General features: G+C 46.2%; 1 protein-coding gene across 1 annotated transcript; it reads left to right on the forward strand.

The window, feature by feature from the left end:
• The first annotated feature begins 21,847 nt into the window (after positions 1-21,847).
• Positions 21,848-53,178, forward strand: BARX2 (BARX homeobox 2). Its single transcript, XM_034069512.1, has 4 exons — positions 21,848-22,316; positions 49,352-49,649; positions 51,759-51,843; positions 52,905-53,178. Exons 1-4 carry the CDS (start codon positions 22,130-22,132, stop codon positions 53,154-53,156), a joined length of 822 nt encoding a protein of 273 aa, XP_033925403.1. The 5' UTR covers positions 21,848-22,129; the 3' UTR covers positions 53,157-53,178.
• Positions 53,179-71,411: the final 18,233 nt, after the last annotated feature.

The raw sequence follows: 71,411 nt of genomic DNA on the forward strand, positions 1-71,411 counted from the left end.
TGATTCTTGATGTTCCATCTTTAAGCTGTCAGATTATAGAAATCCAGGCAGATGCCTTCAAGCATTGTGTGCAGAGCAAAGCTCTCTAAAGGAACAAATCCCCTTTTCCTTCCTCTGGGAACAGAATGTCACAATTGTATGGGAAGATAAGACAGCTCTTACTGGAAAGGAGGTATCAAAGGGTAGGAAAGAAGTTAATGCAACACTAGGAAGAGATGGGAGGCAGCTCTTCATCCAGACTGAGACTGAAACATGAAGTATCCCCAAACCTGCTTGGTGAGGGTGTCTGATAAACACTTTGACATGAAGGGGCCCTTTGTGCCTGTTGTTCACTTAATGCCCTGGGCTCTGGAATGCACATGCAATGTAATACCTGAGCTGTTAGCACTTTACATGCTCCTTGGAGCTATTTCTTTGTGAACCTGAAAGTCTGGAAGGTATTTTAAAGACATCCCAAGTCATCATTAGGCCTTCTTGGTGGCCTACCTGCTCCATAAACTTTGTGCTTGGAAGATGAAACTTTTGTCTTGCTATGGGAATTGTGTGGATCAAGGCTTCCATGGGATGCTTTTAACCTAATGTGATGGGCAAAATCATCCTGGCGATTAGTATAGCTATTCTATATAAGCATTCAAGTGTGTTGTCCAGAAGTCCTGTAACACCAGTGATGAATTCCCTACATGCATTCTCCCTTCCTGAATCCCTTACCAGAGCCTTATCCAGAGCTTTTTAGGATCTTTCTAAGGCTGCTGCTGTTTGTTGCATTGCACTCCAGGCTGCTGCAGTAGATCTGCTGCAGGTTGGTGAAGTTACTGGAACCAGAGCCACTGATGATGCAATTAGTCCTTATAGAGATGCTGTAATTACAGCAGTGGGATGTTACAGGGTTAATGAATTGCTTCTTCCTAAGTGCTTTGAGACTCTTGAATGAAAGATGCTCTGTATGTGCAAGGGATTCTAAGTTATTAACAGTGATGCTCCCAGCTATTTGCAGGGTAAAACCAATTGAGTTTCATAGGAAATACTACATTTCAAGTGGGATCCATGGCATATCTCAGGTTGCAAGCCAAGATGCAAGGGTATGTAAGGTAGGGATGCGCAGTGCCAAATGTGGCTTGTGGGAGCACCCCATCAGTCCCTGTTGGAACAGAAAAGAGCTGGAAATGCAGGTATAGAACCTGGAGGGGGTTTCTCAGCTTTCAGTGGAGACAGGAGCAAATGGAAGAGCTTCAGTTCCACCATCCTTAAGCCCTGGTTACACATGCCATGAGTGCAGCCATTGTGGTGCTGTTACCTTCAGAACCACCTTCTTTTTTAGGCTAAGCATTCCCTCTACCAGCAGCCCTGTAGGCTTCATGGACATGTATCTGTGTTAAAGTGAGGCTGCCTAAGCTCTGCTGTTTATCCTGGCGCTGGGGAAGCAGTGCTGTGTCTAGAGAGATTTCATCAGTGCTCAGACTTTAATAACTCAATGTGTCAAAATATGAGCTGTTCGATTACTGGAATTCCTTATGTCAGGGAGATCCCTGTTCCCTTTGCTGCTCCTTGCCATGGTTCTTTATTCCCCAGTACAAGAAAGAATATATTTAACTGATGAGAGAGGAGGAACAGAGAGTCCTCTATCCTCTCGGTGCTTCCCATGGATAAGCATGAAGTGCTTTATAAAGGCTTTTTTGCTGTACCTGGATGTATTTATCTCAGAGCTGAGCCCACTTACTGTGGGAGTTTGTGTGAAGGTTCTGCAGTGCCTGAAAGTGGAAGGAGAGAAACACTAAGAGGCCTGTGCCAAGCAAAGATGACTAATATGGAATCAGAGAATCATCGATTCAGAGAATCCCAGGCTGGTTTGGGTTGGAAAGGACCTTAAGATCATCCAGTTCCAACCCCCTGCCATGGGCAGGGACATCTTCCACTAGAGCAGGGTGCTGACAAGGGCCCTGTGTGATGCTCTGCAAGGTGGTGAATGCCCCCAGCAAGAGGCTGCTGGATCCAGGAGGGAACCGTAGCAGCTGCTAAAGAGTAGACTGGAACCAATGCAGCATGTTTTAAATGGCTGTTTCATGTCCCAGCATCAAACAATACAGAAGCAGAGAATGGTTTGGGTTGGAAGGGACCTGAAAGGTCATCTTGTTCCAATCCCCTCCCTCTAGAAAAGCTGAAGGATCCCAGCCCTAGAATGACATGTCTGAGTTGCTGCACAGCTAAAACCTGCTTGATTTCTGCATGTATAGTCTTTCATCAAGCTCCTTGTCACAGAGGCATGGGACTGCATGTTTCTGTTCAGGCACTCTATGTAGTACAGCAGGAAAACACTTATCCCTTGGGAAGTTTCCACCACTTTTAATGGTCCTAAACCTTTCCCTGTTTGCCACAAGATGTAGGTCTGATTTCCAGCTGGATGCTTTCTGGGAGCTTCATTTTGTATGAAGTGGCTCTATATCAAGAGGATAAAGATGTGAGCAGACCTGGCTTAATGAAGGAAGGAACTAACTGTGTATGGGTCACAAGGAGGATTCAGCAAGTCTGAGCAGATAAACTTCCTTGGGGAAAGTCTGTTCCCATTTTCCTGCACTCATACAGCAGCTGGTACTGCAGAGCTGCCATTGGGAATGCTGGATGCTTCTGCAAAGCAGATGATGGGAATAAAAATACCCTGCACCTCATTAAACAAGTCAAGGACAGCCCCAACCAAGATGTAGGTAAAACCTTTTAGGGAGGGATTTCTGGCTTCAGAAGCAGGGCTGGGGAGGAAGTTCAGGCAAACTCCATTGAGAAGCCTGTATACCCTGAGCTGTTGTAGAGTATGAAATGCTCTAAATGCTGTGGCAGATACAAGTGCATTTGGCTCAGTTACTGCTGCAGCCCAGCAAATGTTTTCTGTGCTGCTTTAACTCAGACAATGATTCTCCTTTCTGTGGTGTGGCTTTTTTGGCCTCTGCTCACCCATCAGCCAAAGGATGCTGCTACAGAGGCAAAGTGACACTGGCCTGGTGCCCATCGCTATTGCTCTGGGGGCTCTGGAAGCTGAGCCAGTCACTACAACAGGCCTCCTGCTGTTAGAGGTGCCTCTCTGCTGAGTGGGAATGATACAGGGATCACAAATGCAAAGTCCTGTGTTCCAGGATTCAGCCCACACCATTGATTTTCCCACTGTGGTGGTGTTCAGAGGTGCAGCAATCCCACTGGGTAGATGCTCTGTGGGTCATGAGAGACACCAAAAGAGCATCCAGAAAGGCAAGACAGAAAAGCAAATTGGTTTTCTGCAGATGAGTTATCACACAGGGACTTACTAAAGACAAGATATAAAATTTGCAGTATCTGCTTTACTATTTTATCCATGAAACTGTTTTTTTCTTCCTCTTAGTATTCAGCTTCTGCTCTTGGGATTGAAGTGATGGTAAAACCATCTGCAACAGCAGTCCCTGATGAATCTTCATCATGGCCTGTAGTAGCAGGACAAGGAGTGATGGGTTTAAGCTGAAACAGGGGAAGTTCAGGTTCGATATAAGGAAGGAGCTCTTCCCTGTGAGCTTTAAGGTCCCTTCCAACCCAAACCACTCTGAGTCTATGATTCATTATTAGCAGTCTCAGTATAAAAGAGATCCTTGAACAAGGTATTACAGCAATCTGTTGTCCTCCTCCTGCTCCAGTCTATTTTCCCTTCTTAGTCAGCAGGTTCTAAACCAGATTCATAGCAAGGATGCAAGCAAACAACCCTAAAACTGCTGACTTCCCCAAGCATTGCACCCTGCTATTCAACCACCCAGGGACAGAAGTACTAGCAGCATCTCCCTACCAGCAGGCTTCCATCTCCTTCTAAAGGCAGATGTATGGAAAAGGGAAAATAAGGTACAAATAGTGATGCTAAAAAGAAAGAATACCTTATTTAACCTAAAGAAGACACAGAACAACAGGAAAAAATGAATACCAGACCTTTATCCCCTTTCCCAAATATATATATATGGTTTAAAGCTTGGATAAATCAACCTGATATATTAAGCTCTCAGGGTGGTGGAGGGCCAATGCAACCTACATCTTGTGTCTCCCTCTGCTAGACAGCTCATAGCTAACATCTCCTATGTTTCTGTATTCCTTATGTGTCAGCCCTTTACAGCCCCACTGGGATTATGTCCTGGGTAATGGCTTCTGGTACTGGTTTTCCCAGGAATGCCCTTGGCTTTACAAAGTGAGAAGACTTCGTGTTAATTTAATGACCAAAGTTTTAGACAGCCACTTTCTGTATAACACAGCTCCCCCATTTCCCATTGGTGTTTAACTGAGGACTCAGTGCCTGCATGGGTAATAGAATAGTATTTAATGGAAAGGAGCTTATCAGAGCCAAAAAAGCCCAGTAAAAACCCAACCAACACCAACAAAACCTTCCTGCTTTGGAACTGACTTAGAGCTTCCTCTTTGTTTGACCATGACCTTATGAAGGACTCTGGAGCCCCAAAAGAGGAGAGGATGTGAGACTGTGATACATGGCTCAGGGTCCTATAACCCACTCCTTGCTCTGGGCCTCTGAAAACAGACTGGAGAGAGGGAGGAAAAGAGGGGGCTGGAATGGTGAGGGGGAATGAGAGGGGAAGAGGGCAAGAAGAATATGGGAACACACGAGGTTCAAACCCATTCTCCGGCTGCTCCTGCCTCCTGTGCCTGCACTGGGGCCGTGAAGCCCTCAATGTCCATTTCCTTTTCCTCTTTCCCTGGGAACGGCAGAGTCGTGTGTAAGTGACCCTGCTCTCCCTCGCTTTCCCTCTCCACTTCCTTTCCCAGCAGCATCTCTCTGGGATCCGCAGCCATCTGGCTGTTTATTGCAGCCTGAGCCGAGCCCTTAGATGTCTCCTGTGGAATCTGCTCCTGCTTTAATGACTTCTCTGGCATTCCTTTGCATTTCCTCCACGGTTCATTTGCGCCCCTGAGCACTCTGCCCATTTGTAACCCACATACATTCGTGTTCCTGCTTTCCCCAGCACTTTCCAACATTATTATTGGGTTTCTCTTCTTTTTTAGGGCATTTTCCCGCATGTTTCCCTGCTTCCTGTTAGCACAGGGAGCACCATCCCACTCCTACCAGGCATCAGCTCTAATCCCATCCATCCTGGGTCAAGACATTGACCTCCGAGGCATTGCTGGAGGCGGAAAGGGAAGATGCAAACGATTCCAGAGGAAGTTCAGCCCTGGGATAAAGAGCAAGAATCCTTAGCTTCTCCCCCTTTGTGCTAGGAGTAAAACACACTGTGCAGGCTGCTTAACTCCTTCACTTCCAGGAGCAAGCAAAGATGCTGGGAAAGAGAGAGGGAAACAAAAAGGATCCCCTTGCATGAAAAGACCATCTAGTCTACATTGCTAAGAGAGCATGAGGTATTGAGAGTATAATAGGAAAGTGGCAGTGTGTCCTGGGCATGTTCCTATCCTCTTGTAGGATATCTCATTGTGTTACCTTAGAGCTACTGCGAAGAGATTTTTTGATGGACTTCTCATGAAAGAATGGATTGAAGCTGCAGAATGAGAGCTTCTTTTGTGTCTGGTGATGAGATAATCTATGAAGCTTACAGGGCTATTGTTCTAGGCTTTCTATTTGAGACATTTTCCTTTGTATTCCATTCCTCTTGAATGCAAACTTTCCAGAGTTGTTTTCTTGTGCTTGATGCCATCAGGGCAGGGCTGAAGACAAAGCTGATGCTTCCTGAACCATGACAAGTGTGATGTGTGACAAGCAGCGTGCAGGGATGCTGTGCAGAGGAGGTTGAATGGCCACCGACAGCTTCACAGTGGCAAAGGATATAGAGCCACAATAATTAAACAACTGTGTCTCATTGGAGCTCATGACAACTTCCAGATGCTGCTGGAAGTGATTCCAGATGTGTTCTTCAGAGCCTCTGGTTGTTGAGAGCATCCGTGCACTGGGAGGGCTGCATGTGGCATCACTGTCTCCTTCAGACCTGAGTGATGGTGATGAGATCAGCAGCATGCAGAAGTACACCCAAAACCCAAAGCCTTTTTCCATGTTCCTGCAGTAACTCTGTCCTTTCAAGGGCTCACAGATGTGCACAGCACTTGACCAGGACACAAAGGAATTCTCTCTGTACACCGCCTGTAAAACCATTTCCCTCTTTATGCACAACTACTCTGAGGGTATTTCCACAGCGGAATTTGGGAGCGGGAGGTGCGCATGCCCGAAGGAACCTTAGGGATCACCTCCTGTGAGTGTATAGAGCAAGGAATTTCGCCTGGTTATCCTCATGGCTGGCCTGATACCTCCCCCTGCCGTTCCCTGGCTGCTTGGCACTCAGCATCCAGCTCTTGGGCCCTCCTATGGAATATTGTGTTATAGGTTCTCTGTTTCCCCAGGTTTGGGATAACGCCACCTCTGCCTCCTAGGGCTGGGGTTTAAGACATTGATTTGCTAAGTTTTGCATGGGGTTATTATATTTATCATAGAATAGAATCATAGAATGGTTTAAGTTGGAAGGGACCTTAAAGCTCATCCAGTTCCAGCCCTGTCACAGGCAGGGCCACCTTCCACTAGAGCACCTTGCTCCCAGCCCCATCCCACCTGGCCTTGAACACTGCCAGGGATGATAATTTATGCCCTCAGCATCACTGAAGTCCTTCTTTTGTCCTTCACAGCATGAACACTTCTAGGCTGAGATTGGTTTCTTTTTCAGTGGTTTTAAAGTAAAAGATGTGAGGATACAGTTATGGGAGCAAAGAGGAAGAAGATTCACTCAAGCTCATCCAAGACCCTTCACTGTTCCATGCAAACCATGTGGTGTGAAACAGGCAGGCAGTTTTACCAAGGTGTGTGCAGGTGAACAACATTCCCTCTGACTCCTGCACGGATGCTGCTGGGGTAGCAAAAGTGTTACCCTGTCTGTGGAGACAGAATGACATTAGATGGGAAAACCTTGGTTAAAGGGGTGGGTTTTATTCAGCATCCAGCTCGAGGGGTGCTTATCCTATTGAAAGTCGCTATTGCTTTCCAAAGGAAGAATAGCCACAAGGGCAAGAACAGAGTGAGCCAGACAAATGAGAGGCAGAAGAAGGCACAGCAGTGACAGTTTTGCCCAGTATGGTACCAAAGCTCAGGATGAATGTTTCAGCAAAGCTTAGGGACGTTTTGCTCCTTCATTTCCTCAGGTTCCCTTGGTTTGAGCTGCTGCTCTTGGCTGCTGTGCAACAGAGAGGGGATGCTCATGTGCTGGGTTGAAGCTCTGCTCTGGAGGACTGCATCTGATGGGCTTCCCTTGGAAAGGCAGGACTGCAGGATTGGGGGGAACTGGTGTTTTACAGCCCTGCTTTTACCTGTGCAGCTTGGGTGCCCTCAGGTACACTGGCAGGGCAGAAGAACCTTTGCTAAAGGCCAGCCAGAATAGGGATAGAAGCTGGACACCTTAGAATAGCTTTCTAGTGATGAGCATACTGATGTTACAGGTGATAAATCCTGCTCTAAGAGTTCACAAAATGGTAACACTTCTTGAAAACCACTTTCAAAAAGTAGTTAATTTTAATATTGGAACTCAAGTGTTTTTAAATCAGCATTTCGATGCTACAGCTGAATGCATCCAAGTTAGATGTAAAGCTGTTCTTTTGCAGAGGCCCATCTCAGCCAATGGATCAATTCTGTTTCAGGATGCCACCAAATGAAGGCTTTATGGATGCTTTTCTGAAGTTGCTGTTTCCCCCCAAAATGACTAACCAGAGCAGTTCAAAGACATCCTCATGGAGGTACCTGGATAACTTTATGGTACATGCTTTAACTCTATGTATGTGCTGCTGTGGCTGTCCCATCCCTGGCAGTGTTCAAAGCCAGGTTGGACACAGGGGCTTGGAGCAGCTGCTCCAGTGGAAGGTGTCCCTGCCTGTGGCAGGGGTTGGAACTGGATGAGCTTTAAGGTCCCTTCCAACCCAAACCAGTCTGGGATTCTATGATTCTGTTGCTTGGTAGGGAGCATGACTTGAATAATGGGAAGAGAAGGCTGGAGTTCAGATTATGCAGGTTTTACTTCTGCCCATGGGAGAAAGTGGATGGCATTTATTAAGATGAGAATATACCCATTTGTCTATATACATTTGTTTAAAACCACAGTTATAGCAGTGGAACATGAGCCATTTCAGTTACAATACAGTTGGCTCTAATGGTGGAGTTTTTAGCTGCAAATGTACCACTACATACTGACCCAGTCCACACAAACTGGAAATCAGACTGTGCCCACCCAGTTTCACAGTGGGCTTAGGAAAATCACAGTTTGATGGCACTGAGACAGAGCTGAGGAGCTCTGTGAAGGCTGTCATTCTGGGACACATGGATGTGATACATGAGCCTGTTCCTGCCTGTGATGGAGAATTATCTGGGAATAAGGATATGTAAAACATAGCATCAGGCTGGCAGTGACTTAGGAACAGAAGAGAGACCTAGAATTAGGCAAGCTGGTTTCTGTAACAAAGCTAAAAGACTCATCCCAATCCTATTCCCTCCTCTTCTGTTGCCCTGATTTATATGGTAAGCAACAAAGTCTATATCTAACATTACCATGAGAGTTTTAATAACTTCTTAAAGCAGAAGGATGCAGACATTGGCTATGATTTTATGTGGTCCAGCTGCTGAACCTGTCCTTGGCTTGCCAGGAGACAGGGGAAAATACTCAGTTTAGATGGAGACTCTGCCTGTGACACAGGACATCTGGTTGCATTTGGAGTGCTGCCCTGAAAAACCACTCTTACTTCCCTAGACAAATCTCATCCTTCATTACTCCTCCTATTCCCCACATGGAAAGAAAATGCCGTGTGATCTGTGGATGCTGTGAGAGTGATTCCACTACTGCTCGTAAGGCACTCACATTCCCTATAACACACTCAAAGCCAACCAATAAAGCGAGTGATGAATTACACAGGCCAATATAAACCACGTCTTGGACATAGTTCAGCACAGTTTTAATGACTCATGGTCTCGTGCAGTGTAAAGTAACACCATCATCTGTGACAGAACAATAGTTCTATATTGCATCATGCCTCAAGCGCTCACAACCAAGCACAAGAATGTTTGGTCTTTTAGATGCTTTTCAGCCTCCTGCTCCATAAAGCTTGAAGGGGAGGTTATTCCAGCTCTGCAGCAGAGCCAGTGGTTCTTCCTGGGGATTAGTAACCAGATCCTGTGGCAGCACTTGGCTATTTTGATGATGGGTCCTTTAAAAGCATCTTAGATTAGATGGGCAGACAGGAATGCATGATAATAAAGTGAGCAGACAGGGCCGTGTGCCGAGTTACTTGTTAGCACTGGGATCCATGTGGAATAGCGTGAACACACCGGCACTGGGAAGGGAAAAATGTCATGTGGCCTTCTGAAAAAGAAGGCGATTTTTTGCTCTCCATAATTGATTATATGCATATGTTACTGTAGAACAGCTCGGAAGAGAGGACAAGGAAGAGGTCCTGTTAGCCTTGCCTGCCTTTTGCAGCCTTCCTTTAAAAGCACAACTATGAGAAGCTACAAGAACACTCTGAAAACCCCAAATGCTATTAAAGAATCTCAATTCCTTATTAAAAACTGGACTAATGCCCCCCCAGTGAAACACTCAACTGCCTCCAGACACGGGATCAGGCATTTCTAGAGGGGAACCCGATCCCAGAAAGGCGCTGCGGGATGCCATTCACAGTTATGATTAGAAATGTCCCAGGAATGCGTGGGGAAGGATGGGTGTTCAGGCTGCCTCAGCCAGTGCCAGCAAGGTCTGCAGCTCACTCAGGAGCAGCCAGATGGGATGGGCTGGTTTTCCCAGTGATTTCAATTCGATAAGGTCGGCTTTTCCATGTGCTCAATGGGAACAGCTCATTCACTGTCTGGCTGCAGAGGGAAGAGGGGGAACATCTGATTCATGTCTTAGCTGAGGGATTCCTTCAGGCTTTGCTGCTGACCCCATTCCTGGCAGGCAAGAGCTCCCAGTGAGCAGGGAATAGCACAGGGACACAACACAGTAACTCTTCAGCCTGAGATCCAAATGTCCAAACCCATCTCTTTCCAGAGTCCCTACATGAGGCTTCCCTTTCTCTTGCCCCTGTAGTAAATCCAAAGCTTTGAGATCATGGTACAAGGTCATCAAATCACTGCAGCACTAAGAGCATCATAGAGGGTGCCCAGAGAAGCTGTGGCTGCCCCATCCCTGGCAGTGCTCAAGGCCAGGTTGGACACAGGGGCTTGGAGCAGCTGCTCCAGTGGAAGGGGTCCCTGCCTGTACCCATAGAACCTGATGAGATTTAAGGCCCTTTCCACCACTTTGGGATTCTCTGATTCCATGACTACTTGTATCAAGTTGGCCATCAAGTTTAATTTCTTCAGCTATATTTTATCTTTATAAAGGCTTTAATTCCCCCCCCGACACACACACACAAACTCTGTGATTTGTTTTAGCTTTGAACTTCAGTTTCATGGAGCCCTAACCCAGGCCTGGATTAAATGAATATATCATTGAAATACCATTAAATCCTGGTTCTAAAAGGACTTGCAACTGCAGGGTTTGCCAGAAGAGAGAGCTGTAGCTCCATCTCCCAACGCAGCACAACTGTGAACTTCCTAAAAGCTTTGGATTCAGACAGTCCTTTCCCTCCTGCTCTTGAGCAGCTGCTGCAAAGCGCTCTTGGTAACATGCAGAGCAGATTTAATATTCTATTAGATCCGTTTTACCAAAGCCCAGTGATCTAAAAATCACATCTCTGAAGACACATCAGGTACTCATTGAAAATCATGAGGTTCCTATTATTACAGCCGCTGCTTGAAAGAAGCATCTTGAGCTTTTCTTTGTCCCATCCTTTGGTGACTTAGTTTCTCAGCATTCAAAGCTCATCAGGCAAAAGTGATTGTATTTCCAGTAACACAACTCAGGAAGTTGGTACTTTCAGTGTCAGCACAGACCTTGCAATGAGCTCAGAAGCACTTCAGATCTCAGTGTTGCCCACCCAAAGAGGCTGCTTGGTGAGGGTACATTCCAGAGGCACTCATCAAGACACAGGCCCTGCACATCAGGTGCTTTCTCTTTAGTTGCACATGCAGCTCTCCAGAGCACTAAGCAGGGAACAGCAACAACAAAGGTAGGGATCACAGGGCTAAGTGCCAAGAGCAGGAATCACATCCATCTCCTGCCATAGAGATGCTTGTAGGTAGTACTGTGTCTTCCCAGCACACAGCAAGGCTTGAATTGTTCAGATTAGCAACAGATTCATCTCCAGGTTTACTTCTCCATCCCCTTCCTTCGCCCAAAGCCTCAAACCACAACAAATTCTGCACCTCTTTTTGGGGAGGAGAAGTCTTCAGAGAGCCTCACAGCCTTAAATGTAATGGAAACATTTGCTAATGAATGAGCCCTCATTATACACATTACAAGGAAACAGTGGCCACCAGATAACAGGGTTTAATTAATAAATCCATGTGGCGTCGTGTACACCACAGGAAGGGATTACAGGGGTTAACGTGGCTGTCTGCTGGACTTTTATGGAAGAGCTCTGGTGCTTGGCTTTTAACACTAATATCCCATGTGTCTGTGACCCAGCGCTTGCAGAAGGGAGAGGCAATTGGTTCTGAGAACAGAGCATCCCTGTCTGGATGTTTGGCCATGGGTTGGATGGCATCTGAGGCTGGAGGAGACCTAAGGGACAGTTGTTTTCTTGTCTCTCTATCAGTATCTGGGTTTTGTGGTGCTATGTATTCTAACCACACACAGCACCCTATGTTTGACAGTCTTCTCAAGCTTAGCCTTTCAATGACCAGAGCATTGGCACCTCAGGCTGTCAGCACCCAACAGCACAGTATTAACAAGCTTCAGCAGCAGGATATCCAGAACAGGGATTCTCCCCTGATGGACATTGGTAAGTTCATTGGAAAGCAAGCTGTGCTGACATACCTCTACCTACCACTGCCACAGAGGTAGGTATCTCTGCCTACCACTGATACAGTGCCCCCTTATCCAGTGGGAAGCAAGGTTCTGGAAATCCCACAGAAGACAGAGTGCTGTTCAAGTTCTATAAGGTCAGGATGAGTCCAGGACTTCCAATCAGCCTGCCTTTTGATAACACTGTGATCCTCTTCCATTTAGAAGAGTTCTAAGTGCTCATTTGTGAGCTGAGAGCATGCATTTGTTTGCCAAGTGCAATGGGGCAACATCCATCATCACCCCCAGCCCAGGAACACTTCACCTTTACCCACTCTGCTTAGTCACCAGGACCTCCAAATCCCCTGCAGAGACCAAGCAGCAGCTGACAACATGCACCTTTGCCCAAGAGACCTGTATCTCCTAATGTAAGTTGTCTAAAGCAAGCAGAACCAGGCTGCTTTACCCCAGGCCATGATCCAGGCTGCATATGTACAAAGGAAGAACTGGGCACTGAAAGCGATGCCTCATAGCAAGAGAGCCCTGTGGAACATGGGAGAGTTGTTTGTACACCTGTACAGAGGAGCATCTCATCGCAATGTGGCCCTACCAGTTCTGCTTAAAAACAATTAGGACCAGAAAACTCTAATCTGCTCTTTGCCTTTCTCAACAACCATTTGTGGCTTATCAATACATCTTTAGTCACTGTCCTTTGCCCGACTTGATGTTGCCATTGTTGTGCCTTGACTATATATAGAAAAACATCACATTGGAAGTTTAAAGAAGCAACTTTTCACTGCTCTAAGCTCAGAGCAGCTCTTGAGTTTGAACCAGTTACTTACCATGATTCAACCAAGAGAACAGTTGAATCAAAGACCTGATTACCTGGTAATTATTAAGCTTTGCCTCACCTGGATCACAAGACAGATCTTTATCCAGTATCAGTAGTCCCATTGCATGCAATGGAACAGGAATCATCTGTTCAAGTGGATCCTGTTCACAATCCTACTATTCTGGAAAACCCTGGGAGTTTTCCCACTTAAATCTTCATAAACATGGCAGATAACAGACTGCTTTAAGTGAAGGTAGCATGCCACAGTTGACTTGGATTGGCCAATAGAGCAGCACACAAACAGGACACAGACCAGCTCCTGGAGATAGCCATCTGCCCCCTCTGTACAGTAGCATTCAAATCTCCCCTCCTACTCAGAGTTGCCTGTTTCTTAGCTCTCATGCCTCCTTTCATGCTTCCAATGCCCAAATGCCCTTAGCTCTCTAACTTTGCTACATTACAGCATCCACAAGCTGTTGTGTTTCCAGGCAATGCCACAGTGGTCCAAACCCTGTTATAAGCAGGTTGATGCACATCATAACTTGCTTTCCTCTTCCCAGATCAGCAAGGTTAGCTCTGCTTATTGGGGTTGGTGTCTAAAGCTCATCATTGAGTTTGGAGTTAGTTACACATCAAATGCCCATGTTCAGGCATTACACCACAACAGAAACATCTGCTAGTTCACTGTCAAGCTACCCAGCCAGCAGTGTTATCACTATGTATTGTCAGCCCCAATGGTTGTAAGGAGGTGAAAAGAAGCTTTTTATACTATGAGAAATATCAGATATTGTTTTATTCTCCAGCTACAGATGAATAATTTCTTTCTGCTCATTGAACGGAAGATTTTCCATAAGCCTTAACACTTCTTCCATATGCTAATATATATATATATCTACTTTAATGTTCCTATTTTCCTAGGCATTTAGTGCTCTTCCAGACTTACAGCTAGAACTAGGGAAAATGATCATTTTCTTCAATATAAAAACACAAAAGAGGATGCACAGAAGAATTAAGAGGAAGGAGTCTCAGAGTGCTCCTGACCTCTGCTCATAAACAGCTTGCTTACCTACAATGAAGATCCACAGCTGCTGATGAAAGTGAATTTCCATGTAGGCTAGTGAGGCTTCAGAAGACAGATCCTCAATTGCTCTTCTAGAAAGATGTCCTTACCACGTGATCCATTTTCCTTATAGCATCACTATAACCTAGTATAATACAATTATAAACTATTATCTATGTAGGCTATAAATCTAATATAAATTATACAAACTTATTTCATTTCAACCTTACTTAATTTAGTAACAGAACATTATGCTTTCAGTTTCTGAGCTTAATACTGACCTAATACCACAGCATAACCAACACCCACAACAAGACTTTCTAAAGTTATCCTGTCCCCTTTATATAGTGCAGAAGCACTTAGGCCAATGAGCCCTCATTAGTGCTCGCAGGTGGAAATGCAGGGGTGTGGGCACCCTTCCTTTCTTATAAAAGGGGGAAAAGGCATTTTCTGGAGATGCTTTCAGAGTAAAAGATGGGATTTTAAAGCACAGAAGAGAATAGGGCCTCTATTCTGGTAAGTTAATAAGGATTTAGTCTATAATAGGGGGTTAAGCTATGAAGGTTTCTGAATGTAGCAAGCAGGATTGATTCTGGAGTAAGTGAACGTGTTAAAGATGCATTGGTGATAAGGTAGTTGAGGTATAGCAGGAGCAAGCTTTCAGGTTGTGTCTAGAGTTTTCTTTTCTGTGTTAAAGGCCTTTTTCAAAGGTTGTTCTTGCTTTCTACAGCATGTTGGGTAGTACAACTTTATTTCTCTTAGGTGGTCTCTGAAACAGGTAGAAGGAGATGAGAGCAGTTCTTGTATGCAGACACATGAAGTTCATGATCTGTGTAATCTGAGCAAAGCCTGAGTGAAAGGCACTACACATATGGTCAGATAGCAGGTAATGTTAGGCTTGAGGCTCCCAGAAGCAGTGAGAGCCCTGGCTGTAAGGATGAAGTGTTTCAGAATGCTCTTGGAAAAGCATTGTTGAGAGCATTTTTGTGAGAGAAAGCAAGGAAATGGGTAATGGCAAGAAAGCAAAGAGCTCAGGGTCAAGCATAAAGCTGAGATCACATGCAGGAAAACAGGTTGTCAGAGTCAAGGTGCTCCTTAAATGCAATGGGATTGGCCGTATGTGCTGGGGTTTTGATGTCCTAGTCCTCCTCTTACATTGCTAACACAGTGAAAGCTCTGTGGCTTAACCATTGGCACCAGGGGCTTAGCAGCTATGTGTGTTTTAATGCCCTGATGATACTGAATGGCAATTGAATTATAATTGGCTTCCCCCTGTTCCTTGTGAGTGGTAGTTATTTGGTCTGAGCCCTAGGCTCAAGGCAGGGTTTGCCCCTGTATGGAGCTGGGATCATCAGAGAAGCTGTGTCTGAAAGCATATTGCAGCAAACAGAAGGGCAGTGAGGCAGAGCCAGCTCTTATGGAGGTGGGCAGTGGCACAACCTGATCGATAGCAGGATCCTGTGGGTGCTTTGGCTCTTGTTAAGCAATCCCAAGGGTAACAGATTTGCTTCCAGAATGGTACTTGTACAGACAGATCATTCTTCAGGGCCAGATCTTTCAGTCCAAGGCTTCTCCTGAGGCATTGGTGGTAGAAATAGCTTTGATTGAGCTGGGGCTGATGGGTGTGAGTGTCCTGCAGGCAGCCCAGTGCTCCTGAATCCTAGGAGCTGTGTGCTGGTTCCTAGCTGATGCTGAACTGCCTGACTGCTGCATCAAATCCTTCTGGGAATGGTGTTGTTGTTCAGCTCTGACCATGAAATCCATTCCTGAGCTATTCCACAGGTAGAAACTTGATGCAGATGTTGTAGAACTTCATGCGGAAGGATGTTGTGCATCATTAGTGCAGTAATCAGCAGCAGAATTAAGTGCCTGGAATAGGCTCTCCTCTGTGTTTGAAGCACCAAACCCTGCCTTGGCTGGCTTCATGCATGCAGCGAGCCCTTTACAGCCTGCTTCAGAAGAGTCATTTTGGCCAGGGCCTCTGAAAGGGGTTTTCATTGTAGCTGAGACTTTGCTCTTTTCTTGCTTAGGAGGAGTGAATCTATAGGCATGATCAGGCTTTGCTTCTTGGGGATAACTCTGCTTTTCCCTTAGTGTTAGGCAATGGGAGTCCTGTGAACACCTGAGGACCCAGGAGTGCTCCAGTTAAGTGAAGGGGAAGACTTGTGCTCTTCAGGTGTATTGTGATAACTGGGCTTGGTGCAGGCAGCTCCTGCTTGGGAGGGGAAGCATGAGCAGTTGATGTAGGACATCTGGGCCATCCCTGGGGATGGTGGTCGTGGTTTCCTTTGAATGGCTGTGCTTGGCTCCATCTGGAGCTTTGGGTTTGGGAACTCAGACTGCTGAAGGGCCATCTAGAAACCATGTATAAACCCCAGCACTTGATGGCATCAATAACTCCCTCTGGGCTTCTTGCAGGCTGAGATAGTGGCAGATTGTCAAAATGACTTCATGTCCTGGAACACCACCCATTCCAGTATGAATAGGCTGCTTGTGTGCAGCTCACATGATCATGGTGTTTTGCTGGTGTCTCTATGGAGACTGCTCTATTGGTTTGGGAGCTTTTCCCTGCTCTCAGGTAAGATTTCTTGTAGGAAAAGAGGAAGCCAAGCGGATATAATCCTTGTGGATGGTGAATAAAGCATCACTCACAGAGCACCAAAACATCCTGTCCTCTTCAATGGGAGCTGGGAATAGTGTGATTTTCCTTTTCTAATATGCTACCATCCAGCCCTGCAGAGATTTAACAAGCCTTGTGTGAAAAATAACTGGTCTTAGGCAAAGCTGAATGGAACAATGAGGATCCACACGTTGATCCTCATCCAGATGAGGCTGGGGTGTCAGCTTTGGAAATGGCAAAAAAAGCCCAAAATAGGGAGACCTTTAAGTTGTTCCAGTCACCAAATGCTCTTGTGAGATCAGGTGTTTCCCCTTTCTGTTGGTTCCAGTCCATCTAGGATAGTGGGTTAAATGAGAGTTTGGTACCTTGGCCATATTACAATAGCTAACTTGGTTTCCATTAGCATCCTGGAGAGGACAGCAATGTGGACATGATGGTTGTGCAGTGTGGAGTTTGCTAGAGAAATGGATGCATGGGGAAAACACTCATGTCCCATTAGCATTTGGGATGCACAGTAGGGGACCAGGCACATCTTGTCTTGCCCAAACTGTGCCTTCATTTGTTGTGCTTAGGACAGCAGCAGATCAGATGCCTTTTGTCATGTTTTCCTGTATCTTCTTATCTTCCTTTCTGCTTGCTGCTCCCAAACTCCTTCTCCCTAGTTCACAAGTCCACATTCTAGCCTCTGAGCCATAGCATGAAGAAACAGATCCCCACTTGCTGAGAGATGCCATATGTTCCTTGGCATCAGCTCAGGTGTACGTGGTATCTTTCCATCACCCGGAAAATCAGAGCCACCCCATAAATATCACCCTGAATGCCTTCAGCTCTGCTGGTGAGTCTGTCTCAGAATGCATAATGATTTATTCCATCTGGTTTGGTGTGTTCTTTGGTGCTCTCCACAGTGGTGAGGCAATGCTCATGGAAACCACCCCAACCAACACTGCCAATGGTGCAGCTGGCAGCAACAGAGCCTAGGAAAGAAGCTGTCGAGGTGCTGTGTGCCCTGCAAAGGGGTAACTGGGACAATACCCAGATGCTTTTGCATCCTCCAGTGCTGCTGGGGGAGAGGGGAAATGAGGATGCGGAAGAGGGTGCATGGTGCTGAGGGACATCTGCCTTCTGTGTGGGTTAACAGAGGGGGAGCCTCTGCCTCAGTTTCTCTTCATGTATATCTGAAACCTTCTCTTTATCTTTCTGAAGGACTTTGCTATGTCTGTGATGAGCTTTCTGGCATTTGGAGCCTGCTATCAGCAGGGATGAGCTCTGCTAGCTCTTTAAAGCAGAGCATCTAAACTAATATGGGGACTAGGCAATAGCTTCAGAGACATGATAGATAACATTATACTCTACTTTGGGATTATTCAAAGTTGGCTCTAAGCAAAGAAGGTCACGTTTAGGGCTTGTGGCAGAGCAAGGAATGAAACAAAGATGTCCCAGTTGATAGTTCAGCTTTTGCTATAGTTTTATTGAGGTAAGTAACTGAAGCCTTTATTTCTTCTGACCATGCCAAGGGCCACTTAGTGCTGTGGCTGCCATTAACCCCATTGAGAGACAAAGCCAGGGTGGGCTTGGATCACACAATGTGCAGCATCATTGTGGTGTAGGGGGAATAGTGGGAGCCTCCCTGAAGCCAGTGGGGTGTGTGAGCACGAGCGCTTCCCTCTCTGCTGTGCCATTCCTGTTGCATTACACACTTTGGTGCCAGTGGTATCATCTTCCCATCTGCAAAGGTCCTGAGGGGACTGGGGGTGTTGGTTTTGAACTAAAAGAGGCAGATTCAGGCTGGATGTGAGGAAGAGATTCAGTATAGTGATGGAGAGGTGGTGGGTGCAACATACAAGACCAGGCTGGATGTGGACCTGGGCAACCTGGTCTATTTGAACATATCCCTGCTCATTGCAGGGGGTTGGACTAGAGCAGCTTTGAAGGCCCCTTCCAACCCAAACCATTCTATGATGCAGGGGTGTCTGTCTCAAAGCACATTTCTGTCAGGGGCTCATGGGTTTATGTGTGGGGAGGTTTGACACCTTTCTTGGTCTTTAAAACCAAACCCATTTCCTCTGGCATCAAGCAGATACAAGAAACATCTTTACTTACATGAGATGGATGCTGAGCTCTTTCACTCAGAGGGACTTTGTGCTGAGACCTCTCATGCTGAGAGGACAAAGCCTCTGGATTACATAGAGTGAAACACTGGCCCAAACTGTGCCTCCCTCTGTGTAGACATATATTGAGTGTTTCTGTTCTGGATCAGGTATCAAGCATGAGATCCTGCTGAAAAAGGTACACTTCAGATCAGGGTGTTGCTGTTTAGCTGGATCTATGGATCTGTTTTCATAGGTGGTTGGATTTCACTGGAAAAGGGGCTTTTCTAGTGATTACTAGGGGCTTGCAAAAGGAACTTAGAACCAGAACCGATGCACTTTAAGGCCATGGCACTCTGTGATTACAGCATGGGCAGGAGAACTTCACTCTTTTGCATTTCAGTGCTTGGATGTGGAATTAGTGCACTGCAAACCCATTGGGCAGAGCTCTTCTCCTTAGGCACATGATGCCAGTGTGCCAGGCAATGTACAAATACAGGAGCAAGTCATCCCAACCAGCAGCTCCTCCCTGAGCAGAGCCAGGTACTTAGGTTCTACCTAAATAACAACTGTAGTAATCCAGCAGCGGTTTAATTGCTCTGGCCTTAATCACTATCTTATGCTAATGACTGTGGTGGGACTAAACAAGTCTATCTGAAGGTGCTTAATGAACTTCCAGAGGTGCTCAGCACCAGTAGGGCTCCATTACAGCACAAGAAGTGCCTGGTAGCACAAATCCTCTCTGAATTGAAGCTGATTGTCTCCCCAAACCCTAGTCCCAGTCTCCTGCTGATCTCTTTGCCTATGGAACATGATTTCCCTCCTGGAGGATCTCCTTTCAGTGCTCTGGTGTAGGGTTGAACTCCCTCTTCATCATGAGCATCCCACTGCTGTCTGACCATAGCAGCCCATTCCTTGCAGTGTTTTCCTCCTCAATTCCGACAGTGCTTTTACCCACACAAGAACTGGGATTGTTGGATCGTGTCCTTGGCTGAATTCCCCTTTGGAAAAGCTCTTGTGGAGCAATCCCGGTGCTTTGCTGTCACGCTGTCATTTGTGCAGTGCAGGTGCTGGGCTCACGCATGCGAACTGCGTCACGTCTTGAGCCCTCCAGACCTTTCCAAGCATGCCTTTTGCTTCCCACCCTCCTGTCCGGCCCCGTTTCCCAACCACAGGAGAAACCTTAGGGAGCAGTCCTACATGGGGGCTCCAGCAGCTGCTCGGGGTTTGAGTCCCCTTGGCAGATGTTTGCTATTCCAGCCACTTCATTAATTTTGGAAACAAAACCCCTGATTATTCCCGACCAAAGCCCCCCTGGTTTGATTGACAGCCAGTGTGTGTTCCATACAACACCCATTGCTCGGGTCACAGTTTGACTTCCCTAGGTTTAGTTAATGAAAGAAATGCAGTTCCTAGAGCCATATCACGGGGTGCTCATCCCACTCCATGGCTCACGAATGGGGTCCGGGGGTGCTCATCCCACCTCATGGCTCTTGGATGGGGTCTGCTGAGGGCATTGGTGTTTCTAGAGCATGAGCAGAGGTGCCAGCCCCGCATCGCTGCATATCCAACCCTTCAGACGTGGCAAAGAAATGTTTAAAGCCAGACAGAGGTTTGTGTCTTGTGCTCAGTTGTAGGCGACCGATGCTTTTCTTCCCCTCTTGATTTCAGGGCTTATGGAAGGCTTTGATTTCCAGCCCTCTCCATATAGGCAGCATTCCTCTGCTGAGTGCTGTCAGTGAATGCGGGATGAGTCTGGCGTGGGGGGAGAGGGGCTGCAGTTCCGCAGGCACAGAGGAACCACGATGGGGTAAAGAGCCTTTTGCTGCTGCGTTGGGGTTTAAATCGGTGCCTCATTCAGGACGGTGCTTCAGAAAGCGTCTTTGGCATAATGGTGTTTAAGGGCTTATTGCCGAAGTTAATGGTGTTGGGAGTTATTTTAGCTCCTTAAAAATGTTGGGGAAAAGAGGCGAAGAAGGTGGGCTCCTAAAATGCTTCCTGTCTGAATTGAGGATTCCTAAAGCTGCGTTCATAATGAAGTCAGCAAAAGTGTTAAATGGCTCTTTAGGACTTAAAGTGATACTTTGGTTTAAAAGAGTTCTATCACATGGGGGGGAAAGTCTTTGTGTTCCTTCATTGTTCTTCTAATTCAGGTTCAATCCCCGTTTGTCCGGTCACTTTACTTTCTCAAAGACAAACCCATTTCCAAGCCATTTATTTTAAATGAGAATGCCCTTCCAATGGTTTAAGGAGCAAAACGCTTTGGTTTACATTTGTTTTAATACCTAATGTGTTTTAAAACCATATAACAAGGTTTTAAGGGAATAAGATTAAAGGGAAGTGTATTTCTTTGCGTTTGTGTTCCAGTTGTGAGAGCGTGTGGCCGCTGTGTGTGTGCCTTCTGGGTTTGCAGGCTCAAATTTGCCCAAATCAGCAAATATAATCTCTGAATTTCAAGCCGAACTGATTCTTGCAATTGAAAAAGAAATAGCGAAGTAGTAAACCAAGAGATTACAGGTGTAGTTTATACGTTTTTCAAGGGCTTTAAATAAAGGTACTGATCAACAAAATGAAAGTAAATCTTTTATGCGTTTGAGACGGTCGTTTCCTTCTATATAAGCAGGTTTTCCGATAGGAAAGAAGTGTTCTGCCATTGGGATCACTAAAGCATGAAAACTAAAGGGTTGCTGGTAGCAGTTTGCAGATGACACTGAAATCCTTGCGGGAAAGCTGCGAACGGTTGGTTTGAGGGGTGGCACAGCTCTGTAACGAGCCTCTATGCACCCGCCTGCGGCCGCAAGTCGCTGCAAGCCGGCTGTGTCTTGTGGCAAGCCACGCAGCTCCGGTTCATCCCAATCTGCCTGCGTCCTGGTGATTCCTGCCCTAAACCACTCCGAATTCCCCACATCGGGGGGGAATAGCTGCAGGGAAATGGCACTTGTGGCTCGGCCTCGGTGGAGTGGGGACCGGTGGGGTCCATCCTCGGCTCTCATCCCTGCAAAAATCCCGTTGAGATGAGCAGAGATCCACCAGGAATGATCTTATCCTGGAACACCGTTTTGAAGAAAGCAGCCTTTGCTTCAGTAAGGCCCCTATAAATAGGGTTTTATTTATCTCTCTGCCTCTCTGCAGCACGCGGTGACTGGGGAATAGGTTCGATGCCGATGGGGGGGAAGCTGGGATGAGGCGCTCTCCCCGCCGCATGGATTTCATGCGGGATGTGCACTTTTAATCTCTTAAATGAACGGGCCTGGGGGTGGGGAGAGAAGAAAGGAGGGGAAAAAAGGGAAAAGCCAACCCCAATCTGGAGCGTTTCCAGAGGGAGAAAAAGACGGGAGCGAGAACCGCGCACACACACCCGGTGTCTTAAAATAGAGCGCAGGGAGGGAGCGGCCCGGCCCGACGGATCCTCCCCACCCGGCGCAGGGTAACAATGGTGCTGGCCGGGGAGCTGCGGGCGCTGTGATTGACACTCGGGGCGTCGTGATTGACAGCCGGGGCGTCCTAAAAAGGCTGCGGAGAGATGCTTATCGCAGGGTTTATATAGCGGGGGAGCCGAGCGGAGCGGAGCCGAGCGGGGAGGAGGAAGAAGAGGAGGAGAAGGCGGCCGATGCGCCGGGGACCGCGGGTCCCGCAGCGCCCCGCAGCCCCGGGGCCGGCCCCACCATGCACTGCCAGCCGCAGCCCCGGCTCTCCGCTCCCGGCCGGCATAGGGCAGGCAGGAGGCGCTACAAGACCTTTATGATCGACGAGATCCTCTCCAAGGAGACCTGCGATTACTTCGAGAAACTTTCCCTCTACTCCGTCTGTCCGTCCCTCCTCGTCCGGCCCAAGCCGCTGCACTCCTGCGCCGGTAAGACCGCGGCCCCGAAAGAGCATCCTATGCCCAGGCTGCGGAGGTCTCTATCTACCAACCAAACCCATCCTCTCCTCTGCAGTAAGGGGCTCCCCCCCCATAACCAACCCCTGCACAGGTTTCCATCCCCAGCGGGGTTTGTTCCCTTTGCTCTCTTTAGGGAAGAGGGAATCGCAGCGTGCCGTGGTGGGGTTCACAAGGGATTCAGTGTGGATGGGAGGGCGTTGAGAGGAGCTCAGGTCCCTTAGGAAGCGGCAGTGACCTTGTGCTGCTTTTTCATTGCCGCTCGGACAAAGAAATGAATAGTAAAATCAGGCAAAGGAGAGCAAATCACTCTTGAGACAGTTTTTTGTACCCTAAACCCTCTTTTTCTACCCTAAATCCTTTCTTCCGTTGAAAGAAGTTAGGCTATTTCTAGTGGTAAAGATGTGAAAATACTCATAATGATGTTGCAGCCACAGGCGCCGCAACTAAACACACACAGATACCTCCGTCCTGTGCAGATAAAACACACCAAAATGAGCAGTTGGGTCTCGATCATGAGTGTTATCAAATATCACAACCAGATTGATCTAATGTGAGCTTTGGAAACCTGCACTGGAAGTGAAAATATCCTTGTTCTAATGCGCTCCAGATCTTAAACCAGCAACGAATCCCTCTTTTTGGTGAAGGAGGCAGTTTTCCAGGTGCCACCTGATGTCTTCAGGGAATCCGGTGATGAAATTGCAGAATAAAATGCACTTTTCAACAGAAAATCTTAACTCCTGAAAATAGTATTTGTAAAGGGATAATTCCTGGGAAAATAGTCTCTGTTTCAAGGTCATAAAACCCTGTTTTCCTCTTTCCCTTTCCTGGGAAAGTTCATTTTGCATTTGTATGAAGTTGTGCTTCAAATGCAAGGCCTGCATTTCAGCTTAGGTTTGTTTGGGTTGGGGTTTTTATGGCTAAATATAAAGAAAAAGGAACTTTTAGGGTCTTAGTGGAACCGTGCTAATAAAGAACTCGCTGCTGGGGTATCCTAAGAGTTGGACAAGTCGAGTAAACCCTCGGCCCAAGCTTAAGTCTTCCTCCAAACTCAATATAAATACGAATGATTAAAGATTTGGAAGGGATTAGGAGGCTGGATCAGAATTAAGAACCCTGATGGGAAGAAATGACCTGAGTGGTGTGATCCTCCTTCGACATCGCTTTCTTCCGATCGCCATTCCTTGCTTCTTCTGCCTAAAGGCTGGCATGGTTTTATACAAGATCTGGTTGTTAATCAAGATATTGCTGATAAGGGAAGTTTTCAGAGCAGAGAGAGGAAATTCAGTGCTTGGCCAAAATAGGCATGAAGGTCCCAAATGGGTTCAGATTGGAGATAGGCGCAGGGGGCCCGATTCTGCTTGCGCTGGAGTCAGTGCCGTGGCTTCCATCTGCCGAGGAGACAAGGTCTCTATCTCCTCCTATATACAGAAAAAGAAAGCATTAAGGGAAATACTCCCCTTTAGCACCCAAAAGGAATATTAGCCTGAATATTTACCACCCCATGGGACTAACTCGGCATCAAAACCTGCATTCTGAGTGTCACCTTTAGGCTTATATTTAATACTTCTGATGTCTGGGGGTAGTTCCCAGCGGCTGCTTTGCCTTTCACCACCCCCTTGGGGGAAAAAAAAGGAGAGAATTGCTTTAAATATATACTTCTGTGTCAAGTATAGCAAGTATATATATAGCAAATATAGCATTGTCTTTGCAAGAGTCATCGAGATAGTCATTAAATAACCATTAACAATCCTGCAGTGATTCAGCAGGGGATTCTGAGTGATGCTAGCGAGACTTCTGTGATTACTGTTCAATTGCAGCCTTATTTCTCTTTGTGCCTGAGATCTTTAATGGATTTGCCCTCAAGGTTGTGTTTCTAGCCCAAGCTCTGGCCTGCCCTGGTGGTGGGGTGGATTGGGAATATCTGCTTCTAATGGAATAAGCTGTATAAGCTTGTGAAGTATGAAGAGAGGTTTGCTTTGTGGGATTAAAACTGTAGAAGAAAGTGCCACAAAATGCTTCCAAATTGTAAGCTTTCTGAGCTTTAGAGGTGTAATTAAAGTGCTATATGTATTAGATCATGGGATTTCTTTATTATAACAGAGGAAATTCTGTCATTCTCTACAGAATGGACACTACCACAAAAAGAACTGAATGTGTGAGTTTGAACCATCAAAATCATACCCAATATGAATCTGTTTAAAACAGCAAACCCCCAAAACCCAACCCAAACCCCCCAAACTCACTGAGGGACTGAAAGCTGCAGAATCCCAGCACTGGAGCATGTAACTTGCCAGCATTCCCTTTGTCTCTGGAGTTCATTGGGAAGCGAGTGGGCGCTTAGAGTCTATTTGCAGTCTGAAAAACCAGGTCTTCACCTAAATCTTAACCTAAATCATGGACATTTGCCTGGTCGGGGTGGCTGTAGCTGGGGCTTGGGGCGTGTTTGGAAGAGGAATGACTAACTGGTTGTTTCAGCTGAGCTCCTCTGCAGCAGCAGGTCGGGAGGCAAACTTTGTCGGTGCTTTCAGGGGCTGCAGAGTTAACAGCTCTTTCACTTGGGGTGAAGTCGGAGAAGCCCAATATGCCTTCATTTGGAGCTGAAAGATGGGAGACGTTGTAGCTGTGCAGTGTGTGGTGTGTGTTTAACAACATCCTTTGTTAAGTGAGCTGAAAACTGGTCAAGTAGAGGGGAGAGGGGCTGGAAGGAGCATTTGGGACTGTCCCTGTGTATCGTGAGGGCTAAGGCTGATGTTTTAGTGCTCGGGAGCATTTGGAGGTCTAATGTAAAGCTCGCCTGTCTCACTGCAGGGATTGCCATTGGGAATAGCTTGGAGCCTGCCCCAACCAAAACAGAGGGTGTTTGTTCTGGAAATTCAAATGCAATCCCATGTAAAAAAGGATTCCCTCATTAGCTTTAAATTTGGTGTATGAGGATCTATTGTGGCATTTCTCGAGCCAAATAAACGAGGAACTAAGACCAAACCTGTAATGAAATGCAGAGCCAGTGTGATTGAAAAAATCCATCTATGAAACCAGCAACTCCTTCAGATGATGTTTAATAACTCCCTGACTTTTGGAATGGGATGGCTTAGTGAAACCATCCTTTGGTTTCATGATATTTATATTTTCATGGGGTTTTCAGCTGATGCGATACTCAGTTGATCTGTGCAGGTAGATGACTGCAGTGTTAGTTTGTTAGTTAGTGCTTGGTTTGTTACAGGGGTTTCTGAAGGTTGCTTTCGACTGAGCAGAGTCCTGTAGAAATCACTTCTCAAATTGTCTTTAAAAGACAGTATATGACTCTTATAGACGATAATAAAAGTCTTACACACTGTCTGTATATATAAGACAATATGTAGAGAAAACAGATGTCTTTTCAGTTTTACCTGTACCAACACGGGTAGGTGAGTCTATACCCATTCTGGTTTGTTTCCTGGCTTTAAATCCCAGCTTAGCAATACATTCCAAATGCAATTGCTGTACCTGTAGTTCTGGGCATGAGAAAGAAGCACTTGTCACGGTTCGACGTTCCGAGGTCGAGCTAGAAATGCTCCATAGTATCAAAATAACTCCAATTGCTTCCAAAGGAAAAGCTGGAGGGGGGGGGGGGTGTGCGTGGGAAGTTGTGCTCCATCCCCAGCAATAGCTCAGGGTGTGATTTTGTCTATTAATAATTAACAATATCGGTCATGGACGTCCTTTCTGAGCTATCCAAATGACTTGAGCTGCCTGGATTAAAAGGAATTGCGTTGCCCCTTCCAAGAGCGAGCTGCCAGAGCTCAGTTTGTTTTAGCAGAGCAGGACAGATTATTCAGTGTCTATGCCGTGTGTTCATTCCTACCGGGAATTACTCCAGAGCTCATTAAAAAAACCCTTAAATTTGAATGTATCCGAGTGATTTATCATGTAAATCCCAATGAGGAGCGGTTAATTTCTGTTCTACACCAAGGTTTTTACTAGCGCGTATCTGCAGTCGGACTGTGCTTTCTGTTTTACCTGCTGCAATTGAAATACTAGAGAGAGGTCTTGCATGAGAGGAGTTTTGGAGGTGGGAAGTTGCCTTAAATCCACTTTTCTGAGAGATGAGCTGCTTGAATTCCCACTCTTGTTAAAGGGAATTGCGCTGCTCTGTGTGTATTTACAAGTGCCCCAAGGTCTGGAAGTGGACATCACCTTCCTTTTCTCAACTTGTTTGAGCATTTACTACTATTGCTCTGTCTGGGGAACAATTAAAGAACACTCATAATAATGATTTGCTTCCTTGAAATGCTTATTGTGGTTGCTGCTTGTGGGGTGTTGTTGTTTGGGGGTTGGTTTAATGTAGGTATCTTGTATAAAATGGTTCAAAACTTACGTTCTTCTTTTCCAGTTCTTTTGCCTCTCTGCTGTTTTAACTGAAGGTGAAGTTGGGAACTGCTTATCCCAAAGTTGTTTTTCGAGCTGGTGTTTTCCGGGTGTCTCTGGTATTGTCTGGATTACCCTAAGCAATTCCTGCAAGCAGTGGGACCTGCTGGGAATCCTTGTTTGTGTGTTCAAGTGGGAGCTTTGATATCCTGCTCCCTGCTCCGTCTCACCACCCTTCCTAGGCAACACATGGTGAGAAAGTACATTTACTGTGTCTTAAACCAGCTCGGTCTTTATGTGTGAGCCCACCACGAGGTTCCTTCTGATTCCCTTCACAAAGCCTTGATCTAGGCAAGGCTTGAATTTGCTCTAGGACATTATTTCTTCTGCTCAAATGCTTGCTGAACCTTTCTCCTTTAAGTTGAATGGATCCTGTTACAGAGCTCCTGAGGGAAAGCAGGGCACTGTGGGAAAGGAAAAGGGAATCCATGTAGCGTATGTCCCCAGCGTGGGGAAAAATGAGATGCCCTCCATTCAAAGTATGTTATCCGAAACATAACAGCTGGATTAATCCCATGAAATAAAGCTAATGCTAAGTTATGGGTAGACCTTCTGCCAAGCTGACTTGGACCTGAGTGTGCCTTAGCCCTGCATCTTCAGCTGGGGTGGAATTGCCAACCCCTAATTCACTGCAGATGTAAGGAGGACATTCCAGCCAAAATTCCAAGGTGTTGGAAAGAGTTTTGCTCTTATGGTGTGTGAAGTTGGGTGCTCAGGACCCCCAAATGCTTTAAACATGTGCCTGAAATGGCAGGAGTCGGAGCTTGATGGCTCATGAGGTGTCACCCGGGACCTGTGTCCCAAGTTGGATTTACTGAGGGAAGTGGGCCAGGATGAATAGGGAATGATGGGTGCCAACTTCAATTGGAAAGCTGAGCATGTCTGTGTGGAAATCCACATTACTGCAATGCTGGTTGGGGGTTTTCTGGCTATTTGTGCAAACGTAGGAAGAGAAGAAATACCTTTTGGAAAGTGCCTGGATTTATTGGGTTTAGCTTCCAAAGGACAGTGTAATTCTAGTGTCTAATAGCAAAAACTAAAAGCAAAATGGCAAAGGATATCAATCCTTAAAAGCATGAAGTGTTGCATCTGTAGATGTCCCTGCTGCAGTATTAGGGGAGCATAAGATAATCCAGAGGTGATGTTGCTGCATACACACCCTAGAAGATGCAGTCATATTTACACTGATGTCTTGGTGTGCTCCTCTAGGAGCCTGGAAAAGTCAGGCTTTGCTAACCCGACTGTCTCTGTGCTCCTGGAGCTTGCAGCCTCAAGGAATTCTGGAGTTTTCTCATATTCACCCAAATAACTCCAAAACCCACCCATTTTAGCCCTACAAGTAACAGTCTTTCCATAGCAATCATGCTGAACACCAGTTTATCAACTGAGGCAAACTGACCCAATGCTATAGGCTTTGAAAATGAGTTCATTGAGTCACGAAATTCATCTGTAACTGCTGAAAATCAGGCATGTTTCTGGACATCTGCCTTGGTTTTCACATGTTTTGATGTCTTTAACAGAAAACATAGTTCAGAAATGCCAAAAAGTGGCATATGAGAGATAATAATAGGCTGGGGAATAACAACTAGATACTCGGGAAGCGTCTGTCATTTCTCCCTGTCAGATTATATTCAATGTTAGAAGCAAAGGCAGCTCAATCTGGATTTGAACCCAGGTGTCACTTAGGCTGGGCAGGGAAATCTGGCTTTGAAATGGTTTCAATGCTAGATAGTAAAACATTTGGAATCCAGACTGAATTTTGCTGTCTGGATCTTGGTACAGTTAATAGTGATTAAAAGAAATGAATGAAAGGGACAAATGAAATGGGACAAAAGGTAAAATCACACCAAAACCTGCTGTGGGAAGTAATCAGCATTGTGGTTGTGGTTAGGTGTGAGTAAGTGTTGGGATTCCACTGGGAAAACCAACACCTACACCTGATTTCCTAAAGCCTCACGGCTCGCACTGAGCCACAGGTGGATCTGTCTCCACACTGGTTTAGTTTAAAGGCTGTAGATGTGTACAAGGTGTCCTTATGGAGGTGACTGCACAATGCCACAGCCTGCAGGGTGTTGGGGTTACTCATTTATGCCTTTTATTCAACTTGCTGCTGTAAAATGCAGGGAAAGACAGACATCAAAGGGTGAATAAACATCCCCCAGCACTGCTGCCTTCAGAATGAGCTGGGTATGGGCAATCTCCATTGGGAAGTTGAGGGGGGAAAAGAAGTGAGGCTGTGTGTGAGGCAGGGAATGGGACAGTAGCTAAGGAGCCTTTTTGTTTTGTCTTGTTTATTGACGTTGAGCATTCCGATTCTTCCCCCGTGGAGGAGCATGGTGAAGGCCAGCTTGGTGTATCATGTTCTGGCAGCGCGGTGATCGGAGCCGAGATCCACCTTCAGAAAGGATGTAATGCGGATAGGAGTGTTGTAAGCAGCAGCAGGGAAAGAAATACCCGACTTTAAGTTGCTTCTATCCCCTCAGTGCCAGCCTGTGTGGAAGGAAGGTTTACATTCAACTGCACATAAGAGGCAGCTGAGCTGATCATCAGGAGCTGATCCTGACATTGGGAACTGATCTCTGTAGATGGCTTCCTCTAGGCACTGCCTAGAGCTGGTCCTTACTCCACTGCTGGCACTGACTTGGGTAGCAGAGGTTGTGCTGCTGCTCACTGCTGCTCACATCATCTGATTTCTTGATTCTGATCATCTATTTCTTAGGCTCATTCCCTTGATACCTTGATGCCCCATCCCAGGCAGTGTCCAAGGCCAGGTTGGACACAGGAGCTTGGAGCAACCTGCTCCAGTGGAAGGTGTCCCTGCCCGTGGTAGGTGTTGGAGCTGGATGAGCTTTAAGGTCTGTTCCAACACAAACCAGTCTGGAATTCTGTGATTCTCCAGTTTGAGGTGACTGTGCAGTCCAGTTTGGAAGAACTGGAAACTGGGGCTTTGCATTTGTAGACCATGCATAAAGCTTCATCACACTAAAGTGAAAATACTGGGAGTAGTCAGGAAAATGGGTGTTTGAGTGTAGCTATTAAAAATAACAATTCCTTCTTCTTTTCAGTTCAGAGTGGAGCAAAATGGTTTAGATATATCTTGGCAAGCTCAAAAGCTTAAAAAGCTTGTATGGGGGGGGGATCAGATCAGAGCAAATACTTGATCTAGAATAAAACATTGCAAACATCTCTAGGCTGAAGCAAAACGTACAACACTTCCCTTCTTCTGAGACATTTGCAAAGCAGTGAAGTTATTTTGTATTGCTAAATTTCCCTCTTTTTGCCTTATTTTTGATGAGAGGATGTTACACACGAGCGCTTTCCATCAGTTCTATTCCAGACTTGCTCCAGCTGGGCTGCAGAAGCCAGAACACGTTACCACGAGCTTAATTTGGTGGGAAATAAGCTGCTTTGAAAGTTTAGGACCTGCTTTGTGGTCTTGGCTGTATTTGTGCAAGTCAAGATAGAACCTGTAACAAAACAGGATCACAAGAACAAGCTAATGGGTGCTGAGCAGTGGATGTCCTTTTACTTGTGGACACTTGGAGCACGGTGTAGCCTTGCTCAGATGGGGCAGACCACGTTATGTCTCCTGCTGGTGAACACAACAGGGTCCACTCACACTGACTGAAGTGTCCCCTCTTTGCGTTGCTCATGTTCTTGTGCCATCCTGTCTCTGATGGATCTTGTGGGTGAGACAAAGGCAAGAGTTTGAGCTTAGCAGCAATACATCGTGAGGTTGTATCAATACTACCATCCAGGCAAGGGCTGGAGATGGATTTCTCCTCCCCAGGTTATCTATTGTTCCTTGTGTTCTCTGGGAGAATCTACCTGAGAGGCTTATAGCCCTTTTTGAGTGATGTGGAATTCCCAAAGCTATATTCTAATGATGTCTTTAAAAATATAGAGAGATTTGGTGTTAGGACCTGGCTAACACTGTAAATACTTAATACTTTCCATTTTCCTCTCAGCAGCTTTAAGTTTTGACAGATTCTTGACATCTTCTCCCCCGTTTCTCTTGGCCAGAACATCAAGTCACCAGTTGCAGATATTTCAGACAGGTGTTTGGGTACATGGCCCTGAGATCCATTGAAACAACTCAAGGGAAGGGTGAAGAACTCAAGGATTCCCTCTTTGGTTGCTATTCAAACCTCCTCCAACTGCACATAGCACATCCTGGTGTTGTGAATCAAGTTCTATACTTGCTGCTTCTCTGAACATATCCTGACCCCAGAGGGGACAAGTCCAGCAGAGTCTGGGTGATGCTGGTAGAACCTGTGCCATAAGGATGCTAAAGGCTTGATTCTGCTCTTGGCTTCCTGATGAGAATATATGAGGTGGATGAAGCTTGGAGCAAGCTGCTCTAATGGAAGGTGTCCCAGCCCGTGGCAGGGGGTTGGAATTGGGTGAGCTTTAAGGTCCCTTCCAGTCCAAGCAAGTCTGATTCTATTATATTTATGCATGATATTTATGATGATATTTATACAGAGCATAAATATATAGTTCAGTAAGAAGAAATGACTTTGAGTAAAACCAAGACATTTTTTACAAGAGCAGCCTGGTGTATATGATGAGTAGGGAAAATACAGTCTTTTCCCTATAGAAGACTATGGGTTTGGCTGTATTTATTTCCCAAATAGCTGAGGTCTATCTAAAACACAGCACCTGAAAGAGCACCCTCCTTAACAGCGCCTCTGCTTTGGTGTTCATTTTCTGTAGAAAGAAAATCACACTTTTTTCCAGAGTTTTCCAGAGCATCCTTTATAAGAAAAATAAAATTCCTTTGCAAATGTGATGACAGAAAATTTGCAAATTGGGGTTTTATTTTCTGTGAGGTTTGGAGCAACAACCTTACTATGACCTTAAAATGTGTTTGGATGTGCGTATTCAGGTCTTATCTTGTACATTCTTTAACGTGCCAGTGGGTTTGATTCATGTAGCTAGTTGGCTAACTTCAACAGGACTACTCATGCAAAGAAGGATTTGGGTTGGAAGCTTTTGTGTTTGCCCTGTTACTCGGATAATCTTGCTACTCATTTTGTGGCTTTTCTTCAAAATGAGAATTTTCCACATAGTCATCAACCACTTGGCTCAGCGCTTGGCTTTGGGTATTTCTTCTAGTGATCCTTTTGCACATTAGAGATCACTTAATGGCTACTTTTAACTGGGATTTAAATCCAAAACTGAATTACATTTTAATAGCCATCTTTAGGACTAATGTTGGAGCAAGAACAGGTCCCTGTAGCTTTGAGTTTACAGGTACCTATTGCCTCATCTAGTGTACAGCTGCCTACGTCTGTACATTCAACACCAAAACACTCTTGTGTAAGCACAAGGAAGGGGTAAAGCCTTACTAAAAGCATCTCCTTTCTTTCAGAAGACAGAGAAATGTGTGTGATATGTTTGTGGTTACTTAAATAGGGTGTTCTGTGTCAGATTAACCTTTTATCTTAGATGCAAAATTAGCAGTGGTGGCACTTTCTGATGGAAAATATCTACTTGCATGCCGTACATAGCACATATGTATAAGTGCATACCATCATACGTCTTTAGGAAGGCCTGTTTCCCTGCCTTGCATCAATTCAGACAGCTCAAATAGGGAAAAACATGAAAAGTCCCCCTGAAATAGAAATGGGGAACGTAATCATTGAAACAATATAATGGTGACAAGTCTGAAGCAAATGGGTTGGGGTGGGTTTTTTTTGGCCACAAAGCATTTGTGTGAGTTTGTGAATACATTTTGCTTCACCCTTCTGTCTGTTTTGTTCCAAACCTCCTCTTGACAGCTTTGCTAACAGTTCATTTTGTTCCTGCGGTGACTAAAGAGTGGAGGAGCTGATATTTGAAGCTCTCTGTGACAGCAGAGGCCCGTGCTCGGCAGTTTGGATCTCTGCCGCCTGCTCTTCATTGTGCTCTTTAGCTTTCTGCTTACATTTCAGGTTACTGGAGAGTAGTAAAAGTCCCCACTGAGGGACAGGAGGCCATGCCAGAAGTTAGAAGGGTTGGTTTCACCTTGTTGCAATAAATTACAGGGCAATCATAAGTGATGGGAAGGAGTTTGATGAAGTGGGTGAGGAACAATTGATGGATTATTTTAGTTAAAATTACTTAGAGCCCAATCCAACTCCCACTGAAGTCAATTAAATCGTAGCTGGATCGGGGCCAGAATGAGTCAAATTCAATTATTCCTTAACTGTAAACATTTAAAAGCACATTATTATAAGGTAGTTTAGCACTTAAATTACATTAAACCAAAAGCATTTACGAAATCCCAGATGGAGAGTGCTTTATTTGTACAGCTCTATTGAAAACCCCTTTTCCTTGGGGCTGGGAGCCGGAGACCTCTTAGTGTGGTGCCTAATCCTACAACACCTGTCTGTTGTAAAGAGATGTTGCAGCAATTTATACCATCGATGTATTTCTGTCCATCAGACCCTAGCTGGCCCGAGATTGCATGAGAAAGATGACTGAGAGGAGACTGTAGAAATCCCAGTCCTGTTTCATCTAATTGTGAGGATTTAGAGAGCTTACTTGTGTAAGTACCAGCTCAAAAAACCACTCCAACTTTTGCATCAGCTCATCCCAAAACTGTAATGGTTATGGATATTCATCTTTGTCTCACCTGAACGATGGACAGCATCCAAAATGTTAGCTAAAAAGAAACAACCTCCATGATAAAAAGAGGGATTTATGGCTACATCCATGTTTAACAACATATAGCGGTGTTTTCAGAACCTCAGGGAGATCGGCTTTTAAATTGGGATTCACAAGCCTGATTTAAGACAATTTATGTCTATGTTTTTTGTTAGAAATTCAAGATTGATGCTTTTCATTCTGTCCTCAGAATTTCTCCTCGCCGTCCCTTCCAAAGGCATCCCCGGCTCCTGGGAACAGCTCGGGATTGGCAGGTCTAGGGTTTCCTGGCTTACGTTTGCAGGCTGTCTCGGGACGTTTTAGCACCGCATCCTATCCCCAGTGCTATCCCTAAAGATCTGTCAGAAGCCTGGGGCATGGTGAGCTGTGCACGCAGCAGGGAATAGCTGTTAACTGGGGTCATTCCTGTCTCTCCAAGGGAACTAAATTCGTCCCCGCAGACAGACGATCTCCCAGTCAATCCAGGCGCTGAAAGGACTTGTGCAGGGCTTGGAATTGGTCTGGTTTCTTTTCTGCCTTCATAAGCAGCTGTGTTTAAAATGAAAGATGGGGCCTGATCCTTGTTGTAACTGAGGGCACGACATGGATCTGGTGTTATGAAAGGTCTTTGTGGTCAATAGAAATGTTGGGTATCTGCAGAGCACCGAAGGGGCAGAAAACGGGATCCATTCAACTGCATGCACAGTTAGCACGGGAGGGTTGGATTGTCTCTAGGGCTGGTTAGCTGGCTAAATGAGCTTCCTTTTTAGCTTGGCAAGCTCTGTTTGGCAAATTGTTTCCTTTTCTCTTCTGCTGTCACAGTTTTCATAGTGATTTTGCCTTTTTTTGTGGTTATCATTTTCTGTTTTCTGTGCATCTCTAAGAATAGCAGGATTAATTCATAGCTTCCACTAACACTTTATAAAGAGGTTGCAATGATGAAATAGAGCTATCTGTCCTTTAGAGAAGAGTAAGAGTGGTACCCATCAGTGTTAATCAGGAGAAAGGGATGCGACCATGATAAATATTGGTATAGGACTTCAGTGTCACAAACCCCAATTGAAAGCACTGCCTGCTCTCTTCCCCATCAGGAAGCAAAGGCGCTGCCATGAAAGCAATGCAGACAACGTGATAGCAATAGATGACTGTCTGTGGCTTGAATATGTTTGCAAAAACTAATTTCTGTGATGTTTTATTACTCCCTTCTTAATATTAGCACAAATACTCATGTTGCAACTTGTGAAAATGCATTAAGATCACTTGACAGCTATTTAAAACCTGAGCATTACTGTTACCTCCTCACAGATACCGACTGCCGAGTCCAGCCTAGGCGTGATGTGTTTGACTCACTTTAACTCACCAGTGATCTTAACTTTGGTGTTACCTTTCAAAAGCAAACCCAGTGATAATGGTTTTACCTGGTGATTGTATTTATTTGTGAGCAAATGCCAGTGCAATAAGAATGGTATTTTCCTGCAGTAAATTACGGGATAGCAAATCCTTTTGGACAGTGAAAGATACTGAAAACGCGTTCATTCATCCCAGGGCCTTGAAGGCATTTTTGCTTGAAGAAAAACCATTCCCTTTAGGAAAATGTGGTGGACTAGCTTAAAAATGTGGTGGACTCTTAATTTGTCTCCTCAAAATGTTTGTTCTCCCCAAAACCAGTCGTGGGTCATGTACCTCCAGTAATCGATGCCGATGCTGGAAATGCTTGTCCAGTAGATGACAAAGTGAATTTAAGTGACTGTAAGTTTGGTTAGACTGGGACCAGTTTGCACACTGTGAGAAAATCCAAAAACTCCTTTCCTTCCCCTCCACAAGAATTTCCTTCATTCAGGTGGCTCGATTACTACAACACACAGTAAATAGTGAGTTTCGTGTGGTTTTACCTGCTGCAGGTTATGTCCCACTAGTGCTTTTCTCAATACCTCTTGATTTATGCCCCTGTCTCCAGTTCTTATTTACTCCTTCAAGTCAATAGAAGTTTTGGGTGTGTAGGGAAAGAAAAGGAATTGCATCAGACTGCATATATCTGAATGTTTTCTGCTGAGCATTCATTTAGCCGGCAGCTTGGGACATGCCGCTGGTGGGAAGCGGGATAACTGAACAGAGCTTATGGTTCTGCAGAGTGCTTGGAAGAGCTGAGAGCTTTTCAGTGGCCACTCCATGCTTTGGCTTTGTCCTTGAATCACTCCGTAATGTGGAGCCAGTTACATGCTCGTCTTTCCCATTATTTAAAGGAAAATGGTGGTTCATTGCATACCTGCGTGAAGGGGTGTAAAAAAGGCAAGAGAGACCCAAAGTAATATGGTCAGTGGGGATTGTGTCTGTTTAACTGTGGAGGTTTAATGGAACACAAAGCAAATGTGTATGTTTTTTCCCCACCAGAGAGGTCTGTAGGAGGGAAGAGACTTCACAACATTGAGCATTAAGATAGGTGTTAAGATAAAGCTGTGTTTATTACTTCATAAGGGTTTCAACTCCTTCACTAGCAGTTTTTATCCATCCTTTGACTCTTTACTGGACTTTACTGGACTGGGGTTTTTAAGGTGCTTCTTCACTGTCTTCCTTCCCTTTTCTCCCCCCTTCCCTGAGCTGCCTCCCATCAGTACAAACTGCATCTGATAAGGTTTGAGTTAAGTCGAACTTTCGAACCCATGACGTCAAGTTGGTTTGGAATTAGGCAAAACCAGTTTGCCCATCCCTTGTTGTAAAAGGGTTAATCCTCTAAACTATTGAGAGGCAAGGGCAGGGAATTATGAAAGGAGCCCCTGTTTTATAAGCATTTGTATTGCCAGTGCTTGAATACCTGTAATAAGTAGGTTGCTGCTGTGATTAATGACTGTGTTTTACATGCTGAAGATGGATGATGTGTCGTCTTAGAGAGGCCATTTATTTTTATGTGGGCTCCTCACCCAAGCAGCACTGGAAATGAGATGTTATTGTCTTGGTGGGAGGATGGTTTATTCTCAACAGTTGAATGAAAGGTGACCTGTAGAGAGGAGAAAAGACTTAAAATGATGCTTGGCTTTTTGCCTCTCTGCAATGTGTGCAGAGACAACTCACATGGATTAATGTAATTGTTTTTACTTAAATACGTGGTTTTTCTGTTTTCTTTAGATCCTTAGTTTGTTCCCTCCTGCTTGGGTAGGAGTCAGAATGTGTTGTCAGTCAGAAACTTGATAAATTTGGAAGGGGCAAGCTATTCAAATGCCTTAAACTCCCTCTGTCTTTGATTGATGACTTCAGTAAAGGACTAAAATAATTTGAAATCTAGTTATTTTGAAGCAATTTTTGTATTACAAGTTCCTGATGTTGCTTTAGTTTCAGTTGTACTTTTTTCCTCATTTATGTCACGTTCTATGTGGAAAGAAGGTGGTGGGGCAGTGTTTGTGCTGCTCTGAATACAGGAACTAGATGTAGAAGTCATCTTTTTATTAAACCAGCTCTATATCTGTATGTGTTCAGCATTGCATCCATCTAACTTCAAAGTTTTGATTTCTATAGAACAGCTTTATTAAGGAAAGAGGAAAAAGCACTCTGGAATGAATGGGAGAAAATCTATTTCAAGACAGTGAAGTGGGTTGCAGTGTCCAAGTCTTTCTAAAGCTCTGCATGAACTGAAAGACTTTGGATCTGGCTTCCCAGGAGAGCTTCTGGGCTGGAAACAGAGACAGCTGTAGGCATGGCATTGACCATAGAATCACAGAACGGTTTGGGCTGGAAAGGGTCATCCAGTTCCAACCCTGTGCCATGGGCAGGGACACTTCACCTTAGATTGAGTCACCAAAGGGAGAGCAAAAGTGAGCAGGATTTGTTCAATAACCTTTGAATTGAAATGCTTTCTGCATGTGGTTACATCACTATCGTGTAAAAAGCTGATCTTTGGCAGAGAATCCTGGTTTGGAACTTTAAAACACACGAACAAACCCCTCAAACAACCAAACAGGGAGGCTGAAAGGAGTTATTTTGGTTTGAAAAGCCACATGCTGCATACGTGCCTATTACTGGAGGAGTTCCTGTGGCAACACTGCTGGTTACACAACAGGATACACACGCGGCTTCAATATTAACATATATATTAATGGCACCTTAAGGAATTTCGTAATCCAATGACACAGAGCTCTCAATGCAGAGCTCATGCAGTCTGTTAATAGGAAATGTCTTCAGCCAGCTGCGAGATGGTCACACCTCTGCCTCCCTTCATGGCTTCCCTTTGAGTACTTCCCAGGCCATACAACATCCTTACCTTGCACTTGGGGAAAGCAGAAGGACAATGAGATTCAAGAATGTGGCTGAGATCCTATGTTCAAGCAGTGACAGGGTTGGAAACACTACACCTAATGTCCTCTTCCCCCCAGATCTACATCGAAGTGAAGTGAACATTCTTCTCTTGGTCCTTGATGGAGTGAGTGAAGATAAATAAAGGTGGTGGGAATGAGACAACATTCCCATCAGCTTGGAGTTGTGTCTAACTGCACACCCACACCCGTGTGGAGGGAAGAAAGGGCTGCATTGTGTTTTGCTTATTGACTCTCCTGATTGGTATTTAAATGAGATGCTTAAGCCCAAGAGGTACTTGTGGAACATGGCAATGCTGCATTCCTCAGTGACGGGTGTGCAAGGAGAATCGGAGGTAAATAGGTGTGCTGATAGGAACCAGAGATGAGGGATAACCCAAGCTTTGCCTCAAAGCTCTCCAAACCTCAGGGTGAGGGAGAGTCTCCCATCTGGATCCCTAAATCATTTGTAGGGGCATGTTTATGGTTCTGGGTTGGAGGTGTTGGACACGTGTCCTTCCATCATTTCTATCCATAATGGCATTAATTCACAATTTGAGCACTGTAGGAACCTAATTCAGTCCCTTGTGATGATTAATTAGAGCCTCTTTCCACCCTAAATCTAACCTGTGTTTGTCTGGAGATGTGCAAATAGTGTCTCCTTGGCTGACTTCCTATCAGAAGTGAACAAACCCCAGCACACCAATATCTGGCGTGAGCGAGGGCTCGTATTCACTGGAGACTGGGACAGCTAGAGCTCACCAACTGGAATTTCTGGCTTATCCTTCTACCAGTGCCATAGAAGGCAGCCTGGCAGCTGGGAAACCCTTGTCACCACTTTCCTGACCTCAAAGTGGTTGCATGTCCCTCAAGTGCTTTGCAGCTCGAAGGTTTTTCACATGGAACTGCTTATTCAGGGTGTGACCAGTTTGAGTGCCCATCCTCAAGACATTTTTGAGCTTGCTGTTTGAGGCCAGATGAGTTTCAATAGGAGTGAAACTTGTTTTATGCTTCAGCTGAAAAGAAAGGAACCACCACCCACCCTGAAACGAACGGGCTGGGTCTCAGCTACTGTACATCAGACTGGTTTTGATGCTGGGGGCTCTGCAGGGTTGGGTTTGGCTGTTGTTTGGAGTCATCTAGGTCCTTCTCCAGCAGTTGGGTGTTCTGCTTGTTGCTTACTGCACACCAACCCCTATCTGCCTTATCTGCTCTGCTTGTATCTTCACCCACCGGCTGTACTCTGTGATACAATGCTGTCAACTGACATGATCTTTCCATGATGTCTGTGGCAGTGAATGCAGCTCTCCTTGTCCTCATTAGCCTGACTAATGAAGTGCAGATGCTGAAGTGAGTGGAGTATCAGTTTGCCTGGAGAACGGTGGGAGCATCCCGCCTCCCCGTGTCCATAGAGGATAGTCACAGCTGCAGGTACAGGCAGTGATGAAGTCAAATGACTTTGAGTTCTTGCAACATCTTCAGCTCATGACTAACTCTGTATAATGTAGGCATTATACAAAGTCAAGGAAGCTGATTTGGGAATGAAGATGATCCTTTTGCAGTGTTGCAGAACAGTTTGCAATGAAAGCTGTCTATAAACTGGAAATCCACCTGTGTTTTTGCTGTATTGCCCAGAGAAGCTGTGGCTGCCCCATCCCTGGCAGGGTTCAAGGCCAGGTTGGGGCAGGGGTATGAACTGGATGATCTTTAAGGTCCTTTCCAACCCAAACCAGTCTGGGATTCTATGACTTCTTTTTCCTTTTCCCCATCCTAAAAGTGAAAGCTTCGCTCTCCTTGATTCATTCTGTTTGGGTTAAGACTCAGTCCATGGGGTGACATGTGTGTGCTGTTATTTGATGTGGAGGGATTAAAAATAGCCATGCCCTGTGCCGGTGGAAGCTGTGACATAGTCTTTGTCAGCTTATTCAAGCAAAAAGATCAGGTCTGGAGGAAACCCTTCTACCAAGGTGCTATAGGCTATGATAATAGGGTTTCACCTTCCTGTGATGTGCATTATGCTTAGCTTTATTCCCTGGATGTGTCTCTTCACCTCAGCCCAGCCACAAGAGCTGGGTGAAGATCACCAATGTAATTGGCAAACACAAAGGGGAGACAGGCTGTGAACAAAACCCGCTCGTGTCTCATTTGCATCCTTCTAAATGGCATTGTTTGTGCAGCTGTTCAGCCAAACCATCCCCAGAGTTTATTTTCGTCCATAGAGGAAACAGAGATGAGTTTTCTCTCTGTTAGGGCAGATGCAAGATCAAAGAGTCACATAAAGCAGCTCAGAGAGACCAACCTCTCTGCTAAACGTGTCCTGATGGGGGCAAGGTTATTAATAAAGCAACCCTTGAGATGATAAGGCACAGTTAGAGGAGCCAAAGGCTTGGCAAAGATGTGACAGGTCTCTTTGAGGTTAACACTGGTGCTTGGTGAAGTCCCCCTTTCATTGTGTGGAGGAGAAGAGGGGGATGTCTGTGTGTTTAAAACACTGATCCACTATTCACCCCAGAGGAAAAAAAGCACTTTCCGAAAGATCCATCAGGCCAAATTTACACAGTTTGCTGTTCAGTGACAATTGAACTCTCTTTCTTCCCATGTCTCACTCACCAGAGTGTTTCAGAGGCTGGGAGCAGGAAGAGGTAGTGGTATTTATGGGAAGCTTTTTGCTGGAGCTCACACAAGGGTGGGCTTGAGAAACCTGAAGAGTGCTTTTGTGTGCAGGGCCAGTCAGCTGTCCAAGGCTAGTGTTTGCTTATGGCTGTTGTGACAGTAATTAATAGAGCAGGAAGTAAAGGGCCGATTGGTTTATGCACACATGGCATTGTGCATTTGAACTTGGACAGAAACTCAATCCCGAGAGAAGGCAGAGTTATCCATCAAATGTGTAAGGATGTAAGAATGGTCCTGATGTCAGCCTGGAGTCCATATAGATTCATATCCTGGCCAGCAAGATATAGGGAACAGTGTAAAGAACAGAATGTGACTTATCCTTCCACTAAAACTGTACCCTCTCAGCTCTGTTTCTTCATCTAAGTCCAAATCCTGGTCCTTGACCAGTGATGCCATCCAGACAGAGGATTGGATCTGGACTCCTACCCCATGTCCCAAGATGTCTGGTCATCTGGCTGTCATTAGCAAAGATATCTTAAGCTTCAGCACCCTGAAAGCTGTGTCATCTTGGTGCAGCATTTTTCCTCCACCCTGATAGAGATGACCAGAGTCTCCTTGTAAATCTATTCTAGCTGTTTGATTCTGTAATCTTTGGGCTACTTTGCTTGTTAAACCTGGATCCAGTGAGCAATGAGTTCTAGAGTTGAGTCTTATCCTTGGTAATGAAGGAAACACTTGGCTGAAGTATTTAACATGACTTAGTTCAAAAGCAAGAGCTTCAACTTGAAGTTGGCTTAGTGGAGCCAAAGCATCCTTTGATACTGATACAGTAAATGAGCTGGTGGCTTGTATCCCAGCAACTTTCCTGCACTGTTTGGACTCTATCCTTTATGGAGATCACAAAGGACATCAGATGTCCTTTATGGAGCTCATCTTTATTTCTCTGAGACTCATGTGGCCTGGTCTTAGAGCTCCCTCAGAGTTCAAGCTGTCAGGGGCTGGAGTGGAGGTTCATGTCCAAACCCACCAATCCATTTGGAGCTGTTTCCTGTCATGGTGGCCTTGCATGTAGATATCCTAATAGGAGATACTAGGACAGACCTACTTGGGTTCAGAGCACTTGCTTTCCCACTGAGTAGGACTCAAAGGCATCACCTGCTCAAGATGAGAAGTCCCAGGCAGAATCGTTTTCCTTTGTCCTCAAGGATCAGCATCTCTCAGAGCCGTGCTCAATGTGGATTTGAGTCAGAACCTTCCAAAGGCAGGTTGCTGTTGGAATACTTGAAGTGGAATAATTCAGAATAGAGCAGTGGTGCGTGCTGTTCCGATTCATCCTCTGCTGATGAAGCTATTACATTTGCTCCAAAGGATTTCTTGACTTCTGGCCAAATCGATGCTTTAAATGCTTCTCTAAAACAGTAATAATCTTCTTTATCTATAAATTTTCTTCTTCACTGAGGATCTGACAAGGTCCTGGCACGTTCTGCTGTTTGACAAACAGCCTGGAAGAAAGGGAAGGAGAACAACGCATAGCACCAAGGAAGTGCTTGCTTCCACCTTCCCAGGAGCTCAGCAGTGCTATCCTGTGATGACAGGAAGCAGAGTGATTCGCCCCAGGATAGCAGCAGCACCAGGACTCCCAGTTCAACACGAATTCCTGTCTCCTGCCCCACCAGTACAGCCCTCAACAACACCAGTTTGTTAGAGTGGTTATCGCCAGCCCTGCCAGAAGAACCCTGGTGCCATGCTTTAGGGATCTGGCATCCCTGGAGACACTGGCACTGTAGGGGTGAGTGTTTGGGTTGTGATTATAAGGTTATAATCACCCCACATCCACATTCACATCCTGCCTGTGGAGCAGGGAGTGAGGCAAGTTCTCCTTCAGGCTCAACGTCTGTTCAGGGCCAATTACTGACTGTGTGTACAGTGCCTTAAACATGTAAAAAAGCACAACATAACTATCAAATGTCATTATTAAGTGAGGATTAATTATCTTTCTGGTTGGTTTTTGTGCAGGCCTGCGGCACGCATGCCTCACATGCATTCACACTTATTCATTACTGTTATTATGGAGAAGGTAGACTGAAACATTACGTTGATGAATCGCTAACGGGGACAGGCTTGGAAGGGAAAACCCGGATCTCCCTGAGGAAACTGGGCTCAGTTGCATGGTAAAGAGATGCTCTGAGGAGGAGCATTTAGCTGTAATACATTGCATTCAATTGAAATTAGCATTTATGGACACCAATGGTTTTGTTTGGAGCTGATACAGCTGGAAACACACTCAAAACCAATACAGGGACTGTTCTCTGATGTGCCTGGGGAAGGTGAAATAGGACACATGGATGAGCCCTATTTTCCCCCCAGCTAAGAAGCTGTTGTCAGAAATTACCATTTGAAAAGGTGCTGCTTTCCCCCCCAACTTCCACTTGGCTCATCACAGAAGGTGCAGGCTCCTGAGGAACTGGCCTGCAGCTCTCCAAAAAAGGATCATTTTAGCTGTGCTAAAATTAGCTGCACTGATTTTCCTTTCTTCTCTGTTTTCCTTCTGTGGACACATGCGGCTGAAATCCTGGCTCCACTGGAGCTGATGGGCATTTTGCCATGGACATGGGTTGGGCTTGGATTCTTCCACAAGGGAGAGAAGCCATTTGCTACCAAGGGGTCTCTGGGCTGCGTTTAGTTTAGCAAGCCTCATAGTCTTTGTCAGGCTAATATAGCTCATTCAGTTGAAGTGGAAATAGTGTGTGTGAAGTGCACCTGCAGTCTTTGAGGAGCACTTAGACTTCACTCCAGGGAATCTCCCTGCATGCTACTCACTGGAGCTCCTGCTCCATCTCTGCACTCAGATTTTAGGGGAAAAAAGCTCTGCTTTCATGTAGCCACTGAAGCACTCCTGATTCCATTAGGAATACTGGCTCTGTGCATTTGGGTTGAGTCTTGGAAGCTTTCAAACCCTTCACATTGGCTTGTATGCAGAGCCTTTAGCTGAGCTATGAAATGTTTCCACATGCAATCAAAGAAAAAGAGAGCTAGTTGGAAAAGAAACAACAAAACCAAAGACAAATCTCTCCCAAAACAGCAGGAACTCTCAGTTAGGTGACCGAGCTCTTGGATGCTGGGATGCTGGAGAAGAGGAATGGCAACCAGGATAACTCTCAAGCATTCCCAGTTTACAGCTTTCCTATTTAATATGCAATAGCTGCAGAAAGATCAGATTATAGAGCTGAGGAATGGCACTTTTAAAGGGTCTGAGGATCACATGCAGGTTTTCCAGTTATTTCAGCTCTGTAGGGTTGTTTTACAGTACCAGTGGAAGAATGTGGAAAGAATGAGGAGAGAATCAATTGTCTGCACTGCTGATAGGAAGGACTCCTGATGAAATATCTGTCACCACCTTTAGGGATGCTAAAAACATTGATGTCCATAATTAGGGACCACCTTTGAGCTTGAGACTTGGTTGACTTGTGCAGGGAACAGCTTCAGGAAGACTGGCATTGCCTGGACTTGCAGCCCATTACAAGAGGACACAAAGAGGGATAGCTAGCTCTGAAAGCCCATCTGCATCAGCGTGTTGCAAGGACTGCACCATGCAAATACACCAACTCGTTGGAAACTGTCAGGCTGTCAACACATTGTTCACAACCTAATTAGCCCACCTCTCCTCAGGCCATAATTAGCTCAGGTGCAATTATAGCCTAGCAGGGCTGTGCTGCTTCCCATTCTGGAGATAGCATCCTTGATCTGTGCACAGCACCATGCTGCAGAGCATAAATGGCACCCAGGTAATCTTGTAACTTAGGATCTAAGTGTTAATGACAGCACTCCAGTGGGCATCTATGAAGGGACTATTTGCCCTTCCTGGGATCCTGGTTATTTCCCTTGCACCTTTTCCTAAGCACTTGTTCCCAAGGGAAATGAATTTGCCTGGTATATGCATAGCCCATTGCTGTTCTTTTTCCTTTTGCCTTTATGTCCTTATCAAGGCACTTGGTGGAGCACAGCACTGATCTTGGAACAACATGATGCAGGCTGCCTTCTCATAGTTAATTACAATATGGAGCTTAAGGAAAGCATCAAGAGTAAATGAGTGTGAGTTTTTACTTACACAGTGGGTTAAGGGAAGGGTTTTGTGTGTTATTGGGTAATATAACACATGGGGTAAGGTCTACCCTGAGAGCAGGAGCTGCTTCACTGCCCTCAGTAGGGTTTCTGATGGGCAAGAGAGGTGCAAGTGGTGCCTGAGGAAGCTGAGCAGAAGGAGCACAGCCCTTGCTGAGAGTCATGTTAGGTCTCTGGTCCATTGAGCAGCCATAAGGTAAAGGAGCCCACACTGACCTGAGAGGACATCCTGTGTCCTGGGGTGCACAGTGGGTATGTGGCTGGTGTCTTTAACCAGTTGGGTCCTGAGTTTCTGGACTGTACCGGGTTGGTGGGAATGGCCTGGCTGGCAAATATCTACTGTGGTGGATAAGTAGATGTAATGCCCTTAAACCAGCTGTATGGTTCAGCTCATTCTCAGTGTTTCCCTGCTGCTTTTGCCTCCTTTGCTTCGCTCAGGGCTTGCTTGTTCCTTCCAGTAGGCTGCCCTCTCCTTCAGCAAAATGAAGCTCTTTCCCAAATGAACTCAACTCCTTGGTTTGCTTTTGTTTTGACACTCAGGAGATGACAGATTTATAGACCTTCCTGAGTCGTAAGTTCATTTTCTTTCATTATTTACCTTTCACTGCAGCCCATTCCGAGTGAGATTTCATCCTGCCTCTGAGCGGGGCTGCCCTGCCAAGAGGAGCTTACCCATAAATCATCCCTTCCTCTTTCTTCCTTTCCAAAACAGCATTAGCTGAATTTGCCTAGGAGGAAAATCGTTCTGCTACTGCCGGCAGTCAAACAGTGCAATTAATTAGTGCTTTCCCTTTTCTCTTCCCTCTAGTCTGTCGTCTGATGGGCTTGAAAGTCAGCCAGGGAGGAGGGGAAAGGGGAGAAAGGAAGGGAAAAGATGTGTTTGAAGTATTTATATTAATTAAAAGCTGATTGGGTGTCATGGTGGTACCGGCAGCATCATGTCTGGTGCTCAGGAGCACCTTAGGAGAAGCATCCCTGCATAGAATGGTTTGTGTTGGAAGGGACCTTAAAGCTCAGCCAGTCCCAACCCCTGCCATGGGAGGGACCCCTTCCACTGGAGCAGCTGCTCCAAGCCCCTGTGTCCAACCTGGCCTTGAGCACTGCCAGGGATGGGGCAGCCACAGCTTCTCTGGGCACCCTGTGCCAGCGCCTCAGCACCCTCCCAGGGAACAGCTTCTGCCTAAGAGCTCAGCTCAGTCTTTGACTGTGCTGCCTCTTGATTGTTTTAGGTGGAAACAGTAAAATGCTTGGTGCATGTTGCTGCATTAATTCCTCATTTTCTGTCTTTTTGGGGCTTTGCTTTGGTTTTCAAATGCAGAGGAGCAGTGGGTCAGGATTGGAGTAGGTACTCGGGCACAGTGCAGAAGTTTGGGTTCAGCTGAAGCTGTTCTGAAAGGCAGGGAAAGGAAGAGCTCTCCATTCCTGTTCCTTCCCATTTTGGGAGACAGAGCATGTCACAACAGTGCTGAGCAGACAAGAGCTGCTTGCCAGCATTTAATTTGTTGCAGATTAAGAAATTATTCCATTCTTACAATACCATTTGAATTCTGGGGGATGTGGAACTTAGATCTAGGCTCAGATTTCACAGTGTTCGGAAGCAAAGGCGTTATCAGTGTAAGAACTGTATGGATGGGTTAAGGGGAGTCATGTTAATAGTATACCTAGAGACAATGGGCTGGCTCAACTTCAGCTACCTCTGAACTTTGGGATAACTATATCCAGAAGAGGACATTGAACTTAGGCTCGTTTCTTTGTGATCTAGAAGGCACTGCAGAGGCTGTTTCTGGTTTCCTGTATCTGCAAGGAGAGCTCACTGCTGAAGCATTGCCCCTTTTCTGGCCAACAACAACCTCAACCCTTTTCTCTTTCTCTAAAAGTTGTCCTTATCCTATGCCCTACCCATCCTGTGTCCTCATCAGGCTGAGGGCAGAAAGCTGAGAAGCCTTGTACATGGGCTGGGCTGAACATCAGCAGATGCCTTCATTATTTACAGTGGTTTCTAAGAGCACCGTCACAACTGTTAGGGTCAAACCATAAGCAAAGGCTTCTCTTTCAAGCACAAATGATAAACAAATCTAAGACACTTGGTGTCAGCAGCATCACCAATCTGTTCACCACCTGGAGCTCGAAGCAACTAGTAGCAAACCACTAGTAACAGAGCCGTAAGGAAACCAGTGTCCTGACGTGGGCACCAAAAATAAGCCCGTGCTGAGCTTTGCTGAGCACTTGGCCAGTTCACAGCTGCTGTTTGGGAAATGTATCCCCCCATTCAGGTGCTCAGCACTTGGAAGCATGGACCTGAACAACTCCAATGTCATCTGCCTCTCTAAACTCAACCAGTTCTGCTCTGCCGGACCAGCCGTGTTCTCGCTGCCCATCATGGAAGGAGGGAAGCAGCTCTTTTTATTCCCCATCCTACCTGATTGTTAGGAAAATAGCCCAAAGACACTTCCCTCTGTTTGACTGAAGCAGATCTTAACCTCTGGGGCCATTCTAGCAAGCCTTCCCCTACTGCAGACAGTCCCATATGCTGCTTCCATGCCATACAGGAAAGCAAATATTCCTTATACTTGAGCAAGCTGCTCTAGTGGAAGGTGTCCCTGCCTCTGGCAGGAGGTTGGAACTGGGTGAGCTTCAAGTTCCCTTTCAATCCAAACCATTCTATGGTTCTGTGATTCTGATTGCTCTGGTATCAAACACCTTTTGCTGACCTCCCTTGAAGAGAGTTCCTTGTAGGAATACCTTTGGTTTTGGTCACTTGGAGCATTGCAGGGGCTTCTGGGCTCTGCTGATTTATTACTGCTTAGTAATCTTGTGGTTTATGGAGAGCCATAAAGGGGTACAAGGGTAAAAGTATCAACTAACCAGTGATCTGGTGCCAAAAGCCACCCATAAGCAAGGACAGGCTTCAGGTTGTGGGATAAGGCTCAGAGAATGAACCTGCAGAGGAGCAGGAGCTCTGTGATGGGATGGTTTGAATCAGGACCCCCTAACAGCACGATAAGGGGATACAGTACGACTGGCTTCCCTCCTTTAAGGTGTGTAAAGCTTGGGCATCAGTTTTCAGTCTCCTTATTCAGAGCAGGTTGGAACTGGTGCCTGTGAGGTCTCTTCTTGTTTAGCCTCTGTGAATGAGAGCAGAAGAGCTAAGTCCCATTGACAAACTTCATTGCTCTCCTAGGAACATCTCTTATGGTAAAGGTGGCTTCAGGTTCCTGCAAAGGACTTCTGGATATAGGCTATGGGAGCTGCATCTGTTTTACCTTTTGTGTAGCTGGGTACATTAATATCAGTGAGGGCAGCATTAGAAGCATAAGGCAAAAGACAGGGCGCTCTATCTTAATGCATGATCTCGGAGCAGCCACTGAGGTTTCAAATGGAGGCAGAATTCCTGCCAGGTTCCTTGGTGATGCTGCAGGACAGCTGCAAAAGAGCTGCAGAAAGGAAAGGTCGATTTTGCACAAGCTGAAGGTTGCCTGGAGATTCTGATCTCACCTCTCAAGAACTTCTTTGGTGCTTTGTTTTAAAATCAATGGAGATAACTTGGTGTTTGGCATTGCAGAGATGTGGAGGAGAAAGCAAGGCTTAAGCCCCAGTCTGCCTAAACCCCAGTTTGTAATCCCAGTCTTGTTTAAATCCCAGTCTCTTGGGATCTAAAGCGTTTTGGCAGTGGCTTTCCAAGCTTGTTTTGTAAGTGGCTGGATTTTGCACAGCTTGCAGTGGTTGTGGAGGGAAGTGACAATCAACAAGCTGTGTGATTCCTTGATGTACTCGGTGCCTGGGACCTGATTTGTGCCATCGCAACCCTTCACTCAGGGGAGGAGGGTAAGAATACCCTCATATAGGTATATATATGCTTATATATATATATATAAGGTCATCAATAGGCCAAACTGACAGCTCCTTACTTCCACTGCAACAAGTTACTCACCGAAATAGACTCATGGAGGCCTACAGATCATTTTCATTAGTGGTGATTCACATGAACAGTTGCCCAATCAGGCCTGCTGGTGCAAGGTGTTCCTTTCCACAGCACCATTTATCTAAAGATCTCGGAATCCTTTATGTACATTCGACTTTAATCCATGTTTTACCTCCAATGGAGTAGGTAAGGAGGGCTGCTTCCATTCTGCAAATGAGGTAAATGGGGGTACAGAACAAGACTGTGTGGTTTGGTACAGAGCTGTAGGGTGTACACTCTTGTGCACTGAGCAGAGATCTGTCTGTAGCTGTAAGTTCAGCTCTGATGTGAATCAGAACTTCCTGCAGTGTTAGAGAACATTCAGATTCATCACCCCAGAATAGCCCTCACCTTCAGGGATTGGAGGAGAGTGGCTGGTTTGGCTTTAGGGCTGCTGTCAAGTGGTTGGATGTGGAGGTAAGAGTCAGTGAAGAGCTTTGCTTCTGATCTGTTTGTCCTCATCTGCCTGTTTGGTCAGTGTAGACAGCAGAGGATGAAAGTGTGCTTCATCTATGTGGTTATATATATAATATATATATTATCAGGTAACTGAAGGTTACCTACTAAAGGATGAGATGAACTGTGACTTGAACTCCACTGTCTGTTGCCTGTAAAGGGAGAATAGGTGAAGTGTGAGTGTTCAGAGAGGAGCAGACTTGCATGAACGGGGGTGGATGTCATTGTTTGCATGGAATTTAATCTCTTGTGGCAATCAGATGACTTCAATGGTGAGTATTATAATAGCTCCTAAAAAAAACAGCCATCAATGGAAACACAGGCCTTCCTTTCCCTGTACTAGAGATAAGCACACCAAGATTCCCAGCCCAAGGAAACCTATGAAGTATGGGAGAAGGAACGGCTCCAGAAAGGGGAACTGATTTGCTTGTGGTCATTAGGACAAAGTATTCCTCTCTCCCTACTCTCTCCAGGGCTCCCATTACCACCCTGCCACTGACCTGGCCTTCATCCCCCTCTGCTTCCTCCCATGCCAGGCTCCCCTTCCCTGCGGGCATACCCTCTCATCTCCGTCATCGCCCGGCAGCCCTCGGTGGTCCCTCACCTGGTCCCTGCTGCCACCAGCTCCCGTGTGCTGCCAGCCCAGACCCCATCGGGCACTGCCAGCTCCGAGGCACCGGCCAGTGAGACCCATGGCAGCAGTGAGTCGGAGGCAGAGCAGCCCACACCTCGGCTCAAGAAGCCGCGCCGGAGCAGAACCATCTTCACTGAGCTGCAGCTGATGGGCTTGGAGAAGAAGTTCCAGAAGCAGAAGTATCTCTCTACCCCTGACAGGTAGGTCAGGCTCTTCCACTAGGAAAAGGAATGAGCTAAAGGGCTTCTCTGGACCTGCTCTTCCCATCCTTGCTGTAGTGTTCTGCTTTCTGGTTCCACAAAGATGCCTCTGCCATTGGCCAGTGGGTAGATGACTGGACTCAATTCCAAGGCTTAACTTTTCCTGGGATAGGTAACTTTTCCACAGATAGATTAGCTCAATGGGAAGGCCACATGGTGATGTATGTGCTTGCGAGCAGGCATCCAGGCTCGGAGACAGGCAAAGTACTGAGCAGAAGGATCTCAGTCTTTCCCATTCCTGCTGCTCATGACAGGAAGGTGAAGCTTGTCTACAACACTTGGGTAGCAATTCAGTGGTGGCTTTTCCAGCAGCTTGGAAAACACATCCAAGGTTGCAGAGAGTTGAAAGCTGCCTTGCCCTTGTGAAGGCACTTGCAAAGACCTTGTCTTTTTGAAGGAAAAGGGAAGTTCTTGGGTACCACATGAAGAAAACAAACTAAGGAGAGGCTTTAGCTTTTGAAAAAGGCTTTGGATCCTGTTCTGCAGGTTGAAATGATGGGAGAAAGACCTGTCTGTTTCCTATGAGGTCTGTAAGCCTGGAGAGGGTGTGGAAGGTACACCATGCCTTGAACTCCACAGACACCAGTGCCACAGTGTTTAGATTGAAGATGACACTCTCTGCTCATTCTGCCTGTCACCAGATTTCACCAGCTTAGCCAGGCCGTATCACACAGTGTCAGAGCTCCTAATGCTCCTGGGCTGACTCCTCACAGCTTCACATAACCAGATGGTTGACACTTGGTGAAGCACTCGAGGCTGTTAAGTAATGTTATCAGATGACTGTTCCCTAGCTTTGGACATGTTTGAAGCTGATGAGCAATTCCTGTCCATGTACCACTTCCCCTCTGTTTGTTTCCTCGGGTTTCTAGGCAATGCTGGTTACCCTAATGTGTGTGGCAAGAGCTGGTAACAGGTCACAAAGTCTGATCAGACATGTGCACTGAGGCGAGGAGAGTTAGTCAAGCAGGGTTTCTCTCTGTCAACTCGTGGCTGGAAACGTGATGGCAAAGCAATGGGTTGTGATTCAGTTTACTCCTGAACACAGGATTGTACCTGTGGCAGAGCAACTGAAGCACCTGGTTTAGTAGCAGAAAGGGAATGCAGCATAACAGGGTAATGCCTCTGCTAGAGTCTCCTTTTCATATAACAGTGTCTTGAAGTCGATGGGGCATCTCTCAGATGTTGTATAGTGGCATAGGCAGTGAGCAGACCAAGCCTGTAGGTCTGGAGTGAATCCAAAGTGGGGGAGAGCCATGAATCCATGCGTGAGTTTGACAGCAAGCTGCTGCAGGTATGTAGGTGTTTGTGGGTAGGAGGGTGAGTCTGTTGCCCTAAGAGCCCATCTGAAACTGAAGATTGATTATGAAGAACTTGGCCTTGACGTTTTGTTTTACCCTATCCAAAGGCTGGGAATGACTTGCCAGGAAGCTCACGCAGTCCAGAACACATGGGAACATGGCTCTGGGTTGGAGCAGTCCTACCCGCAGGACTTGTGTGACTCTATGGGGCCTTTACCCAGCATGGTTATGGATTTCCAGCTCCATCCATTGTGCAATTCCATGACAAAACTGCCAGATGCATGGAGCCATTACCTGTGGGGAAGGATAAAGAGTTACTTTGAGCTGCATTTGCTTCATATCCTGGGTTTTAATATAGAAATAATGAATGGTCTCAGAGGAACTTGCATAGGTTGGAGATTTGTGGAGGATGAATCAGGATTATGGGCTGTCTGCCACATATAGCCTTAAGCTAAGCACGCAAATAATAAATTCATTTATAAGCCTGAATTGCCTATAATAGCAGAATGCAAAAGGAATTAATAGATTTAGATGTACTACTACTCCGTGAGAAATGAGAAAGTATTAATACCCCTATTACATGGGAAGTGAAGAAGAAATAGGATGCAAAGAGCAGACTGATGCTGGGTGTCTTGGTTCTTAGGTGGTTGCTTCAGACACCATAGACCTGTTTATCAGGGATGCTGTCCCAGAGCCTCTGGGCTCTTCTTGTCCTCTGTAAATTCATTTCAATGTCTCTTTTGTCTCCAAGGTTGGACTTAGCCCAGTCGTTGGGGCTGACACAGCTGCAGGTGAAGACGTGGTACCAGAACCGTAGGATGAAGTGGAAGAAAATGGTAAGTGGTTCATTCCCTCGTCCTTAAGAACAGATTTGGAAGCTGAGCACAGTGTCGGTGACCTGTGTCTGTTGAGATCCAGTTTTGGTTTATTCTTGATCACTTTTCTTAGAGATGCTCTTTGTTCTCCATGTATTCAGCCTGCAGCCTGGTGGGCTAGAGCAGCCCTTAGGCAGTAGGAAGGGTACAAAGCAAAGGGATGAAACAAATGAAGACAGAACAGAGAGAAGAGCCAAAATATCTCCCTCTGCACTTTTAGTATTCGTGGGATCTTAATGCTTGTGGGATAGGCTATGTGCATAGACAAAAAAGATTGTGCTGTTCTATGGAAACTGGTGCAGTTTTGAGAGCTAATATTGTTAGTTCTTGCTTTTCATATCTCCCTTTCATGTCTTTCACGTCTTCACAGCGTCATGGCCCTTTTCCAGTTACAGTGCTTTTAGAAAGGACAAGTGTCCAATAAATCCTGGTGGAAACCATGATGCTGTGACATTCTCAAGTGGAGATGTTTATGTATTCTGATCTGGCAGAGGAGATGCAGTTCTAGACCCTATCTCTGAGTGTGTGTGACAGCTGCAGAAGGTACTGCCACTTAAATCCGGGATTAGCTTGGATACAGATCTTTGGAAGTGTCTTATTGCTGCAGTGATGGTGTGAAGGCAGAGGGAATTAAACATAGGATCAGACCTGGCTTGCTGACTCCCACCTCTTACTCAGATGATAGGGGTCTCATTCCAAGACTTGGGCTTGGAATAAGGCAAACACTCAGGAAAGGGACTAAATCTTCTGTCTGTACTGATGAGGACTGCATGCCTGGGTTGCTCTTGGCTTCCTGTAGGAACTGACTTAAAGACTTAAAGAGTTCTGGGTGTCCTTGCTGATAATGTTTGCATTTCATTCTATTTCCATGAGAAAATGGGTGAACTCGCTCCATGAATGCAGGCTCAAATGGTGACCATGGATTCACTTTTGAGGCCAAAGCCGAGTTTCATCCTTCCTTGAAGGATGTCTCACAGCAGCAGAGTTCACATTGATCCTGATGGTTCATCTCATTGCTCCAGGTGCTGAAGGGTGGACAGGAAGCTCCAACAAAGCCCAAAGGCCGTCCAAAGAAAAACTCCATTCCCACCTCGGAAGAGATAGAAGCAGAAGAGAAAATGAACAGTCAGGCTCAGAGTCAGGAGCTGGAGGGATCTCAAGCCCCCGAGGAGCCTAAAGTGACAGAGGAGAAGCCAGAAGACTCTTTGGAGACAGAGGAGTCTCCAGAACATATACCAGAGCCCTCCTCACAGGAGACTACACCATCAAGTTAAAAGGGGAAGAAAAGAGGGGAAAAAGAGCAAAAAGAAATATTAAAGAGGAAAACCAAAACCAAATATATATATATGTATATATATATTTAAATATGTATGTAATTGTGTGTGTGTACATATATATATAAATATATATATATATGTAGACCTTATGTATAAGTCTAAAGATCGGTCACTTTGTGCCTTTGGGAATCAGCCATCATGGGCCATGGTGGGAGAAAGACTGTGTTGGAGGGGTTGGTGTGATAGCTTAACTTTATCCTTGCCTTTTAAAGTAGTGCAAATGGACAGAGTGCTTGGTCTTGTCTTGGATCAGACACAGTGAAGAAATGGGGAGCTCTGATAGCACCATTTCCTTGTGCAACCAGCACTGATTTGTGTTTGGGATGGGCCCTACTCCAATCCATTTCAGGAAGGAGCTCAGTCCCATTGCTTTGCTTTGGCCCAGTGTAAAGATCAAGCTTCTGAAGCGAGATCCACACTGGGTTCAGCATCCAGGTTTCATCTCTCTTGGTTGGTTGGGTGCCGTGTCTGTGGATTTGCAGTGATCCAGGATAAAACTTCGAATGAGAGGATGGGTTTGGATTTGAGTCTGCTCCAAAAGCTTTGGGATGCTTGGAGCTGGGATTGTTGCTTCGGGCCCACTTCTAATTGTCAGGATTTTACTAAAGAACACTTACATGTTTCCAGGGCTTTGGGAGAAGGATGGATTGAAGGAGTTGCTGCAGAAAGTTCACATTTGTCTAAGATGTGTGCCAAGAATAGACGTGCATCATGTTTCATAAGGTCTTGTTAAGGGTGCATTTTGCCCAAAGGCTGCAAGAGATGTATTCAGATAACCTTTATTTTTTAATTAAAAATGAAATATCTAAATAAACCAGTTGTTGTTGTTTCTCTTTCAGTGCTAGACTGAGACTTTTTGTGGGCTAGGCTTGCCTGTTCTAACAAACCCTGGAGAAAATGGGAGTCATCAGACTTTCCGTAACACTCCTGTGTAGCAAGCACTGGGCAGACTTCCTTGTAGCACCTTGCTGAGGTAGGTGAGGGTGTTGGTAATGCCACCTTGTCACTGGGTGCAGATGAACGTGTCAGAATGAGAGCACTGGTGTTCTGGCTGTGGACACCCCATTTGTGGGTCTTGGTGCCCCTATGAAGATGATTTAATACCCCTTTTTGGGGTGGTGGTAACAGTTCACACACATAGATCTCAAGTGGCTTATCCAAGGAGTGGGGAGAAGGGATTTCTTCTCACCCCACAAACCCCCTGCACCCCCAGGTTCTTGCTCAATGGAAGACTTTAATTCCACCTCTGGATTAGCTCTGCTGTGGCACGTGCATCTGCATCAGGTAATACTGACATGGCAAGACTCCAGCTGACTTCAGCAGAGCCAGGGTGGGACATTGCTCCACTCACTGTCTGTTTCATGCATAGTAATCAACTTTGAAGAGGCATCTACAGATTTAAGTGCAATCTACAGGTTTACACCTAAACCTAAAACAAATGCACTAGGGTTGGGCAATGCTCGTTTGGAAGAACCTTGGGAAATCCCAGGCATTTGATGCCATTTAGCTGCTTTTTACTGGCACAGAGGGATGGAAGAAGGATAGATTCCCTCTTGCCTGTTGTGTTGAAGGTGCAGGCTGTGAGCTACCAAATCTTTCCTCCACCATGAAAGTGCTTCCATGTTTGTCTTTGAACCTGGCAGGATTTGGTGATAGGCACAGGGAGAGGCAAGTGTGGCTTGTCTGGGGCTCCCATACAGGATGTTGCTGCACATTCCTTTATCTGTGGTGGTCTTTTTTCGTTGTCTTTCTTTTCCTTTCCAGAGCTGTGCTTTAGTTCAACCGTATCTATTGGACTTGAAATGCATTGAATTGAGACAAGGCCTACGGCCTGTTTGTACAGGAATTAGATGAGATGGTCTATGAAACCCACAGTCATCCTCTGTTGTTCTTGGATAGCAGCATCAGCACTGTTATCTCAAAGTAGAATGTTTCCACAAGTCTTAAATGCTGTAGTACTCATGGTGAAGAGAGCAATTCCAATTCTAGTGAATTAACAAACCAAATACATCCAGAGGTGTATTGGAAAGGTGGGAGATGTCAGCATACAGCCTTTCTATCAGCCAAAGGCTGCTCCATGCAGTGGGTGATGCATGTGGGGCATGTGTTTCCTTGTCTGCAGTGGGTTTGTCTGATTTGAGGTGGTTTGATCAATTTATAGAGCAGCAGGACAAGTAGAACAGGAGCAAAGAAGTTCTTTTCTTGCTCTGCAATGGGTCTGTGCTGTCCACTGAAATGGGTAAATAAGAAAACAGAAAGTGTGATATCCTTTTCAAGCTACGTGTTTAAGGCACCAGCAAGGCAAAGTTGGTGAGCTTCCAACAAGGAGTAAAGCAAGTGTTACAAAATGACATTTCCCACTTCCCAGAGGAAAATAATTGTTCCTGACTCAGCCCCATTTTATGGTGGGAACAGTTCCAGGGATTTGACTTTATGTTTTCTTTCCTTAATCCCATTCTAATCACTTATGAGTCAATCTGAGTACAAATGCAATACTCAAGCTGTCTGGGCTAGTTTTGAATGAGCCCATAAGACACTGAGGATGATTTCGTTCCTCTTCTGGATGAGCAGCAATCTTAGCATCTTCTTTGGGTGCAAAATTAGCTCTTGAAATGCTGATACTTGCTCTCACTGAGTTCCTTTTGCTGACTTGAGTGTTCATGGAAAGCACATGTGGAATGTGTCTGTTTGGATGGAAACCCATTGAATTATTTCTTGGCTAAATCTTTCCATACTTTTTTGTTTGTCCTGGGTTATATCTGCAGCTGGAGAAAAACCATCTACAGGTTCTGGTGCAACTGAACATAGTGATCCCAGCCATTGTTGATAGGCAAATACTCCTTTTCATGGAATCACTGGTTTGACCTGTATGGGACCATAAAGCTCATCCAGTTCCAACCCCTGCCATGGACAGGGATACCTCCCACTGGAGCAGCTGCTCCAAGCCCTGTCCTTGAACACTGCCAGGGATGGGGCAGCCACAGCTTCTCTGGGTGGGATTTCTCAGGTTCTAAGATTTTTCCCCACTGGAATCCAAAGGATTGAGGAGTGATTCCCCTTTGCTTTGGGCTGAGCTGAGCTAAGCAGGGCTGGAGAAAGCCTGAGTGGTTGAGTTTAGGTTTTAAAGGGGATTGTGGTGATGCTCGGCTCTCGTGGCTGTGAACTGTGTTTGCTTCACGCTTCTGAGACCCAGAAAGAGCATTGCAAGGCTCATCCCCATCTTTACTGAATGACAGCAAAGGGCTTTCCAAGGGCCTGGTCCTGCAGGTAGTTTTACTTCTTTAACAGGCTGTTGACTGTTCTGTCTCCCAGGCATCTCCTGTCCTAGGACTGTCACTTATCAGAGGAGCCTCACCGTGTGCCCTTGGGGTTGAACCTTGCTGATGTTCAGGGGTGTTTGGCTTCCAGTTCTGACAGCGAGGAACAAGCCCTGATGTCGAAATCCGAACTTCCCTACAGGGATTGAAAGTGCTCATATCCGGAGTTCTGGCTGGGACCCACCTTTTATTGTACCCACTGTTTAGGTAATCTCGCAAAGCACTGAGCTCATCCTGCAGGATGGTAAGTTCCCCCAGGTCCCAGCAGGGATGAATGGGCTTTGGTCTTGTTTTGCAAGAGCAAAAGGATGTGTTCGTTTAACTTCAGGCCAGTGCAAAGGAATCTGGTGCTTGGGTGGGTTTTCAGTTCCATTGCATCTCTTCAGGAGCAGAATGGAAGAGGACAGTGAGAAGAGAATGAGTGAAACAGAGAGGAGGAGGAGGTGAGAGGAAGAGCAAAGGTGAAAAGCTCACCTGGGTCAAACTACATGAAAATGAAAACTAGGGAGAAAAATAATGTTGCAAAATCATCTTTTGGTACATTTTGACAGGTAAAGCTCTCGTTCTGTAAAGAGAGATTTATCTGGGGCTTAGCTATGCGTGCAGGATGGTGAATGGCAGCTTTTTCTGTTTCCTTTTGGCCTGTATGAGTTAAAACATAGCTGAGTAAAGAACAGTTGGGTTAGACTTAAGCTACAATACAGGATTTGGGCCTAAATCTGTGTCTTGACAAAGGGAAGTTTGGTGAAGCCTAGATCCTGTGGAATCTTAGATGCTACACATGAGCATCCTGTCAGGATGCTCTTCTTTCTTCCCTAGGTTTTGCTGTAAAATGAAGATGAGGGATTTTAGGAGCTTAAATCTTTGCAGCACAGTAGTTTTCCTGTTTTAAAGAGAGTGGCACATTGCAAGCATAGGAGTTGTAATTAAAATCTCTAAGCTTTCAGACTTTGAAGTCTTGGAGTTAAAGTTCCTGAAGGAGCAGAGGGATTTGAGCCCTAAATTCTGTATCCCAGTCAGGAATAGATCTATTTTTTCCCCTCATAGCCAGGTAAGCTGTGATTTCTAGGCTTTCCCCCCAATTCTAGACCCTTCTCATGTTAATCTCCCCAAACTTACTGTCCCAGCGCCATGGTATCATTCCACCTTAGCACAGCGGTCACTGCTTGGAATGAAGCTGCTCATTGCTCCTGGGATCCATAGGTGCCAAAAGAGAGAGATGTACTGGTAGGAGGTTGCTAATGGAGAGTGTTAACCCCTCCGTGCTGTTCTGTTGTGTTAGCTAAGGGCTGGAAACACCAAAGCTCTTGCTTTGTCAGGCAACTGAGAGTAAGAGAGAGGTTCCTGAAATCATCCTGCTCCTGCACCTTCCTGGGAGGAAGGTTCCTTCCCCTTCTAGAGCATGCCAGGGCCCAGCAAAAGCAGGGGAAGCAATGGGAATGCTTGGGCAAATGCTTCTAGTGTTTGCATAGAACCAAAGGAACCAAACCCTGGGAGGTAAAACAACCATTCCAGGCCTTTTATGCTCCCATACAAGAGCCATTAATGTCTTTCTCTTAGCTTAAACTTCCCCATTCTCACCACACGCAAAGCCCAGCATAGAATCCCAGAGTGGTTTGGGTTGGAAGGGACCTGAAAGCTCATCCGGCTCCAACCCCTGCCACAGGCAGGGACACCTTCCATAGAGCAGGATGCTCCAAGTCCCTGTGTCCAACCTGGCCTTGAAACATGCCAGGGATGGGGCAGCCACAGCTTCTCTAGGCAGCCTCCATCTTCTCTGGGTAACCTGCAACCTCTGGGCAACCAAGCCAAGACCTCCTCCTATGTCAAGGTGAGTCTGGAGGATGCTGGGGGTTATTCTGTCATTGGTTGTAGCAGCATTGTACCATTAATTCCTGTGTAGATGCTCAGAAGCGATGAGCTCCAAACTTGCCTTCCCCTCAGTTTAAAGTAGGGACCACAGGCTCTTTTCCTCTAAGGAACAGACACAAATAAGGCTCCTAATGCCCTCCCCTGAGCAGCAGGGCACTGAACTACATGCCTGAGAAAGCATTTCCAGATTGCAATAGGGAAAGGGTAGCAAGCACTTCAGTGCTAAAGCAAAACCTTTCTCACTTATACCAGAGCTGTGGTACCCTGCTCTGATGCTGTGCCTCTAGTGAGGTAGGGTGGGTTTGACTGGGGTACATCTAAGGACAAGAGATGCTGGATGGTGTTGGGGAGGCTCTTGCAGCCATAGAACTAAGGTTAAAGCAGGTCTGAGAGCTGCTTGAAGTCAGGTGGGTTCTGGTATTGATGGAAGAAGCAAAGCACTGGGAGAAAGGTTCCAGCAGCATCCTTCTATCACAGCTTGGGTGGCTGTTGCAGCAGCCTCAGCTCATCATTATGATGGTATAGTAGGAGTAATGGGGGAAAAGAGGTGTAAAGGGTCATGGAAACAGCAGGGCATCTTCCTTGACACTGCTGGATACAGGTATTTGTGGCTCTCAAGTACCTTTTAGCAAGGTGGAAGATGATTTTTAAGTCCAAACCACACAGCTGCTCTCAGTGGAGCTTTCCTGGTGGGAATATGGACTCTCTAAGACATCTCACAGCTAAATAAGAAGCCAAAGAGCTGAAAAGTGGTGGGTTAAAAGCAATAAATCCCCATGTCACAGGGTTCCTGCTCCCAGCTGATGGCACCAGCTCAGTGAGGAGAGACTTCTCCTCCATCATCCATCCCTGTCCTTGTATGTGCACATACAAGCCTGGGTGCCCTGGGCATCCAAGATCCTGCCAGGAGAGGTGGGAATCACCCTCTTCTTTATGGAATCTCGGCTTGCCTCTGATTACAGCTCCTTTTCCAAACCTTTCTGCCTCTGCCCCTTCCCAGTCAGCTTTGTTCTGCAGGGAATTGCACCTTCCAGGATTCCCAGAGTTAGGATCCACCCCTGCTGCCACATCTTAAGGTCTGCTCCCAAGACTATGGGCTGCTGGATGGATATGGGATGATCCATGTGGCTTCAGTCAGAGGGGCCTGATCCCTTGGAAAGGGATGTACAGCATCAACACTTAGCAAATAGCTGGAGTTTAGGCCACCTAGGTGCAGGAAGCTGGATTTTCCATGCTGGGATTTGCACATAGGAACTTTTCCATGATGAAAACTAAGTGCAGCTAATCCATAACGTCATCTGCTGCTCCACATGGAGCTGTCTCTTATTTGGGTGGGGAGCATGACTCAGAGAACTGATTTCCTCTCCTGTCCGTGCTGCTCATTACTGCAAATACAATGGGGCATTTTTCCCCTCTGTGTTTCATTTGGTGTGATTTAGGATAATGATGCTGAGGAGGTGTCTGATAATGGGATTAGGAGCCCAGACTGGGAGTTCCGTGCCTTATTCTCCATGTGCCTGAGTGAATATTTACCCCTGAGGTCATAATTAGATGCGTTTGTGCAGTGTAAATTCACCCATCGTGAGCAGGGAGATGAAGATGTCAAAGAGCAGAGGATGGTTCAACGTTTGTTCTCACCTCTTGCCAGGAGGAATGGGATAATTCCTTTGGGAAGCATCAGCCAGACGTTTCCCTGCTAACTCCGAGGTTGCTTTTCCCCTTCCCAAGGACCTGCCTCTCTCCTTGTGCCATGTTGTCCAACAGGGATAAGCAGAAGCCCATGAACTTGATCCTCCCCTTCATGGAAGCTGTTTGAAAGCTGTGGAGCAGTGGACCCCTACCTGAGGAATGCTCAGCTCCCTGGCTCCCAGCCCTGCTCTGGATTAGGCCAATCATGGTGACCTTTTGGACACAGTACAGAGCCCATCTGCTCCAGCAGCAGATCTATCCTATCTATCTATCTATCTATCTATCTATCTATCTATCTATCTTATCTATCTTATCTATCTATATCTCTATTGATATCTATTGTTCTCTATCTCTATCTCTATCTATTTATCTCTATCATCTCTATCTATCTATCTCTATCTATTTCTACCTATCTATCTCTATCCCATTTCACTGTTTTTGGGGGTTTCCTTGGTTTGTTTTCTTTTTGCTAGCATTGTCCACTGCCTCAAGCAGCTCTTCTCCTTCTCTGCTGCTTCTCTCACTGGGTATTTATAGCCAGGGATCATATCTCCATGCAGCCTTCATCCTGCCAGGCTCTTGGAGGCTTGCCTCATGAGATAAACTCCTTCCCCCATCACCCTGGTGTCCTTCTGCTACTCCTGTTCCAGGCTGAATTTATCTCTCTAGAGCACAGGGGATGAGATCTAGCCCCATTGAGCAGAGGAGGTCTCACAGCAGTGCTGTTTCCAGCACAAACTCCTCATCTCGCTCATTTTGAGGTACACAAATGCATTGTTTTTAACATGGGTGACCTGATTTTGGTAGCCATGAACACTGTTTAAGGGGTCATTGGTTATCATGCTCACAGTTTGCTCTTCCTCTGCTCCACTCCTCCATCTCCTGTGTTTCCTGCAGTCTGTACAGCCCTGTTTGGTAATGGCAATCTGACCCAGCTTTCTGCCATCAGCAAACTTCCAGGGCTCCACTTGGCTTTTCTGCCCAGGGTTTTCATCCAAGACTTACACAGAATGAGGCTGAATCCTGCCCAACTCTGTAATGAACTCCCTTGAACCCACTTGTGTCCCTCTGAACCCATTCCCCTGTGGTCTCTGGCCACCTCGAATGGAAAACCCCACTTTTGTCAGTTAATTCCTGCTACAGAAGGATACAGTCCACACCAGTGACTGGTGCTCTGCATTTCCTTTGGCTAGGAGCCCCATTACCTTACTGGAGAGAGAAACTAGGCAGAGCAAACCTCCTTCCACATTATCCCATTTCCCTGCATCTCCTTTCTCCCCTAGGTTACTTTTTCCCCCTAAGCTATAAATCAGTCTGCTTATTCCAAATCTTCTTCCCAGTTCTTAGATACATGGGACATTCCTTCAGTGCCACCTTCAGCCAGATTCATTAAAATCAATTCATTTCAACCAATTCAAATCCATGATTGATTCATTAAAACCAATCTCTTTGGGTTTTATCTGATTGATTACAATCAATACTTCGCTCTGGCAGCTTGTGCTTGGGACTTCTTTTGTACCAGCTTGTCGTGATTCCAGCATTCCTGCCCTGATTTCCCTTCCCAACCTGGCTCCCACTTTCAGCAATTGGAGGGTTTGAGTTCATGTTTTCCTATATGGAACCATAAAATGGGTGATGAATGCAGACTTTGCCTCCCATGAGAGTGGAGATGCCCTTTGACTAGCTCAGGAGGTCACACTGGAAGTGGATAACTACACACGGAGGTGGATCTACACTACCCACAGTGAATTCATCTGACCAAAGGCTGACTTCCCACATACCACCCAAATGTGTTTCCTTCTGAGGATCCAAAGGTCAGGCAAGCAGGGATGGGGAACGGGAGCAATCCTGCACAGCACCATTTCAACCAGTTATAATGGCAGCATCCTTCCAGACCTGCCAGTGCTGCTGCTGCTGTGGGGTTTTCTTTGCCATTGTTAATCTTCATTATCCTCATCCCCTCTGTTTGCATTGCAGATTTATTAGGTGCACAGTTAAGGGCTGTTGAGCTTTGCACGACTGTCATCGCCAGCACCTTATGAATGGGATCATTCACTGACAGCCTATTTAAACACTGGAAGGGGGAAAATTTACTGCTCCAGGTCAGTGAGGAAGCCAAGATCAACTGAAACTCAGCTGCCTTTCTCCTTCCATGTAGGAATGTGATGAAGGTGCTCGGAGGTTCCTTTCATGTACCTTCATCCCTCATTTATCCCCTCACGTCAAACTGAATGTCACTTGGGTTTGCAGTGGTATTTTACCTAAAATAAAGCCTTCCTTTCTGACAGCTTGCAAGAGCCTGGAGAGCTAAAAATGTGGCTAAACAGGCAGTCACACACCTGCTGATTAAGGCTATGAATAAGCTGTGACCAGTCATGCAGCTTCTGACAGCACAGCCAGGCAGGGGGATGCTTTAAGGGTAACAAGGGAGGAGAGTCCTGTGGGTCCCATAGAATCCTGGTTATGGGACCTGGGGGAGGTTCTGACTCTATTCCCACAAGAACCTTGGAAAAAAAACCTTGCTGGCTTTTAATATTCCTGCTCCATACCTGGCAAAGTGGTACATCACTTGTTCTGCTGGATCCATAGACCCATAGACTGGGGTGGGTTGGAAGGGACCTTAAAGCTCATCCTTAAAAGCACAGGCAGGGACCCCTTCCACTAGAGCAGGGTGCTTCAAGTCCCTGTGTCCAACCTGGCTTTGAGCACTGCCAGGGATGGGGCAGCTTCTATGATGCTCTTAGTGCTGCAGTGATTTCATGACTGTGTCATGAGCTAAAAGCTTTAGATTTACTACAGGGGCAAGAGAAAGGGAAGCCTCTCATAGCCTCTTTAGGCACTGGAGCTCTTCTGAGGTCTCCCCTTCAGGACCCTTCTCTTTTCCAGGCTGGCTCCATGGAGTTAAAAGCATTTTAGGCCAGAAATCAGAGCTGCATCTTTCCTTTGGTCACTTCTTCCATTCATGTAAGTCAGTAACACCTTCTACAGGGCAGGGCATAGAGCAGTAAGGCTCTCATTAGTGGTCATCTCCTCTCTCCTTCAGCTGAAGGGAGCAAGGGAAGTGCTGTAGGAAACTGCTTTGTCCATTTTAAATGTTCTTCTTGAAAGGGAATTGTCTCCCTTTTAATGTGTGTAGTGTTGATCATTGCTCTTTCTCAGTCTTAGATGTACCCTCCAATCAAGGTTGTTTGCCCACGTACGTTCAATCACGTCCTTGACATCCCGGCCTTTCATAGTTGTCTTTAGTTACTCAGGAGCATGTAAGTCTATATGATGACATGGATGTGTGTGTGACTATAGACGTGCAGGACTGGCCGAGCTCCAGGAAGGCAGCCGGTGGGGACTGCTGGGTGTTGAGTGAGGGCCGTAGGTGGCCTCAGGTTTCCCATCTCTCCCGTCTCTGATGCTCTGACCTTGTGAATTCCACTGTTTTTTTCCCAAGTGAAAGCTTTCCCTTCACCTGATCCTGGGATATCGCCAGGATTCCAGCCCATTAAACACGGGGGATCGAGTTGTGCTCTAAAGTTGACCAAAATGACCATTTCATCCCTTTCTCTCCATCAGCTCCGTGCTGCTGTGCAAGGCTTCTTGCCTAATCCACTTGGATTCAGAGTTAATCCTCATGCACTTGGTATATTTGCGTGTAGGTATTTGAGAGATTTAAATGGACACCACTAACCCCCACGGGGTCTCATTTCTTAACATACCTTGGAAACTTAAGCTGAGGGAGGAAGATGAGACACAAAGGCTTCTTTTCTGTAGCAATCAGCCTTAACATAGCTCTCCTTACAGGTTGAAAGGAAGAAAACAAGAACTCCATGGCCATGATTTTAAATGCTTTCACAGCATTAGCTGATGGAAAGCTTCTAAGTGAGGGGAAGTGACCATTTTACAGGTATGGAAGCTGAAGGCACAAAGCACAGTTCTCAAAAGCAGAAGGACAAGCATGGCAAGAGCAAACCCCATGGACCCTGCCTGATGGCAAGAAGAGCATGGACCAGAGCTCAGCTACTCATAAGAAATGCATTGTAGTTCTTTAGAAAAGCCTTGTTTTGTTGTAAATCCTGACAGAGTTTCTCATAAATGCCATCTACATTGGAGTCCAAGTCACTTCAGGTATCTTAGGTCCCATTTCTGTTTGCTGCAATGGAACTCCCATATTCAGGTTGCAATATTCATTCATGTTCAGAAGTCCAAGGCCAGGTTGGACACTCTTGGTTGACATGGTCTAATGTGAGGCATCAATGCCCATGGCAGGGGATTGGAACTGGATGATCTTAATGTCCTTTCCAACCCAAACCATTCCATGATTCTGTGAGTTTCACCTGGATTTAATAGGAATGCTGTACACTTCCTCAGTGGGAGCTGCTGTGGTTTATGCTGTTCTGCTGGCTCTTCCTCCAGCATTCTCCTCCAGTTTTGGTTGGCAGTTGCATTGCTTTATCGAGTTCTTGTTGCTTTAATGGTATGCAAAAAATGAGCCCTTTCAGGAGTGACAGCCAAGAGGTGAGGAAACAAACTTCACCTTTGCTTTCTTATTCTCATTGTGAGAATGTGCCAGCCAAACACTTCTCCCTTTGGGTGGGCTTCATCTCTCTGACCATCTAAAAGCTTGCTGTTTAGGCTGAGCTGACCATCTCCTTCCATGTGTGGCCACTGCAGGGAAAGAGATCTCCTTACTTTGTGTTTTTGCTGCCTAAATAGCACCTGAAGCCACCAGACTTTGACTGGCATAGAAATTAGTGATCCCCTGCTACCTTTAGCAATAGCAGATGTTAGAGTTTGACTACTTTGTTCTTAGCTGCAGCACAGTGTGGATGAGGAGAACACAGAGTAACATAGACAAATAGGTGCCTAAACAGTAGACTTGGATTTGTCCAGCCTCTGTGGTCGCCAAGGGCTCAGAGGGAAACACAAGGAGCAGCAGCAGACAGATGCAGAGCAATCTTTCTTCCACAAGGGCCCTTTTCCTAACCTCTAACAGCTGGCTTAACCCTGGTACATGACATTGTATCCGCCTTCCAACTGCGGCTTACTCCTGGCTCTAATGACCCTAGGTATCATTATCCACATACATTACACTCTGGCTCTTGGGTTTCAGAAGCATCGTGTGGCAGCGAGTCTGCAGCCTCATTAAGCTATCAACTGAGCTCTTCCTCCTCACTTCTGTGCCAATCTCCTTCATCTTCATCAAGGATGGGTGCCTTGCTGTGCCCTGTGCAACCCCTCATGTGGCTTTGGGTTCACTGACCTGCCTCACCCAGCCTTTGTGCCCTTCTGGGGTCTGTAGGTGAGAGCAGAATGGGGCCCATCATCTTGGTAATTGCTGGTGATTATAACTCCCAAAGTCCTATTTTTATCCAGCTTTTTGTATTTCCCAGGAGCTGTGGGCATAAGAACAGATGCCACATTAAAAATAGGTGATCTTGCTAACCAGGCTATGAGTAGCTGTGTTCTGTTCAGCCTTGGCTTTTTAACTTGGGGAAAGAGCAGAGACATATCTGCACTTGCTGAGCAGAGTAATAATAACCTGCTGTTACGGTTATTCCATTTGGAATACAAATAACGTGGAAACATTCCCCCATGCTCAGGCACAATGATTTTGAATGGAGAGAGCATTAACGTGGCTGAGGCTGTAGGAAACCTTCTATTCATAGGGCTCAGCTCCTGGCTGTGCCAAGTCCCTTTCCTTGCATGTAGTTGTATTGTCAATGAGTTCATTAGCTCTTGGTGCAGAGGCAGAAGCGAAAGAGCCTTAATTGCAGCTTCTGGAAAGCAATTCCTTTTGGGGGAGGTTTGGTTTTTCATTAACATCATACTTCCAGTTTTTTGCATTAAAATATGAGATGGATGTTGGAATGACACGCGGCTCAGTTTTAAATCTGCTGGATTTTCCCTAATGGACAGGATGGACGATGGAGACAGCGGGAGAGATGCTTTAACAGCAAAGCTAATTGAGCATGGAGCAGTGTGCCTGGCTTATGGTGGGGTTTCCATTACTGGAAATAGTGATATCCAGGGAAAATTTCCCTTCTTAAGAAACTTCCTCTAATTAGATTTAATTCTGAGCTATAAGAGAGATGAAAAGAGGGGGTCACACTGGTCCCCCCTCGCTGTGTCCGCTGCTGTCGGCATCACCATGACTCTATGGGACCAGGACTGAACCAGCTGAATGGATGCTCTCTGCTGTGTCTGTGGGTCAGTTGTGGGGGGCACCCCAATCGCTGTTCCATGCAGAAAGGCAGAGCCTGGAATTGCTGCAATGCAGTTAGGTTTAATCCTGCCTTGGCACCATGCGCTCCCTCGGCGTGCTTTGCCTGGCAATGCTGCTTTATAAATAGAGGGAGCAGAATGCAGAAATCACAGCAAGGAGCATTCGGGGCCTGGGACGTGGTGTCACTGTACATGAATCTATAGGGCATGTGGAATGGGTGGCACTGATCTGCAGGCTCTGCCTTGCCAGAAGCCCAGCATTGGGATTTCTCCTCTCAGCTTCAGCCTCCCATCCTGGTCAGCAGGCAAAATGGGATTTGGGGAAGCAGATGGATGACAGGAGGAAAAGAGGGGAGGCACAGGCATCTATAGGTAGGGTAGGCTGGAATGACAGCAAATGGGGAGGAGAGGACATCTGTTATTGCATAAGCTTTTATATCTCACCCAGTCTATTTATACAGATGTTTCCTGAAAAGAACACATCCCTGATTCCTTGCAACACCCAGTTTCCAGCATTCCCAGCTTCCAAGGCCTGGATCTGGCAACTAGAACACCAAAGGCTGTTTGAAGTGTCTTCAAGCAAACAGTACCTAAGTGTAAGCCTCTTCTTTCCAATGCAAAGCATCTCTATGGGTTGAACTGCAGGGATGCTGCACCCTAGGCACCGCATATCTCCCCTATACACAGTGTTATCCATGCAACACATCCTGTCTGCTGGCTGAACATGGCAAAGCATAATGGAGTATAAAATGCTTCAGGAACTTGCATAAATAGCTGATGGGAATTTCTTTCCGTTGTTTCCTCCTCTTTTTGTGTTCAAGAAGGTGGTTGGATGCATTCTGTTGAGGCAGGAGAGGAGAAGGCTCCTCATTCCTTTCACCTGTTGCAGTAGCTTGGAATTCTTGCTTAGCTAAAATTACTGGCTTGAAGTGCAGCACAGTGCAATGCAATACAGAAACCTAGAGACGTAGTCGAGTCGTATTTTCAGCTGACATAAATCAGTGCAGAGCCATTTATACCCTCTGAGCATCTGGCTGGGGATTAGCTATTTCATCTTCTGTCCTCCCTGCCAGAGCCTCATCCCATGGGCAAGGAATAGCATCGACCCTAAGGAGTTAGGAAGAAAAGTGAGGGCTGTGCACACCAGCTCCCAGTGTCCCTTTCATGCAACATCCATGGGATGTTCTTTACCTCCCTGTTTTGGAGAGGGAAGAGGAGAAGCGTGTGCTTCAGTGATGGAGGCAGTGATGCCAATTGTTTCCCAGGCTTTGGCTATGGGATTGGGATGGGAAATATCATATGGGATATATAACCAGCAAGAAAAGGCCAGTGCTGGGGAGTAATGGAAGCTTTAATTGCAGGTTAATACTGGGGAAGCCACATGAATCATGAGCCTATGCATTAAATTATTACACATGGGCTTTGGAGAAGGGAAAGAAGAGCCTTGCCTCAGTGAAACCTGGCCTTGGCAGGGGAAGCTGTTCCCACTATTATCCATGGAGACAGACAAAGGGTGAAGAAAAAGGGAAGAGAAGGAAGAAACCACATATAAACAGCAATTAATGCTCTCCAGGCTGCTGCTCCTTGGTCATGTTAAACCTCTAATCCCAGGGATTTAAGGATGTGGCTTTCTATTGGTCTCCAGATAAGAAGTGTGGAAAGGGAGTGCTGCATGAAAGCCTTTGCATCCAACTCCTCACCCACTGGCAAGCCAGGCACCCTTCCTGTGTATCCCACATCCCACAGATCCTGTCGGGTAATGCTTGCAGGGTGCCTGGGATGTGTCCCTGCCATGGGGGTTCGGTGGCTGCTGGAATGGATTCCTTCTCCAGCGATTACTGCTGCTCCTTGGCAAGGGGAAATGCTCCCTCGCTTGAACTCTCCAGGTTAAGCCGCATCATTCCTGAGCGTCATTCATCCTTAAAGGGGCTGTCAAGAAGATGACACAAGAATCTGTTAAGAAACTGATGTTTCCCCTCATCCCCTGCTCTCCCTTAGGGCTCACAGGCACCCTGGCTAAGGAAACAGTAATGAAAGGGAAGGAATTAAATCACATTGCAGCAGCCAACACAAGGGGCTGGCTCCAGCCTGTACCTGGGCTCTGTGTCCTTCAGGGGCAAACCAAGCTCTGGAGCCTTTTTCTGGCTGTATCAATGAGTTTAACCCCAGTCATCATCATTTCTGGGCCCTCAGTAGTGGTCTGTGATGTTAATTCCAAGCGAGCTGATCTAACTCCGTTTCACAGATGAGCGGCTGAGCATCGTTTCCCAACCTGACTCACTCTTTCAAGCAACAGATAATATCAAGATACTATCAGGTTTTGAGAAATAGAAACCAGCATGTTTTCATGGCTGTTTTGGAAAGGGGAATACGCAGGAATTGCTCATCCCACCAACAAGTAGGAGCGAGCCCAGCTCAGGAGGGGTCTCCTCTTTCAGAAGCTGTGCAAAGCCATTCATTTTCTCTGGCAAATAATGATAGTTTAGGGTTAAGATTTATGGCATGGCTGTTAGTGTCCTGATGGTAGATAGGCAGGGCTATTTCGCTGTTGCCGAAGGTGGAAATCCATAAAGATGATGGAAGAGCCTCTTCCCAGACAGCACCAAAGGTCATTTGGTTTTCAATCCTGGTGATGCTCCTGCTCCATTTGTGAGTTCCCCTCAAAAAGTAAATGTGTCTTTTCCCACTGGGAAAACACAGGGAGGCAAAAGCAAATTCCCAATGTGTTTATTGCTGCTATTTCAGTGCAAGATAATTGTAGCAGTAATAGTAGTAGTAATGATGATGATGATAATGGTGTGACAGTTACTGGTGCTGCACAGGAAACCAAGTCCTTTGTCAAAGCATGCTCCTGGTTGACTTTTCCCCACCTTTTTGGGTCCTGCATATATCCAGACCCTTCTCCTCCATCCCACACCTCCCAGCTGGCAATGCCCATCTCCAACTGCTCAAGAGCAGAGACAATGGTGGCAAACAACAAAGGTGGCCCAGCCAAGCAAAACAAAGGTGGCAAAAGCCCTGCTAAAGGTTTTTGGTTTGGAAAGAAGTGGGTGCTGCCTGTGGCTTTCCATGAAATACTTGGAATTGCTTCATGGATAGGCAAGAGGGAGCAAATTGGGCTGGTTCCTCTTTACCTTTCCCACACGTGTTGGGTGTGATGTTGATTTAGCTGGGGAGAAACCACATCAGCCTGGGAGGACTGGAAAATCCAATAGCAAACCCTGGTGAGGCTGTTTCTTATTTCAGGTTCTGGCCCCAGTGCTCCAAGTCTCATTTTGGAGCAATCCTCAAAGAAAAAGGGAAAAAATATGCACTTTATGGGGAAAAAAAAATGGGATGAGGAAAACCTCTTTTTCCATCAGATCCATGAGTTCCTGCAGAGTGTAATCCATACATAGTGTATAATCTATAGATCTTTATGTGCAGTGCCTGTGTCAGAAGGTGACACTGACTACTGTACCAGCAAGTGATGGACCATTACAGGCTTCTTGTCCTGGGCAACTTGCAGCCACAAGCGGCAAAGCAGGAGAATATGGGGGTGAAGCAAGGAAAACTGACCCAGGCAAAGGAAGGGTCTAAGACATGGGTTTAGCTTGGGTGACTGAAGCACTGGTGCAAGAGGAGATGACCCAGCTCTTTGCTGTGTGCATGGTCACTGGGTGGACAAGGAGCAAGGTAACAGCACTAGCAACCCATTACACATCCTTCTTGTTCATAGCCCCCAACCAGGAGCAGGATGGAAGAAGCTCTTCTCCACCTCTCTGATTTGATGGATATTCATTTTCCCACCAGCCTTTTGGGATAACAACAGGGTTCTGTCTTCCCAAGCCTGCATACCAAACCTCTGCTCATCAGAGGCCAGGCGAGAGGCAGGAAGAGCTTTGCTCTCCCTGAGGCATGGAAAGCCTGAGTGGAGCCCTGGCCCTGCCCGTTCCTGGATGCTTTCTGATAAGGATGTTTTAATAAAAGATCTGTCATTCAGATATTTCGGAATCGTGAAAGAAAAAAGGGATGAAAAGGAACAATCAGACCCCTGAGCCCAAAGGGGTGATGTGAAACCCCCCCCCACAACCCAACCAGAGTGGTTGAGAGACCCTGACCTTGAAGCTGAGCCTCAGAATTCCTGCAGGAATTATGTTCTTGTCCAAAATCCAGAGGGGTCCATGATTCACAGCCCAATCCTGCCCTGCAACAGCAGCTGCAGAGAGGAGGTGTATTTGGGTCCTCCGTTGCCATGCTGGAGCTGGGATTGGAGCAGTGGGAGGAGAGCCAGGAAGGAGTGAAGCATCTCAAGCTGAGGCTGAACATGGGCAGTGCTCCCACCAGCACGAGGACTTCACCAGCTCCAGTGACTGTTTGGGGGTTTCTGTTTGCTGTAGGTCATGGATAGGTGGTGCTTGTCCCCAAATAACAGGAATCATGGGATCTCCTGAGAGCTGCTGCTCCCGGGAGAGGTGGAGGTGGAAATAAACCAGGACACTTCCACCTCTTGCAGTAGGTGGGAAAAGAGCCTTGTACAAGTGAAGAAGGAGGTGACCTTTATTGTACTCACCATCCCAAAGCGGATCTCGTCATGCATGGGGATGAGTCAGGGGTTATGTCTGCTGTGTGGGTGCCTGTCTAAAGCTCTCCTCTGAGTAAGGAGAGTGGGGTTTGGTGAGTGGGTGCTCGGTGCTTTCTCCTCTCCTCCCACAACGAGACGGTGTCGCTTGGGAAGGTGATGGAGTGAATCATTTCGTCTCCTCTTAATGGCAGCTCCGGCTGAGCTCAGTTCTTGCTAACACGGCCTTTGCAAAGGGGTTTGCAGTCTGGGAATGGGGGAATTTTGTCACCTCAACCAGGAGCTGAGGTTAATTCAGTGATGGCTGGAGAGAGATATAAAACCAGAGCAGGTAATTAATCAGAACTCAGGGCTCTGCAGGGCCTCGGGCTCCTCTTGCTGTCTCTTGACAATGCTCCTCTTATCCTCTGGAACACAACCTTGGGTGGAGCTTCCCTTTTCACCCCTTTGATTGTTCATCAGGGACTGGGAATGAAACACATTGACTGAAGTGATGTTCTTCACATCAGCAACTGGATCCTGGGAGGATCCCCCGCGGCG

This window comes from Melopsittacus undulatus, chromosome 15 (assembly GCF_012275295.1).
Source record: "Melopsittacus undulatus isolate bMelUnd1 chromosome 15, bMelUnd1.mat.Z, whole genome shotgun sequence".
In the NCBI taxonomy this organism is placed as follows: Eukaryota; Metazoa; Chordata; class Aves; order Psittaciformes; family Psittaculidae; genus Melopsittacus; species Melopsittacus undulatus.

What these genes read in the sequence shown, in the direction of transcription:
- BARX2 (XM_034069512.1), top strand. Translation starts at nt 22,130, where the DNA reads ATGCACTGCCAGCCGCAGCCCCGGCTCTCCGCTCCCGGCCGGCATAGG. An exon ending in GCCGCTGCACTCCTGCGCCG is followed by an intron (nt 22,317 to 49,351) that starts GTAAGACCGCGG and finishes CTCCCATGCCAG; the next exon opens with GCTCCCCTTCCCTGCGGGCA. An exon ending in GGATGAAGTGGAAGAAAATG is followed by an intron (nt 51,844 to 52,904) that starts GTAAGTGGTTCA and finishes TCATTGCTCCAG; the next exon opens with GTGCTGAAGGGTGGACAGGA.